At 35.5% G+C, this 72089-nt stretch overlaps 1 protein-coding gene and 1 long non-coding RNA gene across 3 annotated transcripts; one reads left to right on the forward strand and one right to left on the reverse strand.

The window, feature by feature from the left end:
- Nucleotides 1–15942: 15942 nt before the first annotated feature.
- Nucleotides 15943–18416, reverse strand: LOC104877456 (nicotianamine aminotransferase B). 2 transcript variants are annotated; one of them, XM_059734961.1, is made up of 5 exons: nucleotides 18332–18416; nucleotides 17040–17099; nucleotides 16793–16948; nucleotides 16619–16712; nucleotides 15943–16206 (listed from the first exon to the last, which is right to left on the reverse strand). In XM_059734961.1, exons 3-5 carry the CDS (start codon nucleotides 16802–16804, stop codon nucleotides 16052–16054), a joined length of 261 nt encoding a protein of 86 aa, XP_059590944.1. In that variant the 5' UTR covers nucleotides 16805–16948; nucleotides 17040–17099; nucleotides 18332–18416; the 3' UTR covers nucleotides 15943–16051. The 2 variants fall into 2 exon arrangements, with proteins under 2 accessions (XP_059590944.1, XP_059590943.1); XM_059734960.1 differs by lacking the exon at nucleotides 18332–18416 and adding an exon at nucleotides 18163–18320.
- Nucleotides 18417–25143: 6727 nt separating this feature from the next.
- On the forward strand, nucleotides 25144–58556 carry LOC132253236 (uncharacterized). The gene is made up of 2 exons (XR_009465057.1): nucleotides 25144–25423; nucleotides 58272–58556. It is a non-coding gene; the product is annotated as an uncharacterized LOC132253236 (long non-coding RNA).
- Nucleotides 58557–72089: the final 13533 nt, after the last annotated feature.

Raw genomic sequence — 72089 nt, forward strand, 5'->3', positions numbered from 1 at the left:
ACAATTTTTTAGCTAACATACTGTAAAAAGTTTTAGAGATTTTTATAGTTTTAATTGTTTTTTAGAATGCTGTAAAAAATTAAGTTGGAAAATATCCAACAATTTCTTACTTTATTTTATTTTTAAAATAAGATATTTATCATAAATTTTGTTAACCTATGTAATAACATAATCTGTTGATAAAAAAGATAAATTTTGAAATGAAATGTTTAATATTAATATAAAGTTAAACCTACGAGGATTATCTAATGAATCAGGGTGAATATTGGGAAGTGTGAACCCACGGTTATAAAAAATAATAATATAAAGTTAAATTTTTTTAAACATAAAATAATTTATATATAATAAAATAAATAGAATCAATCAAGTATAAATTAATAGTAGTGTCAAGCAAATTTCAATATTTGAAAGTAAAACACATTACATTTATAAAATAGTTGAAATTTTACCCATAATATGCATTTATTAAAATTATCTCTTTCCTAACCCTTACTGACAATGTTGAATGGTATCCTTTGCCTCGGGCAGGGCTTTCACCTGTTAAACATAACTTCAAATTCTTCTTGGCCTTAACTTCATTAGATCTCACAAAGGAGGACTCCTATTAATTGGAGATTTCCTTTCATTCTTCAAGCGAGTATCCACCACACCCACTGATTTCCTTTTAAGTCAACAACTTTCATTAGAGTTGACAGGTAAGCATGGTGGGCCTAAACAAACACCACCGCATTTCACACTACAATTCGGCACTATAACTGTACCTTCTAATAGTCTTTCTTCTAAGGGTTATGCTAAGGTACCGAAAAGTGGTTTTTCGGTACCATACCCACTTTTTTGGGCTCACAAGATGAAGACACATGGCATGGAAAAATAATAAAAAAAGTAAACAAAACCAATTCTTCAGGTTGGTAACCGGTTGCCATGGGAATTAATCCCATGCAACACACATTTTTACATCCATTACAATAACCAATTATAAATTCCTGTTTAATGTAATTATTTTGTTTGGGGAATTTTTTTTGTGCAACAGAAAAATAAAGAGAAATTTGAAAAAATAAATAGCAGTTTTTTTTTTGTAATATAAAGTGATTAAACCCAAGATAAAAATTAAATTTTAAATAAAAAAAAATTCAAACTAATTTGGTGATAAAATTTATAAATTAAGGAAAAGTAAATATAATTTATTTTAACATCAAATAATTTGTTGACAAATTTTGAAAAATATTTGAAGTGTGAAAAGCAATATAATTTGTTTATGAAGTGAAAAAAAAAAGAAAAAATATAAATAAATGAGATAAAATATAAATATTAAATTTATATTAAATTAATTGTGTACTAATTATTAATTGATAATATATGACCAAATTATTTCTTAGCGTTTAAATTGAATTACAGAAAAAAATTAGTTGAAATATTGAAAATACGAAAAATGTATAATTACTAACCATATGGAAATCAAAACGCCTCACAATATTTTTTCGTACATTTCCATTTTGAATTTTGAAGAATCCATTTCACACCCTCATACAAGCGGAAAATGGTGAGGATTTCTCACAGTCTTCGTACCCCGTCCAATTTTATAATATTTTTGGATTTGGATTTTTCCGGGACTCATTCAAACACCGCCTAAGTGGAATCAACCTATTTAAACAATATCCAAGGCAAATGAAGTCCAAAAAAAATTTTAAAACTTCAAAGAAGTGGAGATTTGGGAGAGTATGAAGAATGTGAGGATTCCTCACATTCTGCGTACCTTGTCTAATTTTTTAATATTTTTGGCTTTTAATTTTACCGGGACTCATTCGAACACCACCTAAGTGGAATCAACCTATTTAGACAATATCCAAGGCATATGAAGTCCAACAAAATTTTTAAAATTTCAAATAAGTGAAGATTTGGGAGGGTACGAAGAATGTGAGGATTCCTCACATTGTTTGGACCTTTTCTAATTTTTTAGTATTTTTAGCTTTTAATTTTTTCGGGACTTATTCGAACACCGTCTAAGTGGAATCAACCTATTCAAGCAATATCCAAGCCATATGATGCCTCAAAAAATTTTAAAAAGTCCAAAAAAGTGGAGATTTGGGAGGGTACGAAGAATGTGAGGATTCCTCACATTCTTCGTACCCTTGTGAATTTTTTAGTATTTTTAGATTTCGATTTTTTCGGATATCATTTGACCACCTTCTAAGTGTAACGAACCTACTTAAACAAGATCCAAGCCATATGATGCCCCAAAAATTTTTAAAAAGCCCAAAGAAGTGGAGATTTGGGAGGGTACAAAGAATGTGAGGATTCCTCACATTCTTCGTACCCTTGTGAATTTTTTAGTAATTTTGGATTTCGATTTTTCCGGATATCATTTGACCACCTTCTAAGTGTAACGGACCTATTCAAGCAACATCCAAACCATAGGATACCCCAAAAAATTTTAAAAAGTCCAAAGAAGTGGATATTTGGGAGGGTACGAAGAATGTGAAGATTCCTCACATTCTTCGTACCCTTGTGAATTTTTTAGTATTTTTCGATTTCGATTTTTCCGGATATCATTTGACCACCTTCTAAGTGTAACGGACCTATTCAAGCAACATCCAAGCCATATGATGCCCCAAAAAATTTTAAAAACTCCAAACAAGTGGAGATTTGGGAGGGTACGAAGAATGTGAGGATTCCTCACAATCTTCGTACCCTTGTGAATTTTTTAGTATTTTTCGATTTCGATTTTTCCGGATAGCATTTGACCACCTTCTAAGTGTAACGGACCTATTCAAGCAACATCCAAGCCATAGGATGCCCCAAAAAATTTTAAAAAGTCCAAACAAGTGGAGATTTGGGAGGGTACGAAGAATGTGAGGATTCCTCACATTCTTCGTACCCATGTGAATTTTTTAGTATTTTTCGATTTCGATTTTTCCGGATAGCATTTGACCACCTTCTAAGTGTAACGGACCTATTCAAGCAACATCCAAGCCATAGGATGCCCCAAAAAATTTTAAAAAGTCCAAAGAAGTGCAGATTTGAGAGGGTACGAAGAATGTGAGGATTCCTCACATTCTTCGTACCCTTGTGAATTTTTTAGTATTTTTCGATTTCGATTTTTCCGGATGTCATTTGACCACCTTCTAAGTGTAACGCACCTACTTAAACAACATCCAAGCCATATGATGGCCCAAAAATTTTAAAAAAGCCCAAACAAGTGGAGATTTGGGAGGGTACGAAGAATGTGAGGATTCCTCACATTCTTCGTACCCTTGTGAATTTTTTAGTATTTTTCGATTTCGATTTTTCCGGATGTCATTTGACCACCTTATAAGTGTAACGCACCTACTTAAACAACATCCAAGTCATATGATGGCCCAAAAATTTTTAAAAAGCCCAAACAAGTGGAGAATTGGGAGGGTACGAAGAATGTGAGGATTCCTCACATTCTTCGTACCCTTGTGAATTTTTTAGTATTTTTCGATATCGATTTTTCCGGATGTCATTTGACCACCTTATAAGTGTAACACACCTACTTAAACAACATCCAAGCCATATGATGGCCCAAAAATTTTTAAAAAGCCCAAACAAGTGGAGAATTGGGAGGGTACGAAGAATGTGAGGATTCCTCACATTCTTCGTACCCTTGTGAATTTTTTAGTATTTTTCGATTTCGATTTTTCCGGATGTCATTTGACCACCTTATAAGTGTAACGCACCTACTTAAACAACATCCAAGCCATATGATGCTCCAAAAATTTTAAAAAAGCCCAAACAAGTGGAGAATTGGGAGGGCACGAACAATGTGAGGATTCCTCACTTTCTTCGTACCCTTGTGAATTTTTTAGTATTTTTCGATTTCGATTTTTCCGGATAGCATTTGACCACCTTCTAAGTGTAACGGACCTATTCAAGCAACATCCAAGCCATAGGATGCCCCAAAAAATTTTAAAAAGTCCAAACAAGTGGAGATTTGGGAAGGTACGAAGAATGTGAGGATTCCTCACATTCCTCGTACACTTGGGAATTTTTTAGTATTTTTGGATTCCGATTTTTCCGGATGTCATTTGACCACCTTCTAAGTGTAACGAACTTACTTAAACAACATCCAAGCCATATGATGCCCCACAAATTTTGAAAAAGTTCAAACAAGTGGAGAATTGGGAGGGTACGAAGAATGTGAGGATTCCTCACATTCTTCGTACCCTTGTGAATTTTTTAGTATTTTTCGATATCGATTTTTCCGGATGTCATTTGACCACCTTATAAGTGTAACGCACCTACTTAAACAACATCCAAGCCATATGATGGCCCAAAAATTTTTAAAAAGCCCAAACAAGTGGAGAATTGGGAGGGTACGAAGAATGTGAGGATTCCTCACATTCTTCGTACCCTTGTGAATTTTTTAGTATTTTTCGATTTCGATTTTTCCGGATGTCATTTGACCACCTTATAAGTGTAACGCACCTACTTAAACAACATCCAAGCCATATGATGCTCCAAAAATTTTAAAAAAGCCCAAACAAGTGGAGAATTGGGAGGGTACGAACAATGTGAGGATTCCTCACATTCTTCGTACCCTTGTGAATTTTTTAGTATTTTTCGATTTCGATTTTTCCGGATAGCATTTGACCATCTTCTAAGTGTAACGGACCTATTCAAGCAACATCCAAGCCATAGGATGCCCCAAAAAATTTTAAAAAGTCCAAACAAGTGGAGATTTGGGAAGGTACGAAGAATGTGAGGATTCCTCACATTCCTCGTACACTTGGGAATTTTTTAGTATTTTTGGATTCCGATTTTTCCGGATGTCATTTGACCACCTTCTAAGTGTAACGAACTTACTTAAACAACATCCAAGCCATATGATGCCCCACAAATTTTGAAAAAGTTCAAACAAGTGGAGAATTGGGAGGGTACGAAGAATGTGAGGATTCCTCACATTCTTCGTACCCTTGTGAATTTTTTAGTATTTTTCGATTTCGATTTTTCCGGATAGCATTTGACCTCCTTCTAAGTGTAACGGACCTATTCAAGCAACATCCAAGCCATAGGATGCCCCAAAAAATTTTAAAAAGTCCAAACAAGTGGAGATTTTGGAGGGTACGAAGAATGTGAGGATTCCTCACATTCTTCGTACTCTTGTGAATTTTTTAGTATTTTTCGATTTCGATTTTTCCGGATAGCATTTGACCACCTTCTAAGTGTAACGGACCTATTCAAGCAACATCCAAGCCATAGGATGCCCCAAAAAATTTTAAAAACTCCAAACAAGTGGAGATTTGGGAAGGTACGAAGAATGTGAGGATTCCTCACATTCCTCGTACACTTGGGAATTTTTTAGTATTTTTGGATTCCGATTTTTCCGGATGTCATTTGACCACCTTCTAAGTGTAACGAACTTACTTAAACAACATCCAAGCCATATGATGCCCCACAAATTTTGAAAAAGTTCAAACAAGTGGAGAATTGGGAGGGTACGAAGAATGTGAGGATTCCTCACATTCTTCGTACCCTTGTGAATTTTTTAGTATTTTTCGATTTCGATTTTTCCGGATAGCATTTGACCTCCTTCTAAGTGTAACGGACCTATTCAAGCAACATCCAAGCCATAGGATGCCCCAAAAAATTTTAAAAAGTCCAAACAAGTGGAGATTTTGGAGGGTACGAAGAATGTGAGGATTCCTCACATTCTTCGTACCCTTGTGAATTTTTTAGTATTTTTCGATTTCGATTTTTCCGGATAGCATTTGACCACCTTCTAAGTGTAACGGACCTATTCAAGCAACATCCAAGCCATAGGATGCCCCAAAAAATTTTAAAAACTCCAAACAAGTGGAGATTTGGGAGGGTACGAAGAATGTGAGGATTCCTCACATTCTTCGTACCCTTGTGAATTTTTTAGTATTTTTCGATTTCGATTTTTCCGGATGTCATTTGACCACCTTCTAAGTGTAACGCACCTACTTAAACAACATCCAAGCCATATGATGGCCCAAAAATTTTAAAAAAGCCCAAACAAGTGGAGATTTGGGAGGGTACGAAGAATGTGAGGATTCCTCACATTCTTCGTACCCTTGTGAATTTTTTAGTATTTTTCGATATCGATTTTTCCGGATGTCATTTGACCACCTTATAAGTGTAACGCACCTACTTAAACAACATCCAAGCCATATGATGGCCCAAAAATTTTAAAAAAGTCCAAACAAGTGGAGATTTGGGAGGGTACGAAGAATGTGAGGATTCCTCACATTCTTCGTACCCTTGTGAATTTTTTAGTATTTTTCGATTTCGATTTTTCCGGATGTCATTTGACCACCTTATAAGTGTAACGCACCTACTTAAACAACATCCAAGCCATATGATGGCCCAAAAATTTTAAAAAAGCCCAAACAAGTGGAGAATTGGGAGGGTACGAAGAATGTGAGGAATCCTCACATTCTTCGTACCCTTGTGAATTTTTTAGTATTTTTCGATTTCGATTTTTCCGGATGTCATTTGACCACCTTATAAGTGTAACGTACCTACTTAAACAACATCCAAGCCATATGATGCTCCAAAAATTTTAAAAAAGCCCAAACAAGTGGAGAATTGGGAGGGTACGAAGAATGTGAGGATTCCTCACATTCTTCGTACCCTTGTGAATTTTTTAGTATTTTTCGATTTCAATTTTTCCGGATAGCATTTGACCACCTTCTAAGTGTAACGGACCTATTCAAGCAACATCCAAGCCATAGGATGCCCCAAAAAATTTTAAAAAGTCCAAACAAGTGGAGATTTGGGAAGGTACGAAGAATATGAGGATTCCTCACATTCCTCGTACACTTGGGAATTTTTTAGTATTTTTGGATTCCGATTTTTCCGGATGTCATTTGACCACCTTGTAAGTGTAACGAACTTACTTAAACAACATCCAAGCCATATGATGCCCCACAAATTTTGAAAAAGTTCAAACAAGTGGAGAATTGGGAGGGTACGAAGAATGTGAGGATTCCTCACATTCTTCGTACCCTTGTGAATTTTTTAGTATTTTTCGATTTCGATTTTTCCGGATAGCATTTGACCTCCTTCTAAGTGTAACGGACCTATTCAAGCAACATCCAAGCCATAGGATGCCCCAAAAAATTTTAAAAAGTCCAAACAAGTGGAGATTTTGGAGGGTACGAAGAATGTGAGGATTCCTCACATTCTTCGTACCCTTGTGAATTTTTTAGTATTTTTCGATTTCGATTTTTCCGGATAGTATTTGACCACCTTCTAAGTGTAACGGACCTATTCAAGCAACATCCAAGCCATAGGATGCCCCAAAAAATTTTAAAAAGTCCAAAGAAGTGCAGATTTGGGAGGGTACGAAGAATGTGAGGATTCCTCACATTCCTCGTACACTTGGGAATTTTTTAGTATTTTTGGATTCCGATTTTTCCGGATGTCATTTGACCACCTTCTAATTGTAACGAACTTACTTAAACAACATCCAAGCCATATGATGCCCCACAAATTTTGAAAAAGTTCAAACAAGTGGAGAATTGGGAGGGTACGAAGAATGTGAGGATTCCTCACATTCTTCGTACCCTTGTGAATTTTTTAGTATTTTTGGATTTCGATTTTTCCGGATATCATTTGACCACCTTCTAAGTGTAACGAACCTATTCAAACAACATCCAAGCCATATGATGGCCAAAAAAATTTTAAAAAGCCCAAAGAAGTGGAGAATTGGGAGGGTACGAAGAATGTGAGGATTCCTCACATTCTTCGTACCCTTGTTAATTTTTTAGTATTTTTGGATTTCGATTTTTCCGGATATCATTTGACCACCTTCTAAGTGTAACGGACCTATTTAAACAACATCCAAGCCATATGATGCCCCAAAAAATTTTTAAAAAGCCAAAGAAGTGAATGATACTAACCGGTCGACCGGTTATCTTCTACCGATTGCGTACTTTTCTCAACCGGTAGCCACTGGCCCTTTTGGTTGCTTGATTCTCAAATGGGCAGTGGCTACCGGTTGAGATAAGTAGGAAACCGGTAGAAGATAACCGGTCGACCGGTTAACATTGCTTGATTCCTCACATTCTTCGTTCCCTTGTTAATTTTTTAGTATTTTTGGATTTGGATTTTTCCGGAAATCATTTCACCACCCCCTAAGTGTAATGAACTTATTTAAATAATATCCAAGTGATATGAAGTCCCAAAAATTTTTAAAAACTTCAAACAAGTGGAGAATTGGGAGAGTACGAAGAATGTAAGGATTCCTCACATTCTTCGTTCCCTTGTTAATTTTTAGTATTTTTGGATTTGGATTTTTTCGGAAATCATTTCACCACCTTCTAAGTGTAATGAACCTATAAAAACAATATCCAAGCCATATGAAGTCCTAGAAAATTTTAAAAACTTCAAACAAGTGGAGAATTGGGAGGGTGCAAAGAATGTGAGGATTCTTCATATTCTTCGTACCCTTCCTAAATTTTTAGTATTTTTGAAGTATGATTTTTTCAGGCATCATTTGAACACCCCTTTAGTGTAATGAACCTATTTAAACAATATTCAAGTCATATAAAGTCCCAAAAAATTTTAAAAGTATCAAAGAAGTGGAGAAATGAGAGGGTACGAAGAATGTGAGGATTCCTCACATTCTTCGTACCCTTCCTAATTTTTTAGTATTTTCGGATTTTGATTTTTTCCGGCATCATTTGAACATCTCCTAAGTGTAATGAACCTATTTAAACAATACCCAAGTCATATGAGGTCCCAAAAAATTTTAAAAGTATCAAAGAAGTGGAGAAATGAGAGGGTATGAAGAATGTGAGGATTCCTCACATTCTTCGTACCCTTCCTAATTTTTTAGTATTTTCGGATTTTTATTTTTTCCGGCATCATTTGAACACCTCCTAAGTGTAATGAACCTATTTAAACAATATCCAAGTCATATGAGGTCCCAAAAAATTTTAAAAGTATCAAAGAAGTGGAGAAATGAGAGGGTACGAAGAATGTGAGGATTCCTCACATTCTTCGTACCCTTCCTAATTTTTTAGTATTTTCGGATTTTGATTTTTTCCGGCATCATTTGAACACCTCCTAAGTGTAATGAACCTATTTAAACAATATCCAAGTCATATGAGGTCCCAAAAAATTTTAAAAGTATCAAAGAAGTGGAGAAATGAGAAGGTAGGAAGAATGTGAGGATTCCTCACATTCTTCGTACCCTTCCTAATTTTTTAGTATTTTCCGATTTTGATTTTTTCCGGCATCATTTGAACACCTCCTAAGTGTAATGAACCTATTTAAACAATATCCAAGTCATATGAGGTCCCAAAAAATTTTAAAAGTATCAAAGAAGTGGAGAAATGAGAGGGTACGAAGAATGTGAGGATTCCTCACATTCTTCGTACCCTTCCTAATTTTTTAGTATTTTCGGATTTTGATTTTTTCCGGCATCATTTGAACACCTCCTAAGTGTAATGAACCTAGTTAAACAATATTCAAGTCATATGAGGTCCTAAAAATTTTTAAAAGTATCAAAGAAGTGGAGAAATTAGAGGGTACGAAGAATGTGAGGATTCCTCACATTCTTCGTACCCTTCCTAATTTTTTAGCATTTTCGGATTTTGATTTTTTCCGGCATCATTTGAACACCTCCTAAGTGTAATGAACCTATTTAAACAATATCCAAGTCATATGAGGTCCCAAAAAATTTTAAAAGTATCAAAGAAGTGGAGAAATGAGAAGGTACGAAGAATATGAGGATTCCTCACATTCTTCGTACCCTTCCTAATTTTTTAGTATTTTCGGATTTTGATTTTTTCCGGCATCATTTGAACACCTCCTAAGTGTAATGAACCTATTTAAACAATATCCAAGTCATATGAGGTCCCAAAAAATTTTAAAAGTATCAAAGAAGTGGAGAAATGAGAGGGTACGAAGAATGTGAGGATTCCTCACATTCTTCGTACCCTTCCTAATTTTTTAGTATTTTCGGATTTTGATTTTTTTCGGCATCATTTGAACACCTCCTAAGTGTAATGAACCTAGTTAAACAATATTCAAGTCATATGAGGTCCTAAAAAATTTTAAAAATATCAAAGAAGTGGAGAAATTAGAGGGTACGAAGAATGTGAGGATTCCTCACATTCTTCGTACCCTTCCTAATTTTTTAGTATTTTTGGATTTTGATTTTTTCCGGCATCATTTGAACACCTCCTAAGTGTAATGAACCTATTTAAACAATATCCAAGTCATATGAGATCCCAAAAAATTTTAAAAGTATCAAAGAAGTGGAGAAATTAGAGGGTACGAAGAATGTGAGGATTCCTCACATTCTTCGTACCCTTCTTAATTTTTTAGTATTTTCGGATTTTGATTTTTTCCGGCATCATTTGAACACCTCCTAAGTGTAATGAGCCTATTTAAACAATATCCAAGTCATATGAGGTCCAAAAAAATTTTAAAAGTATCAAAGAAGTGGAGAAATTAGAGGGTACGAAGAATGTGAGGATTCCTCACATTCTTCGTACCCTTCCTAATTTTTTAGTATTTTCGGATTTTGATTTTTTTCGGCATCATTTGAACGCCTCCTAAGTGTAATGAACCTAGTTAAACAATATCCAAGTCATATGAGGTCCCAAAAAATTTTAAAAGTATCAAAGAAGTGGGGAAATGAGATGGTACGAAGAATGTGAGGATTCCTCACATTCTTCGTACCTTCCTAATTTTTTAGTATTTTTGAAGTATGATTTTTCCGGGCATCATTTGAACACCCTTGAGTGTAATGAATGTATTTAAACAATATCATTGTCATATGAAGTCCCAAAAAATTTTAAAAGTATCAAAGAAGTTAAAAAATGAGAGGGTACGAAGAATGTGAGTACCCTTCCTAATTTTTTAGTATTTTCGGATTTTTATTTTTTTCGGGCATCATTTGAACGCCTCCTAAGTGTAATAAACCTATTTAAACAACATCCAAGCCATATGATGCCCCAAAAAATTTTAAAAAAGCCAAAGAAGTGAATGATACTAACCGGTCGACCGGTTATCTTCTACCGGTTGCGTACTTTTCTCAATCGGTAGCCACTGGCCCTTTTGGTTGCTTGATTCTCAAATGGGCAGTGGCTACCGGTTGAGATAAGTAGGAAACCGGTAGAAGATAACCGGTCGACCGGTTAACATTGCTTGATTCCTCACATTCTTCGTTCCCTTGTTAATTTTTTAGTATTTTTGGATTTGGATTTTTTCGGAAATCATTTCACCACCTCCTAAGTGTAATGAACTTATTTAAATAATATCCAAGTGATATGAAGTCCCAAAAATTTTTAAAAACTTCAAACAAGTGGAGAATTGGGAGAGTACGAAGAATGTAAGGATTCCTCACATTCTTCGTTCCCTTGTTAATTTTTTAGTATTTTTGGATTTGGATATTTCCGGAAATCATTTCACCACCTTCTAAGTGTAATGAACCTATAAAAACAATATCCAAGCCATATGAAGTCCTAGAAAATTTTAAAAACTTCAAACAAGTGGAGAATTGGGAGGGTGCAAAGAATGTGAGGATTCCTCATATTCTTCGTACCCTTCCTAATTTTTTAGTATTTTTGAATTATGATTTTTTCGGGCATCATTTGAACACCCCTTTAGTGTAATGAACCTATTTAAACAATATTCAAGTCATATAAAGTCCCAAAAAATTTTAAAAGTATCAAAGAAGTGGAGAAATGAGAAGGTACGAAGACTGTGAGGATTCCTCACATTCTTCGTACCCTTCCTAATTTTTTAGTATTTTTGGATTTTGATTTTTTTCCGGCATCATTTGAACACCTCCTAAGTGTAATGGGCCTATTTAAACAATATCCAAGTCATATGAGGTCCCAAAAAATTTTAAAAGTATCAAAGAAGTGGAGAAATTATAGGGTACGAAGAATGTGAGGATTCCTCACATTCTTCGTACCCTTCCTAATTTTTTAGTATTCTCGGATTTTGATTTTTTCCGGCATCATTTGAACACCTCCTAAGTGTAATGAACCTAGTTAAACAATATCCAAGTCATATGAGGTCCCAAAAAATTTTAAAAGTATCAAAGAAGTGGGGAAATGAGATGGTACGAAGAATGTGAGGATTCCTCACATTCTTCGTACCTTCCTAATTTTTTAGTATTTTTGAAGTTTGATTTTTCCGGGCATCATTTGATCACCCCTTGAGTGTAATGAATGTATTTAAACAATATCAAAGTCATATGAAGTCCCAAAAAATTTTAAAAGTATCAAAGAAGTGAAAAAATGAGAGGGTACGAAGAATGTGAGTACCCTTCCTAATTTTTTAGTATTTTCAGATTTTTATTTTTTTCGGGCATCATTTGAACGCCTCCTAAGTGTAATAAACCTATTTAAACAACATCCAAGTTATATGAAGTCTCAAAGTTTTTTAAAAGTATCAAAGAAGTGGGGAAATGAAAGGGTACGAAGAATGTGAGGATTCCTCACATTCTTCGTACCCTTACTAATTTTTAAGTATTTTTGAAGTATGATTTTTCCGGGCATCTTTTGAAGACCCCTTGAGTGTAATGGACTCATTGAAACAATATCCAAGCCAAAAGAGGTGTTACCTAATCACATGCCCAAAAAAACTACAGAGAACAATCTATGCATGAATCCAACACTTTAACATCTTATTTCATTATCTATGAAGTGGTCGACCGGTTAAATGCTACCGGTTGACCTATTTTCTCAACCGGTAGACACTACTATTTCTTATGATGATGCACCAAAATGGCCAGTGTCTACCGGTTCCAAAAAAATTGCAACCACTTCGTATGGTGGTCGACCGGTACACGAATATCCTTTAGATGTCATTTAGGTTTTTGATCCGGTGATTCGTACACTCAAATGGTATTACCCAGTTATGACATAGATTGCATAATTAATGGTAGAAATCCAAACCCCTAGTTTTTTGTAAAGGAGCAAAAAAAATTATAGAAATACCTTTTTTTCTTGGGCCTCCTTATAAATAATCACCAGTCCAACAAAAATACCACCTCAATTTGTGAAAAGTAAGCACTCTCAGAGAAACAACAAAGACGTATTCAATTGGCATGCAATGATTATCAAGAAGCTCATTGAGCGACCATTTGTATTGTTTTGTTTTGATAAATTAGAAAAAAAGTTTAATTTAACAAAATTGCATGTCTGTTCCCATTTGAAGGCCAGTGAGTTACTTAGTGCAGCAACAACCACTAAGTTCCATTTGGTTCTTCATCCTGAACCGCTTCTCATAAGACTGATCCCACACTTTTGCACCACATGGGATGCCCCAACTAGACTAAAACAAGCCTTAATATCCCTTAATGGATTAAAAGTGGTGAATTAATTAGTTGGTATGAATTCAGAACCATAGTAACACATTTGAATATAATTAAAAATCTATAGGTGGTAAATGGGAAATTCAAATGTAATTCAACATCCTTTAGTTAGATTTAATGGATTAAAAGTGGCAAATTGATTGATTAGTATGAATTTGGAACCATAGTAACACATTTGAATATAATTAAAAATCTATAGGTGGTAAATGGGAAATTCAAATGTAATTCAACATCCTTTAGTTAGATTTAATGGATTAAAAGTGGTAAATTGATTGATTTATATGAATTTCAAACTATAGTCTCATATTTGAATATAAATAATTAGTTATAACTATTTAATGGGGAATCTAAATGTTATTCAAGATCCCCTATTTTCTATTTAATTAATATAAAATGATTAATTGATTTATTTATATTAATTTCAAACTATAGTTGCACATGGGGATATAATTCATGGAAGATGCCATAAAATTTATTCATTTATGTGAATTTTGAACTATAGTTCTTAATAGGAAAATTTTAATTTGGACTCATGCTTTCTCTTCATTCCCTTAATTTCCTATCTATGTAAGTGTAGAACCACCAGTGTTTGCCGGTAGAGGAATTTCCTCAACTGGTAGACAAAATTTCTCAACCGCTACCGGTCGACCGGTTTAATGCTACCGGTTGGCCATATTCTCAACCGGTAGCCACTGTCGTTTTTTTCCCTAAAGCACAAAATATGGGCAGTAGCTACCGGTAGCAAAAAAAAATGCATCCGGTTCCTTTGTTGGTCGACTGGAATAGGATTTTCCTTTTGTTGTCATTTAGCTTTGTGATCCGGTCATGATGTAATTAGATGATACAATTGTGATTCTCCATATTACAATGGAACTGGTTCATTTGATGGTCGGCCGGAATGAGACTTTTCTTTTGTTTTCATTTAGCTATGTCATATGGTGATGATGCATTTATGCATAAATACTAATAAGCAAGATTGAGTCATACTCATAATTCATTCTTGTTTACTAGGAATTTTCTATTTCTAATTGGTTTCTATTTCATTCAAATTTCCAATACTTTAAAAGTTCCTACAGATATATAGTTTATACTTTTACAAACATTATTTTGTATTTACTATTCCTTTTTTATAGTAAATATTTTTTTAATTATTTTATGAATTGACAATACTTTTAATAAGGATAATTAAGAAATATTTTTTGAAGGTAAATATTAACAATTTGATAATTTAGAAAATAAAAATGGAATTAATTTGATCAAATTACCAAAATATTTAAAGTAAAAATAAAGTAATAAATTTTAAGTTAATAATTTAAAAATGATGGAACTAAAAGTTAATTTAAACCATTAAATAATAAGTATTAAATTTTATAAAATATCATCTTAATAAACTCACTTAATAGCTTGATGACTTAATTTAAGTGTTTAACCACACTAAATATTTTGGGTAAAATAATTTAATGTTAAAATTTAAGGTAAATAAGCTAAAATAAATAATCTTTTCTAGATGGTGTAAGGGGAAAAGAGATTTGTTTCTACTCCTGCATTAGACATACACGTTTGATAAGATCACTTCCATCTTGTATACATCCAATTAATTTAGGGTATGTGGGAATGAGAATGATAAATCAATTTCATTTCTTATTTATTATTAAATTTGGATTATAATTAAAAATGAAAAATTCATTCTTATAGAAATCAAGAGTCTATTTGATTGTGTGATATAAAATTGTTCCTATAAAAATTGTTTCCCAAAATTTATAATACTAATTTGAGATTAATTTTTTAGAAACGGTTTTAAAAAACAAAGTGAATAGAGAGTGATTTTTATAAAATTAATTTAAAATAATATATAGAAATAATTTATTGATTTTAAATTATTTTTGTTGTCCTACTTCGCTTTCCTTTGACTTTTCTTTTTTACTTTCTTTTTCTCACATTTTTCTCAAATTTTTCAAAAACCAAACACAATCTTAAAGGCTATCTTTGATTCTCAAAAAATACTAGGAAATAAAAAAATACTTTCCTCATATTTGATTTCACTATAAAAAATTATAAAAGAAAATCAAATATAATTAAAATTAATTAAATTTTTATATATTTTTAAATTATTTAATCTTACTATAATAAAAAAAAATAAGTACAATGAGCTTAAATATATAAAAATAATTTATTAAATTTAAATTTATTTTTTATTTTCCTTTATTTTTTCTTTCCATTCTACTTTTCCTTTCTATTTTCTTTCATTCCCATTTTCCCTCGAATTTTCCGAAACCAAACATAACCAAAAGTTCAAATATATATATATATATATATATATATATATATATATCATAAAAGCCTTTCTTATCATTTGGCATTCTACTCTGCTTCTACAAACCATACAATCAAAAACTGTTTTTTCTCATACCTTACTTCCACTTGGAAGATTATTGAAAGGCTGACAAATTTTATCTTGAAAGATACTGTCAATTGATTGATCCTTGTGTCCAAAGTTTTCTAGTCATCCATTTTTCTTTCTTCCATCCAACATAATTTTCCATTTTTTCTGTTCTTTGAGATTCTTCCCAGTAGTTATTACACTGCTGATCCATATTTGCCACCAAGCTAGTAGCACAGATCTTAAGTTCCTAGAAGTCGACACATTTAATAGAATTGTTCCCTCAACTTTTGAGGATACAATAACAGACAGCTTAATGTTTATTGGCACCTTACAGATCATGAGATTCAACAAGCATTGAATTGATCTGAGATGAAGTCTTTATTCCTTCTTAGCATATGCCTCTGGTAGAAGGCTTTGATCCTTCCAAGTCCATCTTCGAGAGAAGGTGGATCAATGGCAAAAGTTACTCGAGGCCAGTTCTTCATTCCCACAGCTACACCTGCAACAAATACCCCAAAATGATTAGACCCAATTCGTTTTTGTAATCCACTATACAAGCAACTAAAACTAAAGTAGGGTTGCAACTCCGATGGGTTCAGTCCGGTTGATAGCTAACGCAAACCTAACCTGAATTAAAAAACAATTAATCTAAGTCCAACCCAACTCGCCCTTTAATATAAGGTTCTCAACCTTATTTTTCTAAGCTCAAAATGAGTTTTGAGTTATATAGAATAACATGCATTATAATATTATAAAAATATCAAATCGGTCTAGAGTTAGGCTTTGGTTATTGGATCATTAACCCATGTCTAACCCAAAATGAGTTAGGTTGAAAAAATTTGACTCAAGTCTGTCCAAACATCGAGTTGGGTCGGAGCATCCTAAGCTAACCAAGGTTGCTTGCTTCTTACCTGTAAGGACAATCACTGATTCCTCTTTAGACAGCTTCATAGAGAACTCTACATCATCATCAATGTCTTCCAATAGAGACAGGTTCAGCTTGACCTGCAAAGAAACCATAATTGACAATAATCATCTCAATATTCTGAAGTGCAAAATATATCATGTTTTCTTTCTCCCTTTACCATTACAAACATGGATCCTTCCGGCTTTTGCGGGCAAGTAATGCAGGGGATATCCTTGATTCTCTCATGAATTATGTCTGCACATTCTCCAAGTATGATGATAGTGTTTGAGAAGAAATCCTCTTTTGTTTTCTCCAGGATCTCTGGAAATGCACCCTGATAAATGAACCAAATCATTTATCAGAGTGTTCGATCTCTTTAAGAAATGAAGAACGGAAAAAAAAAAATGGCATGCTCCCTTACAAACCTGAATAAAAGTTGCGGGATCAGAAGAAATATTGAGACAATTTATAATGCTCTCAACAACCTGAAATGAAAAGCAACAAAGATATAAGTTGAGTGTTTTATTACCAGGAAGTTTCCTACCTAGTCAATGTTTCCAATTCTACTACACATGGGATCATATACTGAAATTAAGTTCAAATTCATGCTTTATTACTATATTTTTCTTGGGATAGTGTCAGATTTTTCATTAAAAATTAGTAGGTTTATGTAAAGACCCACTCACTCCCATATAGATATTGTTTGCCGTAAGGGTAATGGGTCATCATTGTTTTAAAACTTGTCCACATGGTTAAGAGGAGTTCATTCATATATGGTGTCAAGAACTTCTTCCCCCATCCAATATGTGACCCCACAGTCACAATGTTCTTATTGTGTCCCATGAGATTGAAAGATCAGATAGGCAAACATCTCTTATATGGACAGATAGACATAGTCCCACACTGAGGTCATGGATTAATTCTGATACTATTTGTAATAGCTCACTCTCTCCCATATAGATATTAAGGGCTTTGAGCCCAATAAACCATCACGATTTTAAAATGCATCTATATGGTTATGGGGATAAATATAATCAGGTTTCGAAACATGCTTAGAAAGTTTCTAAAAGCCTAGAAAGATATGACTTTGTCTCTTCCCCCCTCAACCCCATAAAAAATTGTTTTCACTGATTTTTTTTTCAACCTTTTTAAGATAAATAAAACATTAATTTTCATAAAATTAAATTGTAAATATTTATATTAATTTTTATTTTAAAATAATATTTATTTTTACTAAAGTATAAATTTCTAAAAATAAAAAATTGATAAAATAAAAAAGAATAGGACAAGAAAAATTCCCCGTATCCACTCCACCCCATTTATATTTTTTAGATGGGATAGGAATAGATAGAAACAAAAGAAATAAATGGAAAGAAGTTGGGATTAGGGTGATCCATCCTAAACCCACTCTACTGTCCTCCCTAAATGCAAGCCATGATTAACAAAAATAAAAGCAAAAGAAAACTGAAAAGACATCTTGCCAATATATTATCTATTTACTGTGCAGGGTTCTGCCATATAAGAACATAAAGCACAACAATAATCGACCTTTCCAAGTAGCTAAAAGCTGAAACGGTTCACTGCTTCAAAACCGAAAACATATTTGGCAAGACTTGTGTAGCAAACGTAAAAATTGCATCTGATTAAGGACCACCCAACAATAATCAAACCTTTTGTAACCTCATAATATATTCACTTCTTAAGGTAATATATTTACCTATCACTCTTCCAACACATTAACCAATTCGTACTCAACTAGCGAAAGATTGTTCTGCTCTTTAACTACAAAGTTAGCATCCTTGGTCACTTCAACACGTCCCCATTTGTCAACTGCTAGCCTCATTGATCCCTTAAACATGTCAATCTTTGCTTTGTACAGAATCACAGTGGCGCCCGACTTTATCATATCAACTGCATGGTGACAAAGGTACCTCATTACTATTAATATAAAACAGCAATGCTTTGACATCTTTCATACACACAAACTCACCTAAGTGCTACTGGGATAAGGAAGCTGGGACCAAACTACATTTTTGTGAAGCCCAAGCAATGTGAGATCGAGCAGATGAAATAAATTTTTAATAGTGAATCAATAGATCACTGACTTTAAGGTACCAGTTTAAAAATGTATCATTCTCAGTTTCGCCACAAGCATTATTTACAATAAAGTTAAACAGAAAGAAGGATTCCATACTTCTAAATGTATGATTAATGATAGGTAGAATATTCACAGTTTCAAGTCCAGAAAAATGTTTCCATCTCAATTAGGTAGTAGTAAGCACAGTCAAGTATCTATAGGTCAATGATGAGGGAACAATGGAAGGGAAAAAAGCTTGCAGGGGCAACAGAATGAAAATGTAATGACCAACTGAATTCATTTAGGCTTCTGCAGGCATCTATGTTATGGTTGTTACTTAGCCTGGGGAGGAATGTACCTAAAGGAAGGCTCAATGCCTTCGTTTGAGTATATTGATTGATTAGGATCTTAATGAGACAGAGAGAGTTGCTTTTTGTGTTCTCTCTTGATTGTCTTTGCCTTTTTGTGCCCATTGTGTTCGTCCTGTGTCCTCTAATATATTTTTTTGTTGCTATATACATACGTCTTGTATTGCCTATCAAAAGAATATAAATACAATCCACCCCACATACAAATGTCTTCTATGGCAATTGTTCAAAATTGGGCATAATGCATCTATTGTGTGAGAGAGAGAGAGAGAGAGTTGAATAAATTTCCAAAAGCAACATGGTTAATTTATCCAAACAAGAACGTAATATAGAATCCTCAACTGTACAAGTGGATGCCAGGTTGAGCTCATCTCAAATTCAAAATTCCTATCTTATCCTACTGCAGTTTTTAAGAGCATCACGCTTCAATATTTAATAAGCTAGATTACAGTAAAGCCATGTCAGGAACTTATTTTAATTGTTGAAGTAACTCAAAAAAATAAAAAGTTTTTAGAAAATATGTCTTTGAAGATCTAGGTCCAACACTAAAAAATTGGAAGAAAAAAGGAGTACCAAAATTTAGGTTCAGCCTTGCTTTGTTAGGGAAAACAAAAAAAATGCCCATAGTGTTTGCTTTTGTCAAAACCTTTTCTTTTGGTTTGGCAAGCTTGCAACAATGACCTGGATTTTTACGTCCAATGTTGATGGCTTAACTGGTAAGCAAAGGTGGCAGGTCAATGAAGAAAGGGAATATGGAATGGGCCCGAGGTGGAAAACTTTTGGTCTTTGTCATAGACTGATTGATGGTAATAACATTGTTTTTTTTTTTTTCATATATATTTATTTTATGACAAGGAATTGAACCCAAGACCTCCACAGTCCCCAATCCAAACTCTTGCCACTTGAGCCAAGCCTCAAAGGTAGTAAACATCATTGATGTTAACTTCTTCATTCACAAAAATAAGTGGTTGAAATGGCTTCTAGCAGATGTTAAATTACTGAACATTGAGTTGTTGCTTGCTTGAAAATTATGAAGGAGTTGGATTTTAAGGTGCAATTAATCAACAAAGAGCCAACAAAAAAATTTCCAAACTTAAATCTTAGAAATTGACATAGAAGCACAACATCATATATTTCAAATTTAAGTAATCTAATGCAACTGATCCTTCTCAGGCACTAAACCATGACAAAGAAAGTTCATCTTCAGTAGATGCTGAGAAAAATGAAACAGAAAATATAATACATTTTTTAACTTTCATGCTATTTTCAATTTCCTTGTATTACCAACAATGAAAATTTTGCAGCTCAAAAATTCAAATTTTATTTTATGTTTACGGCGGCCTAAGCATACCTAAAGATAAAATATTTCACTTCGTTTATCTCACTTTTTCTCATGAGCCAACATTAAGAAAAAAAAAATTGAAAGCTAACACCCCTTTTTAACACTCATTTAACACAATTCCAAGAACATTACAACGTAAGATGCACAATTCTCTTTGTTTCCCACATTTCCTCAGCAACCAAACAAACCACAAACACACCCTAAACGAGAAACTCACAAAAATAAAAGGGACACATACTCAAGATATAAACAAATACCTTGATCGTTACGAGCAGTGAAGATGATCGCCCTAGTCTCATCCCCAACAAGACACTCAGCAATACGAGTGTGGCGAAGATGCTGCGACACCAATTGACCATTTTGCAACACGGTCTTAGAGCTCACCACCTTCACCGTCAGAGTGTGGCCACCGGTCCCCGGCTTTAACTGGTCCACCTTCGTGAACACCGACTTCGTCTTCTTCGTCACAGCTGCCTTCGTCGTCTACATAGTCGCCGTTGTTATCGCCGTCTCCGTAGTCGCCGTTGCCATCGCCGTCTCCGTAGTCGCCGTTGCCATCGCTCAAAAACCCTAGCTCCAGGATCCAAATCGGTTGGGGACGTGAAGAAGCCTTAGAATGAAAACAAACGTGCTAGGGTTTTGCTTTTAGGGTATTGTTGGACTTGGACTTGGACCCTTTTAGAGCTACTTTTGTGTATATGGAAATTGAAAAGGCTTGAATAGGGTCTTGAACAGCTACACGGCCGGCTATGGAGGATGAGTGAAGATGAGAGCACGGGATAAGGGTGAGAGAATAGGAGGGGAAGAGCTACACAGCCAGCTATGGAGGGGAAGAGAGCAAATTAGGAGGGGAAAATGGGAAAAAGGGGAGAGAGGGGGGAGAGAATGGGAGGGGAAGGTACCCGGTTTCAATTTTTTTTTTTTCTTTTTCATTTGGATGGCTGAGATTTAATCAGATTCATCTAATGGCTGAAAAAAAATGGAGGTATGGTTCCGAATGAGGTATTGTAGAATTTTCCTTCTTCTAATAGTAAGTGATTCGTTTTGGGATATTTCTCCTAAACACCCAGATGAAAATGTATGGAAAGATCCCTTGAACCTTCATCTGAATCTGGGTGTTCAGGAGAAATATCCCAAAACAAATCACTCACTGTTGTATCAGTATCTAAATTTGAATCTTGTGCCAGAGTTAAATGGGTTGGAGTGAGTTCAAGAGAGTGGAAGAAAGACTACTAGAAGGTAGGTTAGAGTGTTGAATTGTAGTGTGCAATGTGGTGGTGTTATGTGTAGAGTAATATAATTTAGAAAATGCTTTTAAAATCTTGAAAAATCACTTGTAATATTTTTTGCTAAAACACTAGAAATATAATTCTCTTAAAAATATTTTCCACTAAAAACGCTTCATTGTGAAATATACCCTAACTTTATCTTTTTAATTCTTTTAAATGAAAACATTAATATGATAAGTATAAAAAATTAACAATAAAAGGATAATTATTTACTAGTTTTTTTTTTTATAAAAAAATCACTTAAAAATTGATTTTCTAATATGCATTAACATTGATTTTTTTTTCCCATGGTTTTACGTTGGCCTTATAATTTTCTCCCTATTTTTGTCTCAAAGTCTTTGTGAATATCATGAATTTTTTTTTACTTTCTTTAGCATTAAATCCCTCTCACTTATAATTTTTTCAATAAAATGACAAAAACATGATTTTTTTTTTTTTTTGGTTAAATACACTTTAGCCCTCAACTATAATTTTTTCAATTAAATGACATAAGTATGGATTTTTTTGCTTAAATATACTTTACCCCTCAACCTTTAAAGCAGTTTACACTATACCTCCTCCCATTCAAAATTCAATGCTTTACTTTCCAAACTTGTTAAAAACGATATGTTGCCACCTAAAATTGTTAAAAAGTTAATGAGCAATTTGTTATGAAAAAAACAAACTGGAATGTAAAGAAAAACACATATTGTTCAAATTCAAAATTGTTACATTTTGCAGTTGTATACGAAAATCACCGATAGTTATACAAACATCTCTAATATAAAAAAACAAAACTAATAGTTGTCATATTTTGAAATCATTTAGAAAATTCTCTTTCAAAGTTATCGATTCAAAGTTGGTTATAAGACAAGTTAGAAAATTTATCTTCATTGTTGTAGCCAAGCTCGCTATTCAATCATTAGAGGTGTAGAAAGGTATGAACCTTTCACTTATAGATTCTAGTCTCATTTTCCAATGAGAAATTTGAAAATTGAAAAATTTTCACTTAATTTGATAATGTACATGGAAGTAAGGTTGAACAAACCTCTATATTAGTAGTAGTATGTTAAAATTGCATATTGTCTAAATCTTCATCTTGGAAGATAATGCTTAGAAGAGATTAAATTGTCATTAATAGTTCATTTGCTTAGACAACATGTAACTGGAGTACTGTCATACCCTAGTTTTTAGGAATTGCTAAATGAGTCAAAGTTTGTTTTAGTCTTCAATTTATTTAGGAGTTAGTTACTTGAATATTTATGGTCTTTGTTTGTTAAGTAAGTTTAGGAGCACATTGGTGTTCCTAGTTGAGATTTTAAGGGATCTTTTTAGTAGAATTTATTGTAATGCTAATAGAACAATTAGCCAAGTCTTCATTGAAGTTTGTCTCTATTCTTCTCCAAGTAATAAAGTTTCTTTTGCTAAGTTGCTTCACTTGTTTAATTTCTTACATGGTAATAGAGCAAGGTTGCTTACCAAGTGTATGATCTTAGTACTCGATGAATAGTGGAAATGGTTCTTTTGTAGAAAAGCTTGTTGGTGATAATTATGGTTGTTTAAAGCTATTCATGGAAGCTTATCTATAAGGCAGGATTTGTGGGAGCTTATCTTTAGTATTGAAGTTGTAATTCTAGAGGTTACACCAAAAAATGTTGAGTTACGACGAAAAGGGAACATCAAGTGCAACAAAGCTTTATTTACTTCATGAATTTTGATAAAGACTATATCAAGCATGTTTGTGATGTAGAGAATCTCATATCTCTCTATTCCTTATCCTAAAATCAAGTTAAGAGCATGAAAAACTTTCTTAGGGCCTCTATATCTTAGCAATAGAAGCAAAGTTACGAACTTTTTGACAAAAGATCTAGATTAAGTGCTATAGAAAACAATACATCAGATTTGGACATTCCCAAATCTATTATTCTCAATGTAAATTGATTCTTAGTTGGTGGAAGTCTCATAGAACCATGATCTTCCATTGCGATGACTTAATCTTGATCTCTTAGCACACAATGTTGGGTGTTTGGGAGGATGGAAGCTAAAAATTTCTCTTTTCTCTTTGGATGATAAAAGTCGACTAACCTGAAACTCCAATCCTTAAAGGAGTATTTGTAGAGTTCCTTAATTAGGCTTAAGTAATTTGAGTCCATTAAGGTTTGGATCGCTTAATCTAGCCCATAATGGGTCCTAATTTATTAAGTAACTCCGTAAGGCCTTCTAATTAATCAATTAACCCACTTCAACAAAAATGCTCACTAACCCCTATGCAACCTCACAAAATTATCAAAATACCCTTATACACATAAGTAAACCTAGAGATAATTCAAACCTCATAAACTATGTGATCAAGGTATATGAGCTCGAGTGGGGACCATCAGGATCCATATGACAATACTAGTTCTCTTAAAACACAATTATAAAGTTGATTTAATATCTTATTATAGAGAATCAACTACGCTCCAGTACTCCATGTAAATGATAACAAGACACTAAATGTTCGGGTTTGTGACCTACTATCCATTGTATATAGTTTCCCTATGAACTGGTCATTCGTAGTTTAATAAGATGAAAGTCATCAACCTTTGAAGATTACCTCTATTATTATTGAATTCCTGATCCTCTTATTGTGTGTTCAACTAACATATTTTAGTTTCTATGGTGAATGAGAAAAGTCTTGAGAATTAAGTAAGATCCAACATGAAAATATAGATAAATATGTCATAAGTAATATGATGTATGAAGTGTAACCTTAAGGTGAGATGCTATAAAATAAAAACAAGGTAAAGCTTCCATGAGAATGCATGACATTTTTGTATAAGAATTGTTTATGCCTATAATTGTTAAGAATCTTGATTATTTACTTCCATAATTATTTTGAGAAGCAAGTGAGATTGAGGGTTTGTTTTCTATTTTTTGTTCTCAATAATAGAAAATAATGTGTTTTATCGTTTAATTATTTTCTACTATTTTTACTTGTTTTCTAAGGATTATTTAAAAAAATAATTATAAAAACACATAAAATGATTAAAAATAAGAACACAAGACAAAATTATTTTTAAAGTACTAAAAATATTTTAAGTTTTCGAACATATTTTTGTTTTACAAAACACTATAAATTTAAAAACTATTTTTCGGAATTGCTTTCAAAAATAGTTATTAAACAAGCCCTTAAGTTTTCAAATATATTTTTTTCAAAATCAAACTCTTCTTATTAGATGATGTAATATACCCTTATAATTTTTGTAATATCAACATCAAACATAAAAATATTTAGAGTTAAATATATAAAATGATTTATTTCAGAAAAAGAATAAATAATGCTTGAAAAAATAATTTTAATATCACTTTTTGACATTAATATTTATTTATTTTTACGATTTAAAACACTGTGGGATTATTTTTAGGAATTTAGTCGACCGTTGAACTTAAAACACAGTGGGATTATTTTTAGGAATTTAGTCGACCGTTGGACTTGTGCAGTTGTCTTCAGTCTTCGCAGCTGTCACTCGACTTTTCTATCTGTATTTTCTTTGATATAAAACCCTAAGAACAAATTCAAATGATCAATCTCAATTTCTCATCCCCCTTCTTTACTGCCTCTCTGCCTCTAATCCAATCCCAAATTCCAAACCCTAAATTTCCTCAATTCCAACGATACTCTTTCAGAAATCGATAGGCTAAACGATGCCGTTTCATAGTACCACATGCTAGCTCTTCCGAGCTTCCGCTCCTCCCCGTTGATATAAACCAGGTGAGTTTCAGAACCGATTCTTCTTTCTCTTCCGTTCGCCTCTCTTTGTTTTTCTGGAATTTCTCTTCTTTCTTTTTTCTTTTACGAAATAATTTTGCTAGGCGTGTTTGGAAAATGTTGGTCTTGATGATTCTTTGTTGGTTTTTCCTGGAAAATGTTGTCTGGGATAATAAAATTATTTATTCTACTATTATGGGAGTTGGAGAATTGCCTTTTTTTTTTTTAGGGAAATAATTTTTCTAGACGTGTTCGGAAAACATTGATCTTGATGATTCTTTGTTCGTTATTTGTTTTTGTGGAAAGATTTTTCTGGTATAAAAAAATAATTGGTTTTATTTTGGTGCTGGATAATTTTTTTTTTTTAAATAATTTTTCTAAATGTGTTTGAAAAATGTTAGTCTTGATGATTCTTTCTTTGTTGTTTGTTTTCGTGGAAAATGTTTTCTGGGATAATAATTATTATTTGTTTTGTTATGGGGTTTGGAGAATTTTTTTATTTTTTTTTCACAAGGAAATAATTTTTCTAAATGTGTTTGAAAAATTATGGTCCTGATGATTCTTTGTTAGTTGTTTGTTTCTGTGGAAAAACTTTTGGAAAATGTTTTCTAGGATAATAATTATTATTTGTTTTGTTATTGGGTTTGGAGAATTTCTTTCTTCTTTTTTCATAAGGAAATAATTTTTCCAGACGGGTATGGAATATGTTGGCCTTGATGATTCTTTGTTGGTTGTGATGCTCCTACGATCTATCTCTTTGCCATGTTTTACTATCTGAAGTTGGATTGCTGCAAGTTTTATTTGTTTCAATGACAAATTTTCTGAGGGAATTTTCCAAACCTTTTAAGGCAGAATTTATGGTGATTACTCACTTATGTTTGTAAATCCGGGAGTAGGCTCTAGATTAAGACCTAAATGAGTTTGATATTTAGATCTATGTAGGAGATCCATGGATCCCCCAAAAAAAAAAATAGTAAATGGTGAAGAAGTAAATTATCCTAAGATTCAAAATGGTTTAGAAAATTGGAAATGACCTAAGGTTTGCGGTTAAGAAATTTATAAGAAAGGTTCTTTTAAGTTTTTCTCAGACCATATAATTTGGATGGTTGAACAAGATTATTAGGTTATAAGACTTCTAGATGACAAATCCATAGAAAGACATTAGAAAGATTATAGTTTCATACACTTAGGAATGGTGTAGTTGCTAAGCCATTAGTCAAAATAAGCTTAAATACCTCATTTGTTATGTGTGTAAGAGACAATAGACATCTTGATTTTAGAGATTCTATTATCGGGGCAGTTCACTAGCAGGTTTAAATGATGGACTAGTTTATTTCTAGAGTTTCTATAATTTCACATTTTGCAATTTCACATCTTAGATTTAGTTGCCCTCCATAATCACAAGATTCACATGTAAAAGCATGATCACTAGTGTGGGATTGAGAGCTTTTATGCGCTAGTCGTTAGAGAGAAAGTATTCTTTTTTCAATCAAATTTTTAATTGGTAAATCTAACTTTATCATCCTTAGGAGAATCACATGGAATGAAGTTGATTTTTTAGATTCATGGCATTTCTTTAATGTTGTTCCACCCACAGAGCAAAGAATACAAAAAATTGAACAAATAGTTCAATACCCTTATGGAGAAGGAGATTTGATCTTCTCTAATTCTTCAACCATCTAATGCATGATGCTCATCTATTCCAACTAGAACCACTAAGATGGAAGAAGGATCCACATCTTCAAAACCTAAGTATATTAAGTTATCAAGAGGTAGATCACACAAATGTATCACAACCTTACTGTTTTGAAGAGTCTACTGAGAATTACTTGATATGTCACCCACATATTCCTAAGAGATTAATGTTAAATTTTGGAAATGGTTAAAGACCTTTAAGAAAAATGAATTTCCTAATTATACATTTAAAGATATCAACAGTAATTTAAGAAATATGCAACAATAATCATTATAGAATCCATTCATCCTCTAAAAGTTTTAAGTCTAAGACTGATGATAAAATAATGATACTAGTATGTTTCTTAAGACTTTAGGAGATCAACTTAATAGAGTAGAATTTCGCCTTTACTTGAGACAATCTATTGTGAATCCCTAAGCTAACTACAATACCATGCAAATTGATAATTTACTCTATTAGTGTTGAAAACCACCATCCCATCCTTTTCACTTTCTATTCCTTGGTCCATTCCCTTCTTTCAAACTAAGCTATTCATTGAATTTAAATGATTAGGATTTGGAGCTTATAGAAGACAAGGAATCAATTTCCATTTTGGTGGTCATAGTAGAATTGAAGCTAAGGAAAGTTTGAATATATTGCGTGACAGGAAGGGATTGCCCTGGTATGAAGGAAAAAAATCCAACATTAGTGTACGAACTAATCTCTGACTTGATGAGTCAATCTAATTAAGGAAGTAAAACACTGACGACTGACTTTCTGATACTTTCACATAAAAGTAGAGATCGAAAACTCAAGGATCAAGCATCTTCACATTTGTCTAGGTTGGACAACTTGTGGCTAAAGTCCATTCTTGTATGTGAGGAGAAACATGCAATTAGAGACTTTGTGAAAGACAACGTTTCACTTTTTTTTATGATCGAGTTCTTGTGTTTTTTTCTATGTACACTAGTGAAACACACTCACATAAAACATAGGAATTGAACTAGCAAGATTTAGGATTTGGTTTTTAAATGGTGCAAACTTAAGGATTAATGAAGCTTCAAAGTTGGAAATTCATGTACTTAGAGAGACTTTCATAAGACCTGATTTTAACTTCTACATAAATTTTCAACACATTTTTATGAAAAAGTCTTTAATATTGTTATATTATATTAAATTAACATAGGTATTGAATACTTTAGACTAGGTTTTGACTCATACATGCAAACACAAAAAAGAAAACCAAATAAAGAAACTTAGCATAAGTGTCTATCTCTAGTGAGCATAGGAATAGATCATTATCAAAGAAAGATAAAAGAAAGAGTCGACGAGTCACTTTTTTAAATCTTCTAAAAAGACTTGACAAACTCTTTTAGTCTCCTCGGGTGAAACTTGTACAATGAGGTCTTGTTGTTCTTCGAGTAGCGCCCTCTTTGTAGACCCTCAATTTTTTCCCTTTAGCACACGCCCAATTAGGTGTTCTTTCAGCACTTCATAGCAATTCTCTTTAGCACACACCCTCTTTGTACAATGAGCGCTTGCTATTTTCAACTAATTTTCATGGTTTTCTTGATTTTTTAACAAGCATGAATAAACTTCATAGTTCCAAACACTGGAACTCATGGCATTAATACATGCAAAAGTAAAATGGTCTTTGATGAGGGCTCGACATCCATGTTATCTCTTTCAATATTGATTCAAGAGATTCGTTTGTTTGGTATCTGATTGGCATTGATATATATAAGTTTGACGATATTGAGAGGAACGACCAAGATATTAAATCCATTTTTTTGTACACTTTTGTGAATTGGGCTAGGGTATATATAAAGGAACACACTTTCTCTTTGATAGATTTTGTAGATTGGTTAGCCACCACTTAAGGGTGAGGTTTGTTCGTCCTTTGGTGTTTTGCTTCTTTGTATCTTGGTATATTCCGTGTATACTCTTTCCTTTGCCTTTTGGCCTTTAATGAAAATACTTTACTTATCAAAAAAAAAATATGAGTTTGTTTCATACTTGTTATTGAGCTAACCATGTTTCCCATTGAAACGCTTATCTTGCTATCTAGGTATGATTTCTATCGTCCTACTTTCAAATTTTCTTTAATACACATGACATTGTGAATTATAATCTTTGTTTGATGCCATGTTTGGTCACCTTGATATTTGTTCGATTATCTTTGACAAAAATATATGTTGCATGCCGTATTTCTGAGCTAATTTTGATGTCTTGTGATAATGCTTAAGAAGTAGTCCAAGTACACACCTTAACTCCTTTTTATGATTGTGATTTGATTTCTTATTTCACAGGCTAGTTTTGAAATCACTTTAGTCCACCTAGGTATCCTCAATCAACTGACTAATTGTCATATTTACTTCAACTTAGCTAGTAGAGATCTCTTTAAGGCTTAGAAGGGTGCTACCTCTTTGAGGTGCCTTCCTAATAGGTAATCTGATCCCCGGACCTAGACTCGGGCTTTTTTGAAGACGTGTTTTTCCAAAACTATGGAGTCATTTTTTGAGGGTTTTCTTTATTATTTTATTGTTTTATTTTCTATAAAAAAAATGTTATATATTTATTAATTGAATAAGGAAGGGAAACACACTTCCTTTTATAGAAAAACTACAACAAATCAAACTAAATACAACTGTACACCCAAATTTCTAGGAACAAAATAAATTTAAAATATACAACTTATCCCTAAAAAAACAACAACAAATTATCCCTAAAAAATAGGTAACAACCAAATTATCCCAAAAAATAGGTAACAACCAGATCAGAAAGATTCTGATATGATTGAGATTTTCAACACTCCCCCTTAAGCTGGCTTGAAGATGTCATTCATGGCCACCTTACTTGCTAAATCATCAAACTGCTTATTTGGCAAGCTAATCAATTGTTGAATACCTTGAAAAGATGCCTTGTTTTGGACCTATTATCATCATTATGAAATCTAGTACTAAGTGAGTTTTTTTTTTTTTTTTGATATGTAAAGCAAGATATATTAATGAAGAGGCGGAAAGTTACAAGTATACAGGGGGTATACAAAGCAACAACCCCATCTCAAAGCAACAACCCCCTCTCAAAGCAAAAAATAAGAACATCAAGGCTCACCACCCCTTAGTTGGACGCAAACCATTTCAAGAACCCTATAAGGGACACACGCTCCTCACCAATATACAATCTAGCCCAGCTCCACAAACTACAAACAAAAGAATTCTTGAACTTTTGGATATCTAACACTCCTCCCTTAAAAGCTAGCCTATTTCTTTCCTTCCAAATCGTCCAAAAAATACACAACGGTATGGATTTCCATATCCTTTTCCTTTTCTTTCCCACAAAAGGGCCCCTCCAGCTAGTTAAGACCTCCTTTACAGTTTCTAGAAAAACCCACTGCACACCTGATAACCCAAGAACAATATCCCACAGAACTCTGACCACTATACAATGAATAAAAATATGATTTACAGTTTCTTCTTCACAATCACATAGAAAACAACAATTAGGAAGCTGTCATCCTCTCTTTTCTGAAGCCTATCAAGAGTGAGCACCCTCCCCCATGTAGCCTCCCAAGCATAGAATGCAACCTTGGTTGGTACTAAATCCACCCAAATGCATCTAGAAGGAAAAAAAATAACATTGGGTCTGCCCACCAATCTATAAGCTTCTTTGACCCTAAATTTTCCATTCCTTCTTCCCTTCCAACAGACTGAATCTTCCTCCATAGAGGGCTTGTAATCCCTTAGAACATGTAGCAAGTTCCCTATCATATCCATCTCCCAATCATTAAAATCCCTCAAAAATCTTAAATTCCACCCCCCTTGACCAAAATTCTGATCCCACATCTCCTCCACCGTCGCAATCCTATGAGAAGCCATAGCAAATAGGTGGGGGAAATTTTGGGACAGCCTTGTACCATTACGCCAAACATCAATCCAAAAATTGATTTTGCTTCCCTTCTCAACTATGAACCCCGTGTTATCCCAGCACCAATCAGTTTCCTTCCAGATTTCCTTCCACACCCCCACGCCGAACGCCCCATGAGCCCTCTTTGCTCTCCAACCATGACCTTCTTGCCCATATTTCGCTGTTATCACTTGCTTCCAAAGATTATCTTTATCATAAGCAAATCTCCAAATCCATTTACCAAGCAAAGCTTTGTTCAAGAGCACTATGTCACAGGATGCTTCAAATGACCCTCCCCATGGGCTTATATAGAAGGAGGGAAGCTTCTGGAGACTCCTGGAGCCATCTACACTAAGTCATTGGTGGGAAGAGTGTGGAAGGTTCTAGAAATGCCTAGAGATGTCCACACATCTCTACACTATGGTGGAAGGCATGGGAGGAGTCCAAGGCTTTCTAGAGACTTCTAGGAATCTCTTGTATATTCTTGTACATAGGGTTGTACATAGAATAGGGTAGGATGTTCTAGAATATTCTTGATTTGTAAGGGAACCCTCCAAGGTTCTAGAGAGTTCCCTTGGTGCCTATAAATAGGTGAGGGCCTCATTTGGCCAAGGACCACCCAAATCACTCCCTAACCAAGCAAGGGAGCATCCAAGCACTTGTAAAGGCTTCCCTGAGTAATAGAAAGCTTCCATTCTTTAAGGAGTTGCCTACCAAGCTTCTTAAGCTTTTGAGTCGCGAGTGTCTTAGCCGGGTGAGCTAAGTATTGGGAGCAAGGCTGACTTAGCAAGATCAAGTGTCTTGGCTTGTCTAAGTGCCGCACGAGCTTAGTGAACGACTAAGTCCGTGACAAGTGGTATCAGAGCGCGGTTACGGGGGGGCATAGCAAGGGAAGCATGTCGGGTTCCAACGTGGAGGAGACTAGTGAGCAAACCCGTGGGAGGGAGACCGAGCCTACTGCACGGGGCAGGGGCAGGAAGGATAAGTCTCGTGACGCCTTAGCCAACATGGAGGCAAGGTTAGCCAAGGTGGAGCTAGCCATGGCAGACACTCGGGAGGGGTTGGACTTGATCGAGCAAGGCATGGAGAAGGGCTTAGAGGATCTAAGGGAGCAGATCCAAGACCTTCGCGAGGGGGTGCTAATCTCACAGGTTCAACCAGTGTCGCACGAGGAGTTTGTGTCCTTCCAAGGAAAGGTCTTAAGCATGCTTGCTAGCATGGAGTCAAGGATGGAGGCCTTGGCTGCGCGCATGGAGGCCCGAGACCAGGAGGTGAGGCAGGAGTTGGCCATCTACAAGGCTGCTGTGTCGGCACGGGTCATGGCCACACAGGAGGCATCTAGGGTGGAGGTGCCGAAGCCACATAGGTTTAGTGGCAATCGGGATGCCAAGGAGTTGGATAACTTCTTATGGCATATGGAGCGATACTTTGAGGCTATCGCATTGACGGATGAGGCGGCTAAGGTAAGAACTGCAACCCTCTACCTTACTGACACAGCTACTCTATGGTGGCGTCGAAGGTTTGCCGATATGGAGAAAGGCATTTGCACCATAGAGACATGGGAGGATTTCAAGAGGGAGATCAAAAAGCAGTTCTACCCCGAGGACGTGGCTTACCTGGCTAGGAAAAACATGCGGCGTCTTAAGCACACAAGCTCAATACGCGACTACGTCAAGGAATTCTCTTCGCTCATGCTTGAGATTCCTAACATGACTCAAGAGGAGCTGCTATTCAACTTCATGGATAACCTGCAAGGGTGGGCCGAGCAGGAATTAAGGCGTCGAGGTGTTCAAGACTTAGCCACTGCTATGGCAATAGCAGAATCCTTAGCGGATTATAAGAGGGGAGACTCCTCCAAGATTGAGTCTTTGGAGGATAGCCACGCCATGGGTGGGGGAAACGAGGTTCCAAGGGACCACAATGCTCCTAAAAAGGGATCAGGCAAGACGTCTAACGTCCGGGAAGGAAGGGATAAGGCGGAAAGGAAGGAGTTTACGCCTAAAATCAAATGCTTCCTATGTGACGGACCACATTGGGCACGGGATTGTCCAAAGAGGAAGGCGCTCAGTGCCATGATCGAGGAGAGGGAGCAGGAGGACGAAGCACATATGGGCTCAATGCAGCTACTAGGTGCCCTCCAATTCAACCCGAAGCCTAGTACGCCTGAGACCTCCTTACTAGCAGGGGTGCAAGTAAAGGAGGAAAAAGGGGAGCGAGCTGAGGTAGCCCGCACACACATGGAAGAGGTCACCAAGGGAAAGGTGAACTCAATGGGTAAGAGGACGCAGCACTCTAAGCATCGAAAGCACACGGGTCTGCATCCATCTGGAGCCTCACGGGAGAAGGAGGTGAAGAATATCCTAGCTGAACGGATCACTAGGAGACATGGGGTCCCTCCTGTGGTAGAGTACCTAGTCCGATGGAAAGGACTACCTAAGAGGCGGGTAAGCTGGGAACATGCGGATGCCTTGAGAAAATTCTGGAAACACATCGAGAGGTTTCAGAATGAGGCAACGACGAGGACGTCGACGGCATCGGTGGGGGAGAGTGTCACAGGATGCTTCAAATGACCCTCCCCATGGGCTTATATAGAAGGAGGGAAGCTTCTGGAGACTCCTGGAGCCATCTACACTAAGTCATTGGTGGGAAGAGTGTGGAAGGTTCTAGAAATGCCTAGAGATGTCCACACATCTCTACACTATGGTGGAAGGCATGGGAGGAGTCCAAGGCTTTCTAGAGACTTCTAGGAATCTCTTGTATATTCTTGTACATAGGGTTGTACATAGAATAGGGTAGGATGTTCTAGAATATTCTTGATTTGTAAGGGAACCCTCCAAGGTTCTAGAGAGTTCCCTTGGTGCCTATAAATAGGTGAGGGCCTCATTTGGCCAAGGACCACCCAAATCACTCCCTAACCAAGCAAGGGAGCATCCAAGCACTTGTAAAGGCTTCCCTGAGTAATAGAAAGCTTCCATTCTTTAAGGAGTTGCCTACCAAGCTTCTTAAGCTTTTGAGTCGCGAGTGTCTTAGCCGGGTGAGCTAAGTATTGGGAGCAAGGCTGACTTAGCAAGATCAAGTGTCTTGGCTTGTCTAAGTGCCGCACGAGCTTAGTGAACGACTAAGTCCGTGACAAGAGCACTAGCTTCCTTAAGCCAAGTCCTCCCTTGCTCTTATCCTCACAAATCGCCTCCCACTTGATTAGATGAGCTTTCCTTTCCACACTTCCCCCTCCCCAAAGGAAATCTCTTTGAACTTTATCTAATCTCCTAGCCACTGACTTAGGCATCCGGAACAAAGACATGTGATAGATTGGCATGCTAGCCAAAGTGCTTCTTATGAGAGTGATTCTCCCCCCTTTTGAGATATATTGTCGTTTCCACCGCGCTAGTCTCCTCCTCACTTTCTCCTCCACCCCATCCCAAACTGAAGGGGCTTTGTTAGGAGCCTCTAATGGCAAGCCCAAGTATTGAGAAGGCGGTGAGCCCACCCTACATCCTAATTCCACTGCCATTTCCTCAATCTCTTCCACCACGCCAACTGGGATAATTTCACTTTTGTCCAAGTTAATCCTTAGGCCTGAAGCTGCTTCAAACCACAAAAGAATCCAGCTCAAATGTGTTAGGCTCTTTGTTAGCCTCACAGAACACGATTGTATCATCAACAAAGAAGAGATGAGAGATTTTTAGATTGTGTCTCCTATCACCCTGAATACTGCAACCTGAGAGGTAGCCCCCCGCAACCGCCCTCCTAATTAGGGCATCTAGCACTTCCATTCCCAAGACAAAGAGGTAAGGAGATAATGGATCCCCTTGACGAAGCCCTTTAGAACTCAGGAAGAATCCAGCTAGAACCCCATTAACTAGAACTGAAAACTTGGCTGAAGATATACAACTCCACATCCACCCCAACCACTTCGAGCCAAATCCCATTTTGTGTAGTGTCTTCAACAAGAACTGTCAATTGATGCTATCATACGCTTTCTCAATATCCAACTTACAAATGAGCCCTTTCTTTTTTCTTTTCTGCCACGAGTCTATCACCTCATTCGCAATTAAAGAAGCATCAAGGATTTGTCTTCCCATCACAAATGCATTTTGAGTTGGGGCTACCACTTTGTTTAACACTCTCTTAAGTCTATTAGCTAACACTTTAGCCATCAATTTGTATAGCCCCCCCAGGAGACTAATGGGTCTAAAATCTCCCAAATCAGCCGCTCCTCCTTTCTTAGGAATCAGAACCAGAAAAGTGTTATTGAGACTTTTGAGAAAAGAGCTTTGCTCATGGAACTCCTTAAACATCTCCAAGATCTCCCCTTTCACAAAACCCCAACAACTTTGCCAAAACGCCATAGTAAAGCCATCCGTCCCAGGGCCTTTATCCCCACTCATCTCCATTAAAGCTGAATGAATCTCATATTCAGATAACGGAATCTCAAGATTCTCTACTTCTTGCTGGCTAATTTGATCTAATTGGATCCTCTCAATATCCGTCTTCCACCCCAAGTCTTTTGACAGCCTCTGTTGATAAGCATTTGCAATTCCTTCCCTTACCTCCTGTTCCTCTACCAGCCAAACCCCATCAATTTTAATTCTGTCCAAAGAGTTATTGTTACGATGGGCATTCGCCATCCGATGAAAAAATCCCGTATTTTTATCCCCTTCTTTAAGCCATACCTCCCTTGAGAGTTGTCTCCAATGACTTTCTTCCAAAATGACCCATTTTTTATAGCTTTCCTTTGCTTCCTTTTTTAATTCTGTCTCTTCCAAAGACAATCTTTTTTCGCTTTCCACACGGTCTCAAAAATCCACTTGCTGCAGAGCTGCACTTTTGTTACCTTCCAGATTTCCAAAGACCTCTCTATTCCAAGCTTTTAGTTTCTATTTGAGCTCCTTCATCTTTGCTACCAATCTATAACTAGCAGTGCCTCTGACCTCAATTTCCCTCCACTAATTCCGAATAAGGTCTATAAAACCCTCAACTTTTAACCACATGTTTTCGAACCTGAAGGGAGATGGACCTCTCCTTAGCCCGCCTCCTTCTAGAAGAATGGGAAAGTGGTCAGAAACAGGACGAGGCAGCCTTCTTTGAATCACCCCACTAAACTGATCTAGCCAGCTAGGAGACACCAAGAACCTGTCCAATCTTGCCCAGGTTTGGTTATTAAGGCCCCCGCTCCAAGTGAACACTCCTCCTTGCAACGGGAAATCTACCAGCCCTAAATCATCAATAATATGAGCAAACCTCTTCATGGTCGGGGTTATTCTCCCTTGGCGGCTTCTTTCTCTTTGAAAGAGGGTACTATTAAAGTCACCCCCTAGGCACCAAGGCTCGTCCCAGATTCCTCTTACAGCCCCAAACTCTTCCCACAGACATTCTCTTTCCTCTTTGGTGAATGGGCCATAGACTCCCGTAAACACCCAAACAACCCCATCTTCCACATTCTTGAATCTACACGAGAGAGAGCACTGTCCCTCCTTCCAATCCACAATTTCCAACGACCTTTTATCCCAGCAAATCAACAACCCTCCCGTTGCCCCATCTTCATCCAAAGCCCTCCAATCTAAGAATCTTCCCGAGCCTAAACTTCTCACCACCCCCTCCTACATTGGCTGAATTTTTGTCTCCTGAATACACAGTAAGTCAACATTTTGATTCCTTATAAATGTCTTGATAATTTTCCTCTTGGACCTGTCATTTGCCCCCCTCACATTCCAACTTAACAGCTTTAGCTTCATTAATCTACTGCAAGCTAATCCCCTTTGCCCTGTGAAAGGCTTTTTTGCTTACACCCCTTCTCATAATTAACTGAGCACTCCAGTCTCTTCAATTCCCTTTCAAATTTTGACTTCTCCATCAATTCTTTGCTGTGAATTCTCTCCCGTCTCTTTCTTATTTTGATCAAGAAGTTCAAAATTTCCTTTTCCAACCCTTCTGTTGAAAAGCCCAAAAAATGACTAAACTTGGCCAAGCTGCTTTCTTCCCATCTATCCTCTTTCTCAGTTCTGACCTCTTGAAGTTCTGTCCTCTCCGAATTCCACTCCACCCCCCTAGCCAAATTAGGGTCCTTATTAAATTATACCAAGTCCCAGCATCCATTGCCATCCATTCCGGGGCCAACTTCATTACTTTCCCCTAGCACCCCAGAGTGATCGAAAGGCTCCCCCTCCGGAGTTCGATCAAAAGAATACAAGATGAAATGAGAAGACCCATAGTCCCTTTCCCTCTCTATCCTTAGTCCATAATCATACCTCATGGCTTCCTCTGCCAGCGCCTTGTCTGTTGCTGAAAGTATAGCTTTCTCCCTTTTCTTCCTTGTTTCCTCTGTCTCCCAGATGACTAGGTGCTCTCCCTCTAAAGAACTCCCGTTGCTAGCAATTCTGCAGTCCAGAAGACTTCCTTTCTCCAGGGGTCTTTTACCTTTGTTTTGGGCCATGGACTGACTTGGTCTAGCCTCTTCCATCTCAGCCATTGGGCCTCTCCCATCATGAGCCCATCTTTTAGGCTGGCTAGCCTCTGGTCCAACAGGGATGGTCACTCTTTCCTTTAATGTCAGGCCCCTCACTGCACTCAGCCCACATGGGCTCTTCTTTACCCCCCTTATCATTGACGCCTGGGCCTGGTCTGCTTTTCCTTTCCAGCCCAAGTTACTCTCCTGCCCGCCCAGCCTCTTATCTGAATTTATCATCTCCTCGGGCCGTTCAAAGATTGACTCTTGGGCCGTGGGCTTAATTAGTCTGGCCCCATTCATCAAACAGCCATCCCTGTCAAAAGCCCAGCTCTTGGATGGCCCAGCCTCTGGCCCCGTCCCTTCTTCCACCACTCCCTTTAACTTTAGGCCCGAAGGTTTCGGCCCACAGACCCTTCTCTCATAACCCATGGGTGCTGATTGTTGGGCCCGGTCAACTATCCCCTCCCAGCCCATAACCCTCTTCTGTCTCCCTGTCCCCTTATATGACGATAGCAACTCCTCGGGCTTTTCAATGGCCGATTCCACCTCCACGCGCGAGCCGGAGCGTGAGATGTTGTCATCCCTAACTTCCCCCCATTTTCGGCTGTCAACCCTAACCTTCTTGACTGACGGCCTGAGCTCCCACCAGAGGGTGAGTGTGACAGCTTCCTCCTCGATCCCAATCTCCAGCGTACTCGGTTTAGCTCCACCGTCCGTCTTAACTAGAATCCTAGCCCATTGGAGCTCTTCCAGCTTCTCCGTCTGCGAATCGATGTCAATGAAACCACCGCATTCATCCCCCACCCTTCTCAACACAGTCGGGTTCCACAACGACACTGGTAGTCCAAAGATTCTAACCCAAACTTCATTACTTTGTTCCTCCTCCTCCCTGCATCCACTCCTTGGGCTCCATTTCTCAAAGCTCAGCCTGGTACTAAGTGAAAGTTAGTTAACTAATTTGATCACTTGGATGATAAACTAGACATATAGAAGATGTTTTCTGAAAATTTTCATGATAAAACTTGATTAGTAGATATTTGTTTTAGATTTACGTTGTAGAGTCCTCTGTTATGATCATTTGCTGATTTTTCTGTGAAGTAACCCACTTGTGAATAAATTTGATATTAGTTGGAATATAATTAATTAACTAGGTCAATGGATGAATGATCTTTGTTGTTTCATGGTTTAGAATTGAATTTAGATTTGATTTAACCTAAGTTTTTACTTAATAAAAGCTATTTGATAAGCCTATGATAATTGGCTTTGAAATCATCATTTTTATTTTGATTTGTGAGGATTTGATTTTATGTATTTTTGTTTAGTTAATTCTTGGGAATCCGTATTTCATAATTCACATACATGCATGTTACTTAAATAGGAAATTGTATGATTTAATTGGATACTCACTTAGGGCTCTTTAGGCATTTATTTTAGCGTTTAATTCAAGCATAATTAATCATCTATACAGCTTTAAATTTGTTCCATGTGTTAGATTACAATTAGCTTATGTTTTTTTATCTATGATTTGATATACATATAATATTTAAATTGTTGATCTTATATTGGATTTATTTAGGAATCTTTCGATATTGGGATTTGAAATCAAAATAGAATACAATAAACCACTTAAATGACTGCAAGTTTAGTTCATACAATAAGTCATAATTCATACATTGGATTGCCTAATTCTAGTGCACACACACACACACAAACACACACATTTTTTTTAGGTGCTTTCTAGTGGTTCTCAATTCCCATATGTTTTAATGATTTTAAAAAAATGTTTTTGATTGCTCTAAATTGTCAAAGTTCTATATTTAAATTAATCTTAGATCAATTAGGTAATGAAAAGTTTACTTTCTAAAAGACAATGCTACCTATTTTATTTAGTATGCAATTTTCAAAAGTTTTAAAAAGGAATTTAAGTTCTAAAAATGAATTTTGGTTTTGAATACACATGAATTAAAATTCATAACTTCAATCAATGGAGTCTTTATGGATGAATTCATGGAAATTAAAATGGGATTTGATGGATCCCTACCTACAAAGTTTTCCAAAATATGGTCTACTAACATTGTTGATAGTTCATTATACCCTTGAACTTGTAAATGAGAATCCGAGCATTTAGAAACTCTTCAAAAATTTTCTAATTATTCCATGGTGTTGTAAAGTTCTTGAATTTGATTTTAGTATTTTGTTTGAGGCAAAAATAATTCCCCAATTAGAAAATATAAATCAATATTTCAGAAAGTACGGTTTTCAGTCTATTTTTGACACTCAGTTTTGTTTTCAAAATTAAATTACTAAACAGTCCTCTTTAATTCCTTTAGGCATTTTTACCTTAATCTCGACTTCCCAAATTTAATTTTTTATACCTAAAATATTATAAATGATTTCTAAAATGAGAGATATAATTTTTTTTCTTGCACCTACTACACAAGTGCTCTCTTGGAGTTGAGAGATGTTTACTTATTTTTAAATATGTTATAAATGTGATATTGCCCTGTGATTATTTTTCATTTTAAATAGATAAATCAAGCTAGTTTTCTGAAATTTGTATGATTTTAGGATAACTCTAAATTAATTTAAAAAAATCAATTGTTGAATACCTTAAAATGATGCTCTGTGCTAGACCTATTATCATCATTATGAGATCTAGTGCTAAGTGAGAGCTAGTGAATTAATTTGATAACTTGGATGATAAAATTTTCAGAGACGTTCTTTGAAAATTTTCATGATAAAACTTGACTTCTAGATATTTGTTTTAGATTTTTTTTGTAGAGTCCTCTATTTTGATTATTTGCTGATTTTTCTATGAACCAACCCAGTTGTGAATAAATTTGATATTAGTTGGAATATAATTAATTAATTTGGCATTTTGGACGGTGATTTGAATATGTTAAAGATGTTAACATATGACATTGTTGTCTGTGAACTAATCTTCTTGTTTTATGGAAGCGCTTAACAAACTATAAGGGTACGTTCTTCACTTTCTGTGATTATTCCTTATTGAGAGTTCATGTTTTAACATATACTTGGATGATAAACTAGACATATAAGAGACGTTCTCTGAAAATTTTCATGATAAAACTTGACTTCTAGATATTTGTTTTAGATTTATTTTGCAGAGTCCTCTATTTTGATCATTTGCTGATTTTTCTATGAAGCAACCCACTTGTGAATAAATTTGATAGTAGTTGGAATATAATTAATTAATTTGGCATTTTGGACAGTGATTTGGATATGTTAAAGATGTTAACATATGACATTGTTGCCTATGAACTAATCTTCTTGTTTTATGGAAGTGCTTAACAAACTATAAAGGTACGTTCTTCATTTTCTGTGATTATTCCTTATTGAGAGTGCATGTTTTAACATATACTTGGATGATAAACTAGACATATAAGAGACGTTCTCTGAAAATTTTCATGATAAAACTTGACTTCTAGATATTTGTTTTAGATTTATTTTGTAGAGTCCTCTATTTTGATCATTTGCTGATTTTTCTATGAAGCAACCCACTTGTGAATAAATTTGATATTAGTTGGAATATAATTAATTAATTTGGCATTTTGGATAGTGATTTGGATATGTTAAAGATGTTAAAATATGACATTGTTGCCTATGAATTAATTTTCTTGTTTTATGGAAGCGCTTAACAAACTATAAAGGTACGTTCTTCACTTTCTGTGATTATTCCTTATTGAGAGTGCATGTTTTAACATATACTTTGATCCATGTTATCCACTAATTTACCCATTAATTTCCATAATGACTTCAACTTACTTAGTAGAAACCTAACTTTTAGGGCTTAGAGGGGTGCTATGATTGTTCGCTGTATCTTCCCAATATGTAACTTGATCCGTTGACCCAACATGGTTTTCACAGACTTGTCTTTTCTTTCAGGAGTCTCATTTAAGATTTTTCTTCCTTATTTTGTTTGCCTTTTAAAAACTAAAACAAAACTAAGTGGCGACTCCATTATTTAAAAAATTAGTTTTTCACAAACAAAAAGCAAGTCTCACCATCAAGTGGGAACACATGGGAAAATGCGGGATTACAAAGTGGCGACTCCATTGGGGATCATAAAGGGTCAAACTTGAACATAGGTTAAAGTAAATGTGGAGTTTGATTGATCGATTAGTGGATACCCTTCTTTGTGCCTTTGTATGATTGAGTGGTTAATGACACATTGAAGATTTTTTTTATACTACAAGTATCTATGATGCAAATTAGATTATGATGTTTACTTATGATTGATTCATTTGTCTATTGTGTTTGTCTTGACATGATTTCGTTATACTCTTATCGCATGATTATTATACCATAACATGATGATTGATCTAGCCATATGTTTTATTAGATTATCATATTTTGGTTAATTCAAATACATAGATGGATGATTTATACCTGTATTGCTTGGCTGATTGTTGCATGACTATCTTTCTCCTGTTTGATGCATGATTGTTTGTCTATGTTTTATTTTCTTGCTTTAGATGATAGGTTTTTTTTGGATGCACCCAAATCTTTCACTGTGCACATTAGATCGTCTTTGAGTGATTGAGAGTTGTGAGATGCGTTGACCAGTAGGAGAGCCTTCACCATAGGAAACTCCTTGGGATGTGAAGAAGTGCATGTGTGGAGGGGATGACCACCTTGCATGGAAGCACCCCGTTTCTTTGGAGGTGTGTAGAGGGTTGCTTACCATTGGAGGGTACAATTGCTTCTGCTAGGGATTCCCTTAACCCAACCACTTATTTTTTAGAGCCCACTTTGTCCTTATAGATTGTGCTTAGATCCTTTTATTAGGGATTTCCATCTTACACATGGGTGCATCTGAAGGCCTTCAAAGGTTACTCTAATCACAGTTAGGATCCAATACTCCCTCCATTTGGTTTCTTTCTAGAATGTTAAGAGTTTAGTGGTTTTTTGAGTTTCAATGGACCACCTTGTTGTGTTGTATTGGTTTTTTGCCTATTGTTCAAATCAGAGTACTTTTTTCGTGCTTCTCTTGTGTTGTACCTTATTCTGTTCTCTCCTTCTTGAGTTGTTGTCACTCCACTTGATACTTTAGGATGTGCTCATCGATCGTGATCACCTTTTTACATCCTACACCTATCATGGGCCTGATGATTTATCCTTTGATTGATTCACTTGATTCTATTTTTAACATGATGCTTATCATTTTCATTATAGAAAGGTAAAAGATTTGTTTTCACATTCATACATTTTTTTAAGGTTTCGCCTTGATCACCTTATCATTTTCTTTATGGAGCTTGGGTTGAAAGTGAATTAGGTATGTCTTGTTATAGATAGAGTATTGGTCTCGTGATAGTGTTGTTCTTCACACCTCACTCATTTTTTGGATTATTGATAGAAATTCTTTAGTCACATTTGTAGCCATTCACAGTGGACCCTTATGACTTTAGAGTCTCTATCATACATCCAGATTTTGATTATCATCACAGGACCACACATCATCTGTTGTGATAGACTTTTAGACTTAAGCCATCTCATCACTTGCATATTGTGATTTTGAGGTTTGATCCATCATTGAGGACATTAAGCTTTTTGACCTTGGACCAGGAGCCCGACCTTAAAAATTCAAGATTGTGACTCATCTATCTTATGATCAAAGTAGTACCTACCCATTTCCACATCTTCTATTCTTGTGTGCCCACCTATTCTGAGCCTTATGTAGCATCTCCCCTCACCCCATTATCACTTGACCTTTCCATCCTTCCATATCCTTGCATAGCACCATCACCCGTTCCTTTTATCCCTTTTTTGACTTGACCAGGTAGAGTTTGAGGAGACTAGACTGGAGATGAGCTTTGCATGATGAGGGGATGATCGGTGGATTATGACGAGAGTAGTTAGATCACTTTATGAGATCACTAATTACTATTTGGGTGAGAGGATCATCTTTGAGATCATTGTGGAGGATCCAGATTAGACCCTTATGCATGATTTCAGGAGGTTGGCATGACTTTAGAGGTTGATCTTCCATGATGACAGTCGGATTGTGATGAGAGGTTGTGGTTGATGAGATCATTGTCTATTTTGCCATTGAGAGGGCCATCTTTGAGATCATTGCGGAGTATTCAGATTGGTGGTCTGTTGAAGTGAGGAAAACTACATTGATCCCCAAATCGAATCTCATGACCTGGATTCAGAATCTGCAGTATCGTTAGGGTCATTGACAATGGCAAACCTTAATTCTTCATTGCTTCATCTATGATTGGTCAAGCACCAATTCTGAAGAGATTCCAATACTCTAAATTTCTAGTAGAAGTTCTTCACTTAAGGATGTGCTTTTGTACTGAGATTCTGAATATACAGTGTTATTCGTTAAATCCTGGTCTGAAAATGAGACACTTTGGAGCGGAGTCACCCATATTAGACATAATCTTGGGGTTTCTGGTCATACTCGGCAGTTGGCCTGCCATTAAGTCCATCATAGTATGAGACACTTCAAGCGTCGCAGTAATCTCTAATGTAGCCTCACAGACTGATGATAAGGACAGCTTTTCATACTGAACCTTAGCCCTTTTGACCATCAAATTTTCCACAGGTAGAGACCAGATCTGTTACAGTGGCTGTGGACTTTGTCCTCTACTCTTGCGTTGTTTCCGTATTTACTTTTTCTGTGCCAACAGAAACACTTGCTGAGTCTTGGCTTGGGATTGAAATCCATTTTCTAAGTTGAATGTCTTGCTACAAGGGTTGCAAGAATCCAGGCCTTCAGACTTTAGACTCTGCCCCTTGCCTTTGCCACTACTAGCAGGAGTTTTCCCAGCCCTTTTATTTGAATCTTTCATGTGTAATAGAGCATACGAATGCACAACAATCCCTTGGAAAGATATGAGAGTGTCTGGCTTTGTCCAGAGTGCTAATAGGCGCTGCTCCATCGACTTGGACCTGCTTGGGATCTATTTAGCTATTGGGCTCCAAATTAAAACCTGCCATTGCTGTCTGGAAAACAAACTCTGAGGAAAATGCAATGAAAAAGGTAGGCCAGATGCAAATTGTATGAAGCTGGTGATCCAAATCCAGCTGCAGATATTAGATGGAGAATATTCAGACGAAAGCAATGATGGATTGAGAGAGAAAACTGCTTGGATATTATCATTTATCGCGTGCTGTGAGATGTGAATCTGCATCTGGAACAGACTTTGGGCAAGCCAAATTCAATTTGGAGCAACTACTTCAGGATTTGGGACATCCATCTTCCCACCAGAATCATAAGAAACTTTAGGAATTTCTTCATCAAATACTTTTACTTCATCCATCAAATCACATCAAGGTCATCTGTTTGTTCATCACTCCCACTAATTTCAACAGTTTCGACCATAGGAGAGTCAACTAAACTGAGTGGTGATGCTGCTAACTCATTTTGAATCTTCGGAACATCATTCAGGGGTGATGGGGAACCATTTGGAGGCAAGTCTGGTGCTATTTTAATTTGGCGTGTACTGTCATTTCTGCGAACTTGATGCGGTCATCAACAGAATTGAAATTCAGAAGATTTTGAAGTCAAACCTGAAATTGGGTGACTTGGCTTCGAAGTGGAAGATTTTGAATTTCCAACATAAGGAAAATGAGAAAGCAAATGTGCAACCTGGAAGTGATTTGAAGCAGCTGAGGAACGCGAGCACATGTACATTCTGAGGTCAACATTCTCCAAACCCATGATTACTTGTCCATTCCCTGACCCGATGCTTGCAAGTTTCTTTAATCACACAATTTCAGCAACTTGATCAAAAGCTGTGTATAACGTTTTCTGCCCATTTTCTAGTTGCTCCTATAGCATTCTTATGAATCTCATATTCAATCAAATTTAGAGAGCCACCTCGACAGTTTGAAAACCTCTCTCGGCAAAAGGTAATTTGAACTCCTGAAGAAGATTGCTATTTCATCCTCTGCTTCACCAATCTCCTATTTCTTCAATTCAATAACTGCACTTCTCAACTGATCTTCTTCAATACTCGAGCCAAGCATCAATTCAATCCACTTCAACCCTGATTAAGATCATTTCGGACTCTCCTTTTGCTAATGCAGCCTCAGTTCCAGCATTCTGCTTAACATATTATGCAGCATCCAGATGGCCTGTTAATTTTCCATAGCTAGCTAGGAGACTGTAACCTTGCGAATTCCATCATTTCCATCCTTCGAACACCACAGATCATTAACGACACATACGATTAATATTACTCGAAGTATTCTTTGTCTTTCCACAGGTTGTTGGTCTATCTTCTTCCCAAATCTGAGTACATGGAACTGTTGGTAACAATGAATGCCATGCAGACATGGAGATGGGCAGAAACAACAGAAAACCTGAATTAGGCTCAGTCTTTTTGGATTCCATGGATGACTTTGGAGATGGTTCTATATCGATCTGTTTGAATTCTCTGGATAAATTTTAAGGAAGCTTTGCATCAGTATATTTAGGTTCTTTGGATACTACCTCATCCTCACATGCAGGTTTCACAAATGAGGCATCAAGGCAGATTGTAGCTCTCTAATCTTTTCAGGTAACCGTGCACTTGTCACAAAAAGGGTAGGAATCTGCCTTCTGACATAGTTCATCTACGAGTAAGTTTGTTTCTCGATACATGACAGGTTCACTAACAAGTGATAAAGCAAAATGTCTCAGTGATAGGCCTGCTGATATCCATTCTATTTTAACATCAGGAACACATTTCAGTCATCTTCTTGTGGAGGTCAATGGCAGAATTCACAGCCTCTAAAGAATCATCCATCTTCTAGTGCAATCTATCTGTCATAAGAGGAACAAATTGTCTTGCCCATAATCCAATTAAATTATTTAGAATACTCAATTCTGGCCAGAACATCTCTACTGACAGCTGCAGAGTCTGGACCAAGCCGTTTCTAAAATGAGGTATCTCTTGGTCACTGATTAAACCATGCCTCCTTCTACCTCGAATCAAGATCTTCCTCTTATACAGAGTAGGGAGTCCTCATCATAAGACCACAGTAACTATTTTTAGCAGGGTCATTACCAAAATTGAGGAAGCACCTTCTGATTCACTATTTGAAGAAGTGCCTGAGTCTGAATCACTTGATGAAGAGCCTGAATTGCCATTGGAGGTACTGGAACTACTACACCTATTTACTCTTGAATCTGAGACTAAAATGACCACCTTGCATGGTGCACTTATGAGTTGAAAGTAGATATTCCACAACATCATTTCTCAGTCCAGAAAGTAAGGTTAGGAATTCAACATCAGAAGCTTTAAAGGCCAGAGTGATTGAATGAACATAAGGTTGGATCAAACGGGCTTGAGAGAACCATCTCATTCCAGGAATAATTGTCCCAACAACTCAACCAAAAAGTAGCAGATGTCACCACCAGATTTAAACGCATGGCAGCAGAGTAATTGCAGAATCTGAATGACTCTTGGATTTCGATAAGCAGGGCATAGTATTCCCAACAATAAACATGTCATCCTCAACAAATTTTGTATCAATATTCTCTTTGTGGTATTCATTTCCTAGACCGCTTGGCAGTGGTGTTCTCCCCTGATTCCTCAATAATACAGGCCACCACAGAATCTGACTTAGTCACTTAGCTAAATGCTTCAAACCTTCAACAAGTTTAGGAAGGTTAAATGCAACCCTACATTGCACTGCAGCATGAACAACAGAAGAGAGAGAGAGAGTTTCATGCTATGACTGGATGGGCATCAACTTCCTTCTCATTGATATCTCCTTTGAACTTCTTCTGGCACAGGGCCTCTCCATCTTTATCATCCCAAAATTTGAACTCATATGTAACGTTTGTAAAACAGTCACCAGAAAACTAGGAGGAAGGAGCAAAAACAAGTATAATGGAGAATAGAGAAAACAAGAAGCGAACAAACAGGCAGAATGGAAATCAAATAAAGCCACATTTCATGATCTTTCAATGGGCTCAGGCTAGTGGGAAAGATCACAAACAAATTCAGGGCAAAAGTGCAACCAATATCTCTAGATGCCCCACAGTGAACATGATACCTCACCAGTTTTCCAGTCAAACCAAGGAAACAAAGGAAGAAGAACCAGCAGTAAAGATGCATGAATGACTCAGAAAGTAACAGAGACATCAAGTAGAATAGCATCCAAAATGAGAAAATGCATGGTTTACAATGAACATACCTGGGGTGTTTCCTCACAAGTCAAACTTGCTTGGCTTCAAGTACTCTGTTTATTCGTCAAGATCAGCCAAACCAACAGCTCCTTCTCTTCTGCTTCTCCCTTGATTCTCCACCCTTCTTGCCCAGCCTAGAGAATCACTCTCTGTACTCTCTCTGAAACCCAAAACAACCAGGAGAGTCCCCTTTCTCTCTGTAGACGGGCCCCTTCCCTTTTTGCAATTCTCCTTTCTTTAAAAACCTCCCCTCTGGAATCCAAAATTTCCCCCGGCAGAAGCGAACCAGAATCCTCATTCCTTCCATTTTTTGTTGCCTCTGTCCAGATTTTCCCTCTCCAAGCGTGGACTGAATCTCTAGCTTCCAAAATCCAGTACACCCAAATCCTCACTTACCAGTGATGATTCCAGCTTCTTGAGAAAATTCCAGTGATGATAGATTGACCAAAACCCTCTCCTAGTTTCAAACTAGTAGAGTAAGCACTTTAGGTCTCCTTTTCTTCCCGTCTGCAGGAGATCTTTACAAACTAGTGGTTGAATTGAGAGTGCTTCTAGCAGTTCAGCCTCAGAATGATGCTGAGTGATGAACAATGAAGAGAAATTGCCAACTTTGGTTCTTCTTTTAACTTAATCCATTAGTCCATTTTGTCAATGCCATTTTTGTTTCTGGTTGTCTCGAAAGAAATAGCCTGATACGGAAGGGTCTCACTCACTCGATATTATATGATTAACTGTACATGATTCAACAAAACACCCATCCTGATACCACTATAAGCAACTCATAACTCGTCTCATTCCAGGAGGCCAAAAGAATGACTGTATGGATATATCAACAAAAGGCAAGGTTGTGGGTGGGTTCAAAGCTCAGCTCTTCACCAAGAGGAGCGCATCAGCAGGTCGTGAAAAGGATGGTCAGCATTGTGATACTCTCTGTATTTTTTAGAGAGCTCTAAAGAAAGTAATCAACAACGACAACTATATAAGCAGTCTAGTATCAATGCAAACAAATATACGGCCTCTGTCATTCCACACCTAAGTGTCCAGGCAAAACTTAAAATCTAATAGAAAATGGTGAATAGCTAGCAGATAATGGAGATAAGGAAGGGGCCTCCAGTCCAAAAAATCCCCTTTGTTGTGTCGTCTCCCAAAGCCTCTCTTTGTGCGTCCTCACTTCCCCATACTGATTCTTTTCTCCCATTCTTTTTGATCCCCCAAGATCTGTGGCCTTCTGGCGGCTGTCCCCCCTCGAGAGCCTTCTATGGCAAGAGTGCTTCTTTTTTAAGGAATCTGAAATATATGCATGTCTCTGAATCTCTTTTGCAGCCTGTGTATATGGCCTTTCCAAATGGATCAAATGTGGTTTCCTTTACGATGCCAAGTGGAAATTTCTTTAAAGAAGCAGCCTGCATTTCTTGCTTGAAAAGTGGAGATTTCCTCCTAGCAAAATCCCATGCAAAATAGAAAGTAAAGAGTAGAATAAAAAATTGCGTAATTGAAAATTAAAAATTAAAATTATGCAATTAAAACTAAAATATCAAACACATGCATATTTAAAAAATAATAATAATAAAATATAATTTCAGATAACTTAAAAAAGAATCATTAATCTTAAGCAATTTCCTAAAAATAAATAAATAAGTGAATAAAACTAACAAACAAAAAAAGAATTAAGCACATACAAGTCATACAAGCCATGCAAGTCATGCAATATGCAAACCATGTAGAAAGTGAGTCAAAAAGTGCCTAAACGTAGGGTGAACTAAGTGGAATCTAACCTAAAGTGCACCCAAGTGAAGCCTAACCTAAACTCGAAGGGCGGCCAAGGTGACAATGAGGGGTCAGATAAATCCCTTAACCAAAGTCTTCAAAATAGTTCAAAAAAAGATAGACGACATGAGTAATAATAGGCCACTAGGGAACTACTATGGAGTACTGAAAGAGCACTTAATAGGACATGTGCTAAAATGACAAAATGACTCGTCTACAAGGGGCTAGATAAATCCCTCAACCTAAGTTTCCAAGATGGCTCAGAAAAGATAGGTGGTATGAGCAGTAATGGGCCATTAGGGAATTGCTATGGAGTGCTGAAAAAACACCTAATTGGGCATGTACTAAATAGGCAAAATTGAGGGTCTACAAATATGCCCCTCTTCAGTAAAGATCACAAGTGTAAGGAATGTGAGTAGAAATGCGAATAACAAGTGGAACGAAGTGAACTATACAAAAGAACTAAAAAATGACCAAATTTTTGTCCTAGCATATGGTGAGGATAAGCTCGAAACACAAGGTCACACTAACAAGGATGGAACTGCTCTATGTGGGAGGAATGACAACTGAGGGAGAAGAGGATGTGATGAGCAGCACAAGGATAGAAAGAAGTGAAAAGAATGACTCTAGGTCATAAATAAAAACGAACGACTTAGATCATGGATAAGATGAACGACTCTGGGTTGAAAACAAGATAAACGACTCTGGGTTGGGAGCTTGGGACCCTAAATGCAACGGAATACTCTAGGTCGTGGATGAAATAAACAACTCTAGGTCGGGAACTCAGGGCTCTAAATGGAATGGAAGACTCTGTGTCAAGGACGAGACGAATGACTCTGGGTCAAGGGTAAGATAAATGACTCTGGGTTAGAAGCTCAAGGCTCTAATGCAATGAATGACTTTGGTTCATGGATGAGATCAACGACTCTAGGTCAAAGACACGATAAATTATTATGGGTTGGAAGCTCAGTCTCTAAATGCAATGAATGACTCTAGCTCAAGGATGAGATGAACGACTCTCAGTCAAGGGTAAGATAAATGACTCTAGGTTGAAAGCTCAAGACTCTAAATGCTATGAATGACTCTGGGTCGTGATGCAACAGGTAACTCCGAGTTATAATGAATAGCTCAGGGTCGTATGAACAACTTACAGCTATGAGCTCTGGGCTTCATGACTAATCGACTAGAAGGAGAGTGTGATATGCAAACCTAAGTCAAACTGCTCACGGGCGACCAAATGATAAAGGCTCGGCTCGGGGCTAGAAAGGCTCCAAGCCTAAGGAAATGATAACTCAAGGCCACGAGGCTCATGACCTAAAAGGAAATGATAGCTCAGGGCCACAGGGCTTAAGGCTTAAGAGAAGAAAGATAACTCAAGGCTACAAGAATCAAGGCCTAAGAGAAAAAGGATAGCTCAGGGCTACAAGGCTTAGGGCCACGAGAAGAGGGATAGCTCTGGGCTATGAGGCTCAAGACCCAAAAGGAAATTATCGCTCAAGGCTGCGAGGCTCAGGGCCTAAATGGAATTGAATAACGAAGACTGACTCGAAAGCATACGGGAAAGAAATGGGCTAAAAGCTATAGACTCCAGGGTGCTCGCACTACCGAAGCAACTAGTAAATCAATTATTTGCTGAAATCAATGGGTAAAAAATCGATGCATCATAACAATATCCTTTGGAGAAAAATCTGAACCAAAAAATCTCTCTGTTGATAAATCTTGAAAAGACAAATCTCAAAGTGTGTACATCACAGCTCATCTAAAAACAAATCTTGAAGTGCACAAAATGCTACTCATCTAGATAACCAAATCTCTAGGATTGCTATGGTGAAAGCAATCTATCTCATAAACACTCGACGAAATAAACCATTAGCGCTCCCTGGGTGAAATCTGATGTAATCCATCTCTATCTCAACAAAACCATGTGGAAAGGCCTTGATATCGTAAATCATCAAAAGTCTAAGGTTAGTGCTCAATCTGGAACAAAGTTGGTCGTTGTCTCAATCTCAAGGATACTCCCTCGAAAACCAAATAACAAAAAAAAAAACCACTACTCGAAATGCTCCGATAGAATCACATAATGAAATATGCCCTAATATGACGTCTAATGTCAAAGTCATGAGGCAAACAAGCCAACATTGATCATCCATATATGTAACACTACACAAACAAAACCTCATCAAGGATAAGAGAATATGCCCTGGTATAACATTTGATGTCTGATAAAGAAACTGTCAACATCAATCAAACATCCCTACAACCATAAATAGGGGTAACCACATGACCCAATAACAACTAAGAATCTCGAAGATAAGGGAAAATGTGTCCCAGTGTGGATATCTAATGAACAATAAGAGGATGAATCCGACATCATCAATAAACTATTTCCAACTCAATAGCTAAGAAATCAGAATGAAGTATCTACCAATGTCTCAAGGAAGACGCTCCAAATATAAATCAAAATAACGAGGGATGTGATAATCTCAAGAGTAGAATCAAGTCTTTAATGAATCCCTAAATGGATCTTATGTGAATCTAATAACCTCAAAGTGGGGAGATATGCCCCAGTATGTGAGATCTGCGTACTGCACTAAAAACGGTCTCCAACTCAACAACAATCCACTAAGAAATTAGAATAAAGAATCTGCCAATGTAACAAATCTCAAAAGTATAACGAAAATGGCAAGGATTTGATAATCTCAAGAGTAGAAGCATGTCTCTAATGAAGCTCCAACCAGCTCTGATAACCTCAAAGTAGGGAAATATGCCCCAGTATGATAGCTAATGCATAGTAGAATGGGAAGCCAGACAACATTAGGTATCCTCCATCAAATCAAATGATCATCTACATCCATCACTGAATCACCTTCAAGCATCAAAGAAGTATATCACAGAAGAGGAAATAGGACGACGTCTACATGTCAAACAAATCCTAAACACCTGTCTAAGCAGAGTCTGTTGAAGATAACATTTGATCTCATGGTCTCAAACTGCTCTTAAGACATGGGATGTAACGTAGGCTAGAGTGATAAGGTGAAACAAATGAAAGGAAACTAGTCTCAAATACTCGATGATCAAACCCACACCCTTGTGTATAAGATGTAATGCATGAAAAAATCTCATGAGCTATGGGCCTAAAGGTAACCAAATGAAATGTTGATAGTAATGAAAGAGAAAGTATAAGTGGTCAAACTATCAATAAAGTAGGAGAATAATGTGAAGAAAGTATTGAATAAAAAACGTGTATCAATGTAGGAAAAAAATAAGAGGTGGAACAAATATTAGGAAAGAGATAGTGAGGAAAACATAGAAAGGCATGAAGAAAGCAAAATGAATGATGATCAACCCATATCAATGCAACGAAGGAAAAGTCATATCACTAATAATGGAATGGTAGATAAGACAATGATCTGGAAACCCTAGTAAGAGGTTACTCATCTCTCACACCCAATACCTATCAACAACGATCCAAGAAACGAAGGATCTCCTAGAATTCTCATAAAATCTCTCAACACTCCAAATGCATAACAAAAGTGACTTAAGAAGTGAAAGCTCTGATACAAATCTCACAGGAACCCTTAATGATGGATGTACCCAATAAACAACCCTCAAAAGATGACAAAAGTGTCCAATGGAGCAAGATACTATATACAAACATATTAATGCGCTTTCTTTCCATTTTTTTCTTCTTTCTTACTTTCTTTCTTTTTGTTTTCTAACATGAACCCTCAATGATGAATATACCCTATAAACAACCCTCAAAAGATGACATAAGTGCCCAATGGAGCAAGATACCATATACAAACATAGTAATGCGTTTTTTTTTCTTTCTTTATTTTTGTTTTCTCACATGAACCCTCAATGATGCATATACCCAATAAACAACCCTCAAAAGATGACATAAGTGCCTGATGAAGCAAGATATCATATACAAAACATATCAATGCGTTTTTTTTATTTATTTCTTTTTCTTTTTTGTCTTTTTTTTTTCTAAAGAATGTGCATACTCTAATCATCAATAAATCAAACTCCACTGAGAAAATATAAGGAATGAATAAACTCCCCCCAATCACTGATGAACACATGAACCCTCTCCCATTAGATAACCTCTCAAGCTAAAATCTCTTAATCAATGCCAAATAATGGAATGAATGGAGTGATATGCTTACCATCTATGCACTAATATGTGAAGAATCACCACTCCAAGTGAATGGGAAGATAAAACAAAGCAAGTAATGGTAAAAACAAGGAAGGGAATGAAAAGGTGAATAATAGTGAAATATAACGAGGTGATAAGATGATAATGACAAAGATAAAGAAGATAGGCCAATAAGTCTGAAGCTCATGAGACTTTTCTAGCAAATCATACATATACATCAAAGGGTCTCAAAGGTAAGCAAGGCTATAAGAAAGGAAAGACTATAATGTACCATACGGGCTCAATGGGCTAGCAACGATCTATATATCAATAAGGTAATAAGGTATAAGGCTAATTGAAATGATGGCCACCCATCCTGCGACCATGGTCTCAAGTGTAATACTTATTCAACTGATCTACACTAGTTGGGTTTGAGAATTGATCTCCATATAGATACGTCAATCATGTTGCCTCATCTGAGGTCAACTCTCTAATGACATGTGGTGTACTCCAAGTAGGTCTCTAAGGCCTCTTAGAATAGGTGAATCTCTATGACCATAACTAGGCCCACAACGTCCTCAATCATATCACCAACATAAGCGAGATGTCCTAGCAAAAACAAACTAAATCTCTTTTGAACTCTCATCGACAAAAATCTCAAACATATCAAGAGAGCGAACTATCTCTGGCTAATCTATGTTGACCATCCAGTTGTCATCCAATATGTCCATCTCAGGCTCATCATGAAGAAAAAACTTTGTCTATCAAATCTGTCATCTCAAAGAAAATACCAGTAACCTCCATAAGATCTCTCATCTGATATAACAGGCTCGGACTTAATATCCATTAAACTCATCATATGTATGCTATCACCCTCAAAAGTATCACTGATTGAGTGGGTAATGGGGGTGGGTGGCAATGAATCATACGACATCTCATCCTGAACTAAAGGTTGTCTATCCTGTTGTCTATCAATCCTCTGTCTCAATCCTACTAGGGCCTCCTAGGTAAAATTCATGGACTATAAACTGATCATCTGTAACATGCTAAGGATCCACATCTAATTGCTCTCTTACTCTGGTCAATCTACTCCCAACTCTAGTCCAAAAAGGTAAATCGAAATTCAAAAGAATAAGGTATAAGTAGGGATAGGATAAGATACGACACATAAAAAGTTCTAAAGAGGCGGAAACACACTAATCACAATGCAAAAAAAAAAAAAAGTGGCCCAATTGCAACTCAAACATGTACCAATCTCTGAGCACACTGAAAGGAGACCATGAAAAGGAAAACTAAACCTAACTATGACCAAGGCAACTCTAAAGGTCCACAGATACACCCACATGTAGGAATGAAATCCTAATTAGACCTAGACTTAACTTATAAGGTCAAGGTGGATCTATAAAATAAAATGGGTGGGTTAAAGGATCCCTAGTAGAAGCGATCCTACGATTCGGTGGTACACAACCCTTTGTACGCCTCTTTAGAAATGGGGTGCTACCATGCAAAGTGGTCATCACATTCACACATGCACTACCTCGCTCTCCCAGGGGGTTTCTTAATGGTGAAGGCTCTTACATCTCTCAACACTCAGGGATAGTCTAAAGTGCATCGTGAAGGGTGTGTGGGTGCATCCGAAAAGCCTAAGATCTAAAATAAGATAATAAACATAGGCGCTTTCATACATCAAACGGGTGGAAGGGTTATCATGTAACAAGCAGTCATGCAAAGCAAATAAATATCAAACAATCAAAGTCCTATCTAACATATGTAAGAACGAATCATGCTAAAGTGAACAAGCAATCAAGTGATCATACAAGATAAACAAACATAAAGACATGTTGAGATAGCAAACCAATCGAGCAAGCAAATTGAATCACCTTGCCTAAAAAAATGAGGTACTCTCTAATCGACCAATTAAACGTCATATTTTCCTCAACTAGTATTCAAGCTTGATCCTCAAAAATCCTCAGTGGAGTTGCCAAGTTGTGGACCCGCATTTTTCGCATGCATCCCCACTCAATGGCAAGACTAGTTTTTGTTGGTGAAAAAATTGTTTGGAAAAGTCAAAGTCGCCACTTATTTTAATTTATTTTAAAAGGGAAAATGAAACAAAAAAAAAATCCTAAAAAAATGACTCCATAGTTTTGGAAAAACACATCTTCGGAAAAGCTCGAGTCTAGGTCCGAGGATCAGATTACCTATTTGGAAGGTACCTCAAAGAGGTAGCACCCTTTCAAGCCTTAAAAATGTCTCTACTAGCTAAGTTGAGGGAAGTATGACAATTAGTCAATTGATTGAGGATACCTAGGTGGGCTAAAGTGATTTCAAAACTAGCATACCAAATAAGAAATCAAATCACAATCTTAAAGAAGAGTTAGGATGCTTACCTGGACTGCTTCTTAAGCGTTATCACAAGACATCAAAGTTAGCTCGGAAATATGGCACATAACATATATTTTTGTCAGAGATAATCAAACAAATATCAAAGTGACCAAACATGGCATCAAACAAAGACATAATTCACAATGATATGTGTATTGAAGGAATTTTGAAAGTAGGGCGATAAAGAGCATACTTGGATAGTAAGCTAAGCGCTTCAATTGGAAACATGGTTAACTCATTAATTAGTATGAAACAAACTCATATATGTCAATGCCAATTAGATATCAAACAAACGTATCTCTATAATCAATATTAAAGGAGATAACATGGATGTTGGGCCCTCATCAAGGCCCATTTTACTTTTGCATGTATTGATGCATTAAGTTCCATTGTTTGGAACTATGAAGTTTATTCATGCTTGTTAAAAAATCAAGAAAACCATGAAAATTAGTTGAAAATAGCAAGAACTCATTATACAAAGAGGGTGTGCGCTAAAGGGAATTGTTATGTAGTGTTGAAAGAACACTTAATTGGGTGTGTGCTGAAGGGACAAAATTGAGGGTCTACAAAGAAGGCGTTACTCGAAGAACAACAAGAGCTCAATGTACAAGTTGCACCAGAGGAGACTAAAAGAGTTTGTCAAGTATTTTAGAAGATTTATATAAGTGACTCATCGACTCTTTCTTTATCTGTCTTTGATAATGATCTATTCCTATGCTTACTAGAGATAGACTCTTATGCTAAGTTTCTTTATTTGGTTTTCTTTTTTGTGTTTGCATGTATGAGTCAAAACCTAGTCTAAAGTATTCAATACCTATGTTAATTTAATATAATATAACAATAATAAAGACTTTTTCATAAAAATGTGTTGAAAATCCATGTAGAAGTTAAAATAAGGTGTAAGTGCACTAGAGATGTGCGCCGTCTTATGAAAGTCTCTCTAATTACATGAATTTCCAACTCTGAAGCTTCATTCTTCCTTAAGTTTACTCCATTTAAAAACCAAATCTTAAATCTTGCTAATTCAATTCTTATGTTTTATGTGAGTGTGTTTCACTAGTGTGCGTAGAAAAAACATGAGAACTTGATCGTAAAAGAAAGTGAAATGTTGTCTTTCACAAAGTCTCTAATTGCATGTTTCTCCTCGTGTACAAGAATGGACTTTAGCCACGAGTTGTCCAACCTAGACACTAATAATGTGAAGACGCTTGATCCTTGAGTTTTCAATCTTTGCTTCTATGCGAAAGTATCACAAAGTCAGTTGTTAGTATTTTACTTTCTTAATTAGATTGACTCATCAAGTTAGAGATTAGTTTGTACACTGATATTGGATTTTTTTTCCTTCATACCAGGGCAATCCCTTCCTGTCACGCAATATATATACTTGAACTTTCCTTAGCTTCAATTCTACTGTGACCACCAAAATGGAAATTGATTCCTTGTCCTTTATAAGCTTCAAATCCTTATCATTTAAATTTTGGTTAAGAAACCATTAAAATATTGGTAGGCCCTCGAATATTTTTAAGAAAGATTCGCTCCAAATGAACTAAAATATACGAGCATGGGATGATATTGAGGTTCCCTAAGTGTTAAGACTGCACTCATACTAAGAGTCAACGAAGAAGGAAAGCTACTATACCTAGATAGAGAAGAAGGTGCAAACATTAGAAGAATCCCAAGGCATTCCTTTTACCTTGTGTTTATGAGCAATTCTACTAATTAAGTACCAATATGCCAATCTACACCTACGATACCTTCTAAATAGCTCTTGTAGCTGCCAAAACCAACCAAATCCACAAAAACTTAAAAATTCCATGCAATGATTTTCATTTTAGTATGATTATCAAGTAATAAAGTTTAATAAATTATGGAATTTCATGATAGCATGATTATCTAAAAGGATTCATTCTATCATTATTATAACTATACGTTAGATAGTGAAATGTGAATCAATCTTATTGCACTATGCAAGGGATGTTAGGGGGAGGTGTAAGGAGATGCTATCCTTTGGATAACTTTTTCTATTTATTGAATAATAAGTTTGTACCTGTTGTATTTTAACTCTCTTATAATTTAGGATTTCTTTTTAAAGAGAAAAAGTTTGTGTGTGATTGTAACTAAGAAGAGTAAAAGAGCTTCTATCATTGTAACTTTTTATCTTCATTTAATCAGTGGATTCTTGAGTGTTGACGTGCTTTGTTGACGAAGGGATCACAATAATTGCTGAATCTTGACATGCTTCATAGTTGTAGGGATGACCATGATCATCGAATCATATTATATTCATACGTGCACAGAAATTAGTTAATACATGCACAGAAATTAGAACATTTAGACATGAATGAGACAGACACCCATAATTCACCATTGCATATTTGCCAGGAGAGTTTTTGCAGCTGGTGGTTCTCCACCTTGGTCATTGCTTCAAAAGCATTCTTTGGATAAGCACTTTTTTCCAAGTAAATATTTCCAATCAAAGAAGAGACAAAACCATGAAGATGAGACCAAATGTGCTGGTGATGACCCACTAGTTGCAGCTGAACTTACAACAAACTCAGCAGCCACCAACCAGACTTTCAGAATATTTTACAACTACAGGTAAACAAATGTGGGTCAATACCCTAAAAGTACAATAAATAAAAAAACACATCCTAGATTTGGAGAATCAAAGTGTGCTCAAAATTTTTCATTCTTTTATTTGGTATACTTGTAGCTTAAGTGATACAAACTAGATGCTTCCTTTCTTTCATTTGACTAAATGTTTTCTTGGGTAGACCTTCAACCAAAGAGACACAATTAAAAGGCTCCATAATTAATTATACATCCTATGGAACCGTAGTCTATGCAGTGTTCCCTATATATGAACATGTATAGCCTGACATTTGAGAGAATCAAAGTAGCTAAACAATGGATATGCTATTCAGATGATTTGTAGTTTATGTGAAGTTTTTTGGAAGATTGGTCCTCAAAGAATTTAAAATTGGGTGCTATGGCGACATGTAAGCCAATTCTGACCTCAAAAGATATGTATTTCCACTTGAAGGTTGATTGGAAAACTACATATCAAAATACTAGTGGGCCATTCTTAAACATTGTCAAGAATGATCCTCTTCAAATGAACTAAAGGATTAATGTAAAGGGTCCCCAAATGTTAAGACTGCACTCATAGCTAGGCATTCCTTGTGCATTGTGCGTATGAGCAATTAATTCAAGTGAGTAAAAGGGAACCAAGATGATGGAAGAAAAGTTTGAAGGCTTTGAGGTATTTTTGGAGCTTGTAGGATGGTAAAAAGCCCATTGAAATTGGGCTAAAAGATCCTCGAGTCAGCTTGTATATGTATTAGGTTTTGCACAAAACCAGGTATAGATGTCGGAAAATGCTTGATCACATGCGAGTGAAAATAAAGAAAAAAATAAGATATTATATTTTAGTTCAATGATCCATGTGATCCCTACATCCACAAAGTACATTAACACTCAATAATCCATTAATCAAATGAAGACAAAAAGATTACAATGGTGAAAGCTTTCCTTCTTGTAATTATCGCTACACACAATTTTTTCACTCTCTCTAACAAAACCATAAATCATATATAAAAGACTTAAATATAATAATGGCAAACACATCATTCAACAAATAAAAAAAATTATCGATGGACACTACCTCCTTCACTATCGCAAGTTTAACAAGAGAACTCAAAGACTGATATCTTTCACTACAAGACTGATTCAAACTTTAAAATCTGTCATAACTTTCTAATTAATTTTTTTCATTGTTATAAAGAATTAATATAGCTGGTTGACAAGACTTCACAATCCATCATAACTTTCCAATTAATTCTTTTGTCATTGTTATAAAGGATTAATATATCTGGTTGACACAGGAATAAGTAGTACTCTTGGACATGCTTGAGAAATGCACCTAATAATCCATCATCAAATCACTGCTAAGAAAGCCTTTTGTTGCTGGTGGTTCTCCACCTTGTTCATTGCTTCAAAAGGATTTTGGGTTAGTCCTTTTTCCAAGTATACATGTCCAATCAAAGAGGAGACAAAACCAGGAAAGTTGAGACCAATGTACTGATGGTGGAGACCAGTACTAGTGACAGCTAAAATTTTAAACACATCTTACAAGAGTTATACTACAGATAGACATATAACAATACCTTTAAAAAAAAAACCCCCAAAAAAACATATCCCAGATTTGGAGAATCGAATTGTGCCCAAATTTCGTTCTTTTATTTGGTGGACTTCTTTCTTCCATTTTTCTTTCAATTAATATATAGTTTTGAAGCATATTCTATGCAGTGTTGCATACATATGAACATGTATAGATTAAAATTCGAGAGAATCAAAGTAGCTGGAGAATGGATATGCTATTCAGATAATTTGTATTTTATGTGAAGATTTTTTGGAAGATGGGTTTTTAGAGAATTAAAAATGGGGTGGTGTGGCGACATGTTAACCAATTCTGGCTTTAAAATATATATATGCTTAGCTTCAAGGGTGGTTGAAAAATGAAAAACCATAAAAATATTGGTAGGCCACTCAAATATTAAGAAAGACTATCCCAATGAACTAAAATCCAAATTAATTATCATCTTCAACTTTCTGCTTTAAAATAAGAACTTAGGAACGATGCTGATGGAACAAAAGTTTGAAGCCTTAATACATGTATTAAGGGGCTTGCCCGAAATTGTATAGAAGTGGCTGAAACCTGCCATTTCCCACAAAAACTCAAAAAACTCCTTACAATGATTTTCATGATACCGTGATTTTGAGGTAATCAAATTCAATAATTTCAGGCATTCCATAGTAATACGTCTATCAAAAAGGCCTTCTTTTATCATTGTAATGAAGAATGTATCTGGTTGATTTATACACTGCAATAAGAGCTTCCGGACATGCATGGTGTATGCACCTAATTAATCATTATAACTCCCATACAGTTTGTCTTGATGGTAGTTCTCCACCTTGGTCATTGCCTTTAGGATGACAAAATTTAGTACGATTTACTAATATAACTCGAACCTAATATGTTTTTTGCCAATTTGGATTGAGTATAATCGGGTTTGGGTCAAATTCGTGTTGACCTGTATAACATATCTTGTAAACAGGTAATTTTTGAGTCAATTTATGTGATATCTCACATCGGATTAGAAAAAAGTTTTCAATACTATATAAGTGTGAATCCCTCTTAATCATGTAAATGCGTTTTAAAACCGTAAGAACCACTTTTAAGCCCAAAGTAGATAATATTTATACAATTAGATTTAAGTAGTTTCAAATGGTATTAGAATTGATCCCCGATTTCGATGTCAGGGTTTGTTTGATCTGCGATCTTATAGAACACAACGAAAATATTGTATCTATATGATGAGGATAATTGTGACATCTCACATAAAATAGATGAGAAAATTTATGGCACTATGTAAATATGATTCCCCTTAACCATATAAATGTGTTTTGAAAGTCATGAGGATCTCTTTAAATCCAAAACAGATAATATATACATAATTGAATGTGAATTATTACAACCTACATAACATAAATTTGACCAAAATTGGTCCATTTAATAATTGAATTAATTAACCTAATTATAAATTTAAACTATTTAACTTATTTTTAGATAAATAAGTGAACTGAATCATAAAAATATCCGGTTGAAATATTAACATTAGATCTAACTTAACCTAATTATTAAATTGGTTAAATGAGCTACATAATATGTTACCTATTTATAATTAGGTGATAGTTAGATTTGAGTTTTCAACTCAATTATTCTTCAAGTTGGGTTTAATTGAGCTATGTAATAAAATGTCTAAGCTTTAACACGAAAGTAATACGGCCATCAACTCGAATTTTGACCCTAATTGCCACTCCATATTGCCTTAAAAGGATTTGGATAAGTCCTTACAAGTATAAATCCAATCAAAGAATACACAAAAACAGGAAAGATGAGACACAAAATGCAGTGGTGGTGCCCCAGTTGTAAAAGCTGACCAATTTTCAACAAATTCAGCAGCCACCAACCAGGGCTTGCAGAAACATCCAAGAGATCAAAGGCTAACATAGAGCAATACCCCAGAAAAAACCAATCAAAATATAAATAACCAAATACCAAATTTGGAGAATCACATGAGTGCATGTGCCCCTAATTTCGTTCTTTTTTAAGTGTATACTTCCAACTTTAGTGACACAGAACTAGCTTCTTCCTTTCTCTTTTGTGGCGTAGAGACATATGATGAAAGGTTCAGCATAGACTTAGGTGCCATGTTCCGTGCAGTGGTGGTGGATAGATATGAAGATATATATATATATATATATATTAAGATTATTAAGAGCATCAAAGTAACTGAAGAATTTGTTCAGACCATCCGTCCGAACATCTTTTTATACAAAAAAGAAGCCCGTCTGACTCCAGTACAGCTGAATGGACTCTTCAAGAGACACGAAGTAGGTGAAACTAGACGGACCTGATTATAGTTGGCTTGACGCCAATACTATTCACCTAATTTATATTTATGTGAAATTTTTTGGAGATTGGTTTTGAGATTAAAAAATGGCTCGGGCTAAATATATGAAAGGCTCAATATAGACTTTAGTACCATATTCTATGGATTGGATATATAAATGTAAACCAACTTTGACTTTAAAAGATATATATGTGTTTTTGACTTGAAAACTAGTTGACAAACCATCAAAATATTGGCAGGCCACTCTTAAATATTAAGCTACAATCTACAAGCTTACAACCATGGAGTTAATTCTGCAATTCTTCCCAAAGAGCTCTCGTAACTGAACCCAGCCAAATCCCACAAACTGAAAATTTAACTCCATACAATGATTTTCACGATGTCTTGGTTATGAGGTAATCCACTCTATATGGGATAATTTTAAGGTTCCCCAACTGTTAAGTGTGCACTCACAGGTACTCCTTGTGCGATGTGTTTATAAGAGCAATTTTAATAATTAATGTTTTATTTAGTAAGTGTTTTTGAAAACAATTTTCAAAAACAGTTTTTAAAAATATTCTCAAATGTTTTATGCAATAAAAGTATATTTGGGATCTAAAATGTTTTTAACTTATTTTCTATATTTTTAAATATGTTTTTAAAATAATTTTTATCTATGGTGCATTATTTTTAATTGTTTTTCATATTTGTGTAATTATTTTTAAAAGTGGTCATTAAAAAAGATTAAAACAACTAAAAGAAAAAAAAATTATATTTTCTATTTTTAAAATTAAAAAATTATTTTCTATCTTAAGTACAGAAATTAAATTGTTTCCTATTTTATGATGATCAAATTTATTTGTCAGCTCTTTTGTTAAGAACAGACAAGACTTGCTGGTGGTGACCCACTAGAGGCAGCTGAACTTTCAAACGAACTAAGCATCCACCAACCAAACTTTCACAATGGTTTACAACTGAAATCTGTAATTTGTATTTTATGTGAAGTTTTTTGGAAGATTGGTCTTCAAAGATTTAAAAATTGGGTGTTGCGGTGACATGGAAGCCAATTGTGACCTCAAAAGATATGTATTATCCACTTGAAGGTTGATTGAGAAACTACATTATCAAAATATTGGTGGGCCATTCTTAAACATTGTCAAGGAAGATGCTCTTGAAATGAACTAATTAAAATCTGCAAGTTCATAACTATGGGATTAATGTTAAGGGCCCCCAAATGTTAAGACTGCACTCATAGCAATTAATTCAAGTGAGCTGGCTTGCTACTTTAAATCGAGTAAAAGGGAACCAAGATGATGGAAGAAAAGTTTGAAGGCTTTGAGGTATTTTTGGAGCTTTGTAGGATGGTAAAAGGCTCATTGAAATTGGGCTAACAGATCCCCAAGACAGCTGGTACATGCATTAGGTTTTGCACAAAACCATGCATAGATTCGGACACTACTCGACTCTACCTTGAATTTGTTAACATAACTATGCACATGAGCAAAAATAAAATGCAAAGAAGATTTTAACGTGGTTTAATGATTAATGTGATCCTTACATCCGTAAAACATTTTAACAGTAAAAAATTCACTAATCAAATGAAGATCGAAGGTTTTCTTTCTTCTCACAATTATGATTGCATATAATGTTTTAACTTTAATTATAATAAAACTCTAAATCAGAAAAGAATTAAATAAAATAAGGGCAAACTTATCATTCAAAAAATTATATAAGGAGCATTGCACTCTTCAATCCCCGCAAGCTAGGGGAAGAGCTTAACCTCAATATCCTTTGCGTTACATAATAAAACTAATTCAAATTTCATAATCTATCAAAACTATCTAGTACTTAAGTACACAAAGAGTATGTAGTTTCATAAAAGAAAGATTTATTAATTTATTAACATCTTCACCGTACCGAATCATTACGCTTGCCACATCCTCTAAAGGAGCTAGTGGCTTGGCCACTCCACTGTTTCTAGCCACCACCCTAAGGGCTTTACTTATGTCACACTTGCCATTATGCTCATTCTATGGGCATAGGTAACTAGGACCTTCAACTAATCCACCAATTCCTTCATAAACCATCTCCAAGTTGCCCATGCTTTAATTCATGTTTCCTCCTATAGAGCTGAGCTCTTGTAGCTAAAACTAGTCAAATCACATAAAATTTATGTTGGATTGTGAAAGTTTGAATCAGTCTTGTTGTGTTACATAGGATGTCGGGTCGAACTTCTTACCAAGCTCATAAGGATTGAGTTGTCCCTATTGTATTTTTAAATTCGGAGTGCCACCACAAATGAGAGGAAAGGAAGAGCATTCATCATTTTTGTTATCCTTCCCTTTCATTTGACTATTGCATTCTTAAGTGTTGGTATGTGGACTCGTCGATGTAGGGACCACATTAAAAGCCTCTTGTATTTAGTTTCTTTATTTCTACTCACATGTCTTATTTGGTTAACGATATGAAACACGCCATATAAGATCAATAATTTCAGGAATTTCAAGGTAACATTAATCAAGAGGCCTTCAAAATCAGGAATTACATAACTGCTAAGAGAGCCTTTTGTAGCTGGTGGTTCATCGCTTAAAAATAGGGGATATTTGGATAAGTCCTTATACCAAGTATATATATCCATTCAAAGAAGAGACAAAACCAGGAAAGATGAGACCCAGCTGTACTGATGGAGACCCAGTCCTAGTGACAGCTAAATTTTCAACATATTTTACAAGTCATAAAACTACAGATAGACATAGAACGATACCTTTAAAAAACTATCAGAAAAACATATCCCAGATGTGGAGAAACGAATTGTGCCCAAGATCTCATTCTTTTATTTGGTGGACTTCCAGCTTAAGTGAGACAAACTAGCTAGCCATTTCCTTTCTTTCATTTTGCTCATAGTTTTCTCGGGTAGACCTTCAACGAAATGGACATATATATCTACAAAAGGATTAATTAATATATAGTTTTGAAGCATATTCTATGCAGTGTTGCATACATATGAACATGCATAGATTAACATCTCAGAGCATCAAAGTAGCTGATGGAAGAATGGATATGCTATTCAGATAACTAGTATTTTATGTGAAGATTTTTGGAAGATTGGTTTTGAGAGGATTAACCAATTCTGCCTTTAAAAGATAGATATGTTGAGCTTCAAGGATGGCTGAATAATGAAAGACCATCAAAATATTAAGAAAGGCTCTACCAAATGAACTAAAATCTTCAATAATTTTTATGGGTTTCCAGATTGATTATCATCTTCAGCTTGCTGCTTTAAGAACTTAGGAACCATGCTGATGGAACAAAGTTTTGAGGCCTTTGTACATGTATAAAGGGGCTTGCCCAAAACTGTATAGAAATGGCTGAAACCTGCGACATCCCTCAAAAACTCCTTACAATGGTTTTCATGATAGCGTGATTTTGAGGTAATCAAATTCAATCATTTCAGGCATTCCACAGTAATATGACTATAAAAAACGCCTTCTTTTATCATTGCTATGAAGAATATATCTGGTTGATTTATTTACTGCAACAAGAGGCTCCGGACATGCATGGTGTATATACCTAATCAATCATTATAACCCTAAGACAGCTTTTGTTGGTGGTGGTTCTCCACCTTGGTCATTGCCTCCAAGTGATCATAAAGTTTGATACAATTTGTCAACATGATTTGAATTGAGACACATTTTTCATTGGTTTAGGTGGAGAATAATCGGGTTTGGGTTCAATTCATGTCGACTTGTATAACTCATTTAACAAATAAATAATTTTTTTCAACATGTATAATGCAAACTTGATCCGAACTAACCTGCTTAATAATCATGCTAATTAACGTAATTATAACTTTAAAATATTTAATTCATATTTGACTTATTTTCAATTTATTTTAAAATAAGTAGATCAATTGACTCATAAACATGTCTAATTAAAATATTAATTATATAGATTAATATAAGATGTAACTCAATTTGATTATTAAATAAAAATACTTATTAAAATTACCGCCAATAGTGGCTTGGAAATGGTTTTAGATAACTCCTTCTTCCAAGTATATTTCCAAGCAAAGAATAGGCAAAATCAGGAAGGATGAGACAAAATGTAGTGGTGGTGCCCCATTTGTAAATGCTGATCAATATTTTTCAACAAATTCAGGAGCCACCAACCAAGCTTGCAGAAACATCCAAGAAATCAAAGACTAACATAGAGCTATGCCCTAGAAAAAAGCAATCACAAAAACAAATAAAAAAATCCCAGATTTGGAGAATCACATGAGTGCATGTGCCCCAAACTTTCGTTCTGTTTTTAAGTGTATACTTCCAACTTAAGTGACACAAAACTATAGCTGCTTCCTTCCTTTCATGTGGCTTAGAGACATATGATGAAAGCTTCTGTTTAGGCTTTGATGCCATGTTCCATGCAGTGGTGTTGGATATATATGAAGATATATATAGATTAACATTTGAGAGCATCAAAGTAGCTGAAGACTGAATATCCTATTCACCTAATTTATATTTTATGTGAAATTTTTGAAGAATGGTTTCGAGATTAAAAAATGCCCCGGTGGCATGTAAACCTATAAATATTGATAGATATAGATATAGATATCAAAATATTGGTGGGCCCCTCCTGAATGTAAAAAAAAATCTGTCCAAACTAATGGATGAAAATCTATATATAAGTTCACAACTATGGGATTTCCAACTTAAGTAGGGGGAGTGCGGCGGCTGGTAAACAAACTCTTATATATATATATATATGTGTGCCCCTTTCTCTTATTCTATTCATACCTATTTATTATTGCCCAATCCCATGTTCTATAACGACAAAAATCTATCTTATTGATATAAGATGGATAGAAAAAAGATCAAGTAAATAGATGAAGGAATATATATAGAAATATCAAATTCCGACATTACCTTCAATTAAACGGTTTTTCTTAGAACTCTACTAACAACATAGGATCAAATTTGCTTATTATACTTTCTCTTTGATTGAATAAATGATTGAATAGACCCGAGATTTTATCCTACTTTTTTCTTATTTATTTTGTCATCTACACCTTTTTTGTATCTATGTAGATTATCTATATAGTGTCAATTCAACACAAGTCCTTATTTTTTTATTTGAATTTAAATTCAGATTTATTAAATTTGAATTTTTTTTTGTGTTTTCTACATTGTATTTTTTTCTCAACATTCATTCATATTGACAACTGTGTAAAAAACAACTATGTAAAAAATAAATATAATTTGATCTTGGATAAATGAATTTTTTTTCTCTGTTCCATAGGTTTGGTTTTTACTTTATCTCGTTCAAATGATGGTTTGGTTGGGTTGGCTGTGTGATAAGCAGTTTTTTCAATGAAAAAAATGGATAATCCATCAATATATATGGATAATACATACATATATATATATATATATATATATATATACTATTGTCACACATGCCATCATTCCTTCCATGAGCTGAGGTTGTTGGAGGCCACCAATAATCCATCAATTTCCTTCAAGGAATTTACCACTGTTGTATATGATTTATCGGATTTTAACTTTTGATCATCTAATCTGAAAATCAAATCTTTTATAACATTTAATATTATACTTATAGAGAGAAAATCACATCAGTTGCATTATTGCATCCAATACATCCTTTTGTATTTTCTCCAATGCCCAATTCCCCCAAAGAGCTTATGTGGCTAAAAACAAGCAAAACCTCCCACAAAACCAAAGAACCCATATAATAAATTTTGGGAATTGTGTGTTTCATACACTTATTTTAAAATATATATATATATATATCATAAAATAAGAACTCAATTTTGTAAAATTTAAATTTAATACTTAAATATAAAAATAATTAGAATTTTTTATATTTTTTTAATTAAAAATATTATATTTAACCATTCAGATAATATTTTTTAATAGTATATATCCTATTGTTTACTATCTAAGTATTAATTTTTAATGATATAAAAATTACCATTTATCATTTCAAATACTATTTTGATCATTTTAGATATTATTGATAAATGCATAAAATTTTAGTTATTTTTAAATAATTATTCTTTTATGATTTTTTTTCCAAAAAGAGGAGGTAGAAACATACTTTTATATATATATATATATATATATATATATAAATGTGGCAAAGTTGGCCATTATAAAAAAGATTGTAGAGTTAACCAAAAGATTAATAATTTAAGTGTCTCAGATGACCTAAAAAATATGCTTTGTAAGGTAATGTTAAACTCAGATTCTGAATCAAGGACTGATTCAGATAATGAAGATGACATTAATCAACTAGACAGTAGTGGTGAAGTTTCCAGCCAATCTTCTAGTGACCAAGCAGAATGTATTAAAGGTAATTGTAATTGCCGTCCTAAAACTATAAATGTCATAAGCCAAGATCAGGAATTTATCCTAGATACTGTAAGAAAAGTTGAAGATGAAAATACTAAGCAATATCTTTATGAAGTTTTTAAGAAATTTGTTGTTAAGGTAGAAGCCAAGAAGACTGTTAATCCTTACAACCTTAATGATATCTTAAACAGGTTTGACCAGTCGTCTCCCAAAGAAGTCAGCATTAAGGAACTTCATGAAGAAGTTAAGCAGTATAAAAAGGAGATTAAGGAGTTAAGACAATTCATAAGTTTAGGTCTCTCTGATCTCCAAGATCAAATCAATAGAATTGGCAACCAAGAAAACCATATGGATATTCCAGAATCTTCTCATGTTAATGATAATGAGACAGATACTTTTTTTAATACTGTAAGTAGGGTTATCTTCCAGAGGTGGGAAGTCTCCCTTACTATAGTAGTCAAAGATAAATTTGTCTTTGATATTATTGCTTTGATTGATTCAGGAGCAGCTGAAAATTGCCTTCAAGAAGGTCTTGTACCTATTCCTTTATGCGAAGAGACTAGTCAGTCTCTATTTGGAGCCAATGGCAAAAGACTTGCCATTAAGTATAAATTAACAGATGTTCATATCCGTAACCATGACATCTGTATTAAGCAAACCTTTATCCTTGTTAAGGATCTTAAGGAAAAAGCCCTCCTAGGAATACCCTTCTTAAGCTCTATGTATCATTTGTGGGTAGATAACCAAGGTATAAGAACAAAGCTTTTTGATAAGGAAATTCTTTTTGAATTTGCTAATCCTGTTGAAAACATCACTCATTGTGATCAAGAAATTAATCTTGTTAGAATAGATGATCCACCTAAGATATTAGGTACCCAATTCATTCATAATCTCATTATAAATGATATTTTAAGCATTCCTTTATGCATTTCAAAATTTCAAACTGATATTTTAAACCAAGGAATTTTAAAAGTTGTTTTCACATCTGAGAAAACAATTAAGTATATAGCTTTTAAGTATAATTTAATTGATTGGATTATTTTAAAATCTAATTTTCAAGGTAATTCTATTAAAGGAGAATATTTCATCCCTAATCAGCTATCTCGTGAATTTTGCAGGGTTCATGAGATCATGGCCCCTAAAAAGAATACCTAAGCTCCTAGCTCACAAAAATCCCATTCCAGTCAAGCTAACCAATCCCCTACTCCTCATAAAATGCTTTGGAGCCAACAAGTTGAACAAGAAGAAGAAGAAACACAGCTTTTGGCAAAGCTTCATTCTTCTAAACCTATGCATGAATCTAACTATATGCCTAACAAGATGTTGACCTTATACTATGATCCTTCGAATCCTTCTAAACCAGTAAAGGCAACTCAATATCCAGCTATCTCAGGGTCTAAGACCTTTAAGCAAGTTACTATGGCTAATCCCTCTCAAAAGGAATTAGCAACAAGCTCTTCTTTTTCAAGCAAACAAATTGTGGTGGCTGCTAACCCTACACCTCTTTCAACAAAATCAAGATATTGGCAAAAAGATTTAAATCAACCTCTTTTTGTTATTGAAAGAGAGTTTTTTTTCTGAAAACCCCAGAGAGATTGCGGCAAAAGCTTTTTATAAAAATTTCCACTATCCCTCTGTTGATCTTTTAAAAACAAAAGAATTTTATGAAGCAGTTCTTATTGAAACTGGTTCTGTTAAGATCAAGCATAATGCAGATAAATTCAGCAATTTAGATTTGGCATTTTCCACTTGTCATATCTATAAGATCCTAACTGTCAAGCAATGGGGTGGGAATCCCAATCTTTCAAGGGAATTTTCTGAACCATCTAAGCCAAGATTTTTTAATTATTGGGATTATCAGAAAGCATGGTTTAAAACAAGTAATTGGCTTGACATCTAAAGGAGTTTCTACCTTTTTCTGGGTATCTTTGTTGACCTTTCTTTGGAAGTGTCTTGACTGCTTAATATTATTCATCCTATAATTGTCATGGGTACCTCTCTTACTATGGTAAAACTTATCTTTGCTAGGCTTCCTACTTGGTTTTTGCTTAGAGGGAGGCATAGTTTCTTTTTGACTGAAACCAAACTGGCTACAGAATGATCCAAATTCATTCTTGTAGATTTTTTGTTCATTCTTCATTTGTTGCTTAAGCTTGAAGTCATTACACAACTTAATCCCTTCAGCTGTGACAATGCTTATAATCTCACCATAGGTTAGCTTATCATAAGGGATTTGACCATTATACTGTTCCCTTATCTTGATCCTAATTCTCTCAGAGAAAAGCTTGGGTAATCCTGAGATGAATTTTTCTTTCAAAAAAGATTGGTTACAATCTGATTTTAGCATGACTTTGGTTAGGAAGACTTCCTTATACCACCTAAAATCATGAAGCTTGGGACACTTAAGGTTGGTTAAGAGATCTGCAGTTTTATCCTTAACTTTTGCAGGATCTCCAATGAAGTGCTTGGATATTGAGTAGATTAGAGTAGCCACTGCATCCTCAATATCTTGGCCTTCTTCGTCCTTAACAACCTCATTATTCTCATTAATCCTATAGGCTTTAAGGATACTATTTCTATCATCAAAAGTGAGATAATTATCCCACCAACCCTTAAGCTAACTTGTAAAGCCAGCAACAATGGTCTGAGCTACAGCATGATCTGACAGTCTATTGTTTAATTTATAGGCTGTACTAACCATGGTCATTTCTTGAAGTTTAGTGAGTATGTTATACTCTGTCATACCGTCTATGTTCCATTCATAGATAGTACCACTGGTGTATGAGGCTTGAGTATATTGATTTCTTTCCTCAAACTGCATGTTAGGAAAAGTAGGCCTAGGATAGTAATTCCTAGTCTTAAAGGCTTCCAAGTTGTTAATATCTTTTGAAATAATTTGATTATGGGGTTCCTCAAACATCTTAATTAGTTCATCAACTTCTTCTTCTGAACTAATATCACCTTTAACCATATTGATTCTCCTATGAGGCTGGACAGTCAAAGGGGCAACAAGATTATCCTTAATCTTCTGATTAATCCTATCAACAAAAGCTTGGTTGATTTGGGGATTTTCTTGGAACTCCTTAGAAAATTCAAAGGACTTAATTTTATCAGTGCTCTCAGTGTTATAAACACGCTTATAAGGATAATCTAGATAATCCTCTTGTTTGAAGAGTTCAAACCAAATCCAAAACTTAATATTTTTCTTTTCTTGTCTTAAGTAGACATAGAATTCTTCTTGGTGAATGGCTTTAATGACTTTAGGGATAGTGCTAAAGAACCAATCATTTCTTTGCTTATTGACTTCAGAATAGAAGTCCTTTCTTAAGAGATCCTTATTGATCTCAAAGTCCTCATCACTTAGGCTTATTGTGTTA

The sequence above is a fragment of the Vitis vinifera genome, chromosome 18 (assembly GCF_030704535.1).
Source record: "Vitis vinifera cultivar Pinot Noir 40024 chromosome 18, ASM3070453v1".
Lineage (NCBI taxonomy): Eukaryota > Viridiplantae > Streptophyta > Magnoliopsida > Vitales > Vitaceae > Vitis > Vitis vinifera.

Excerpts from the sequence above, each read along its gene's own strand:
- LOC104877456 (XM_059734961.1), bottom strand. Across the intron at positions 16,207-16,618 it reads ATCAGTGATTGTCCTTACAG|GTGTAGCTGTGGGAATGAAG; the intron begins GTAAGAAGCAAG and ends TATTTGTTGCAG.